Source organism: Toxotes jaculatrix, chromosome 18 (genome assembly GCF_017976425.1).
Source record: "Toxotes jaculatrix isolate fToxJac2 chromosome 18, fToxJac2.pri, whole genome shotgun sequence".
Lineage (NCBI taxonomy): Eukaryota > Metazoa > Chordata > Actinopteri > Toxotidae > Toxotes > Toxotes jaculatrix.
In genome coordinates this window covers 9304554-9371995 of record NC_054411.1, presented here as the reverse complement: position 1 = coordinate 9371995, position 67442 = coordinate 9304554, and the positions used below count along the sequence as shown (strand labels likewise).

The window sequence follows — 67442 nt, the reverse complement described above, 5'->3', positions numbered from 1 at the left end:
GTGAATGAGCAGATAATATTTACACAACATTAAAACCGGTTTATTCATTTTACAGTGGGAGGCAGAGGGGTGTGTAGTAGGTTCTTCGGCTCTTCTTGCCTATCTGTAAAAGTCAATGCAAGTAACTGCTGTTAATACGTCTCACATTCACACACCTATTTCTTGCAAATTAATGGATTTTTATAATCTTATATATATTCCCCCTCTCTAAATGCAGGTTAAGCTTTTTTCATGAAATTTGATGGATTTGAATAATTTGTAGTCACACATCTAAAATAACTAATGCTGCCATATTTGCCTATTTTATATAAAGTTTACAGGTTATGGAGAGTGAATTGTAAATTAAGAATAAATTTCATACGTTTTTACATTTAAGTGGTACTTTATACTGTGTTGTGTTGTACTACTATGAATTAAAGTCTGTAGCTCATCCTGCCCTCTTACTCAGAATGAATCTATGATGTCTCTTATTTCCCTGTTTGTCTCAAGAGACAGACAGGCGGGTTAGTTTGGGCTGGTCCGCCTTCTGAACAACAGCATCTCCAGTCTGCACCGCTCTGCACAGAAGAAGCATCTTGTTTTTCAACTGGTGGTTTTCCTAAGCCACAATGTTTGATGTGGGCTTCCCTTAATCACACAACATGCTCTCTAAACATGAACTACATTCATCTTCGCTCCGCGACTCGGTCTCTTTTTTTCCCCCCCGGTCTGTCGCTGCTTTTGTTGAGTTACTGTGCAAGAGAATAGTGAGACAAGAGGAAGACAGTGGCCTTGATCTCAATGAAGTGATTTTGATCTGACCAATCCAGCAATTAGGCTACTGAGGGAAGAGTGAACCTCTAATCCTGGATGGGACACATGTGTTCTTTGTAGTCCTAATGTCTCTCTTCCTCCTCTGTCCACATCACTATCTGATGGGACACAGAGTAAGTATTAAACCAATGCCTCAGATGGAAGCCTACCATTAAGATGGAGATGCTGTGCTCTTTGAGGCTGAGGACTTTTAATTATACGCTGTGGGCCCAATGTAGTTGTGTTTCCTCCATCTCACTGAATAGAGGGTTTGCTCGGCGCTGGCTGGAGACCTGGTGCCAGGCTCTGGAGTCAGCGTGTCACTGGCGGGTACTTTGTGGGTACGAGACAAGGCATGCCGCCACACCGAGCGTGACTCCACAGGAGTCCCATATGGGGGCAGAGATGAAAGGCTTTTATCTCCCCTTACCCCCTCCTTCCCACTGTCCCCTTCCCCTCGGAGGTCTGACTGGCAGGGCAGTAGGTGGAGGATAGAACTAGAATAACCAGACTGGTTGTTAACATATCAGCCCTTGTTGAAGCTTCAAGGGCATCCAGCGAGATCAAAGCAAAGCATTCAGTCCAGAAGCATGACATTGTCTTGCACAACAATTCATCTAGCCTCCAATTCAGCTGTCAATGAATGAGGAAGTGGTCATGAACAGCAATGGAAGGCCTTTCACTGTCCCCTAATGGGCTTTGATGATCCAGCACAAAGAACGTGTCATAATGGTCTCATACAAAGTCTAATGGCGTTTTTTTCATTTGTTTATTGTTGTCATTAAACCGAGAATGACCCAACCCACACCTTTATTCATTCAGTAAATGATGATGAATGTCTGATAAACGACTGTTACTAAGCAAGTTAGGGTGTGTTTCTTTCTTTTTTCTTTCTTCCTTTCTTTTTCCTTTCTTTCTTTCTTTCTTTCTTCCTTTCTTTCTTTCTTTCTTTCTTCCTTTCTTTCCTCCTGTACATGGTGGCTCTCTCTCCGGGGTGCTGTTGTTGAATATCTCCCATCCCCTCTGGGACTTCTTTATTTTTCAGTTTTGTTTTGTTTTTCAGGCACTCTGCATTTACACCCAGCAGCCCTTTGATGTTGTTGCCTGGGTGCTGATGGACAAAAGAGCCTCCATCAGCTGGACTTAAGGATGGGGTGGTGGGTGGGTGGGTGGTTGGGGGGGGGGGGTGGGGGAGAAAGGGATGAATAAAGAATCAAAGTAAGTGGAATGGGGTTTGGAGGCGGAGGACTCCATGTGAAACTGTGACCCATGTACCCCTCTTTAATATGGGCCAGGATTTCACAGTTGTCATTATTTTTCTTTTTTTTTTGGGCTCTGTTCCCCTTTGTCTTACATGTCATTGTCTCCATATGTATATTTGTGACCATACTTGTTCATGCCTTTGTTGGCACGTTAGGTTCTCATTCTTTAAGTTGACCAGTGGGGCAAAAAGGCCCATATTTTACTCTTTGCAGTCAGTTGATCTGAAAGACCGTCTGCTGTTGGGTAAGAGTTACTCCTCTCAGTGTGCTCATCACCACTGCCTGGCTTTTTCAGTGTCACAATGCCACGCTGCTCTGTGGCATCTTGCTCTTTGGCACTGCAACCTCTTCCACCCTGTGCTTTCTGCCCGCCCAGCCATGCACAGCGAGGGCTACTGATGCCACTGGATCCCCTCACACCCCCACAGTGGGGGAGAGACAGTCTGTGCTCCCTCAGCCCATCAAATCCCCGCAGGACCACTCTGGTCCACTGGAGGTGAATTCAGGGAGCAGCCTTTGGTGGTGCCGACACAGCAGCCCTCTTTCACCGAGGGCCTCATTAAACCTGACAACATCCCCTCAGCCTTGGCTTTATTGTTCAGCCAGCTTAATGCTAAATGGCAATTAAAGGCATCACCAAGGTGCAGGTATTAATGCCTTTGGGGAGCACAAAGGCTTTTCAAGATAAAAATGACAGCTAAACGGTAATTGAAAGTTTTCTTTGCCTTTGGTGGAAAGATACACTTTGTATAAGCCTGGTCACTCTGTGTAACCTTTATTCAGCATTTAAATGTGCAAAATAACGGTATCAAAGTGATTTATAATATCATGACAATGTGAAAACAGTATGAGAGCAGCCGCTCATTGTGATGAACCTGCAGAGAATTATCACCTGAATCTGCAGCTCCTTTCAGTTTTATGGAACTTTATAGTGAGCTCAGCTGTCCTGCCTGCACCTTTACTGTTTTGGTTCTCCCTCACTGTTCTCTTAGTGTACTTTTCAGCCACAGTAGGCAACTGTTTTCAGCAGAAAGGGTTTACATTTTATGTGTGCACACTCCCTGCTCAACCGAAAGAGACAGTTACTGACTAGTGACCAGCTGGTGAACATAAAGAGCCAGGTATTACCCTCAAGAGTTGTAGTGACCAAAAACAGAGCTAAAAGAGGGTAAATATGGGACTTATATTCATCAGATCACCAGAATCTCGACTCCAAATGAATGATATTGTTGCTCTACATATCATCTTATAAGGTGATAATTCACAACTTATGTCCACTGCCCCAAACTGCCAAAAAGAAAGTCTTGAGATTCTTAAGGGATATGTTCAGGAATGATTTGTTTGTGGTTCTGTAAACGCTCAGATTGACAAATCAACTAGAACAAACAGCTTCACCTGCTAGACCTCAACATTTACATCTTGGACAGTTTTGTTGTTTGCAAGGTGGAAAATTCAGGTAATGCGGTCAATCACAGCACTTTTGTTGCCAGGTTGTTTTCCACTATAATTAGCAGATCAAAGCATAATGTTCTGTGTCACTTGTTTAACTCACTCCATGTATACAGTCATCAGAGTCTGTTTAGATCCCATACCCGCCAGACCCGTGCCTCTATGGATTGGTTTTGGACATACATCTTCACTTTTTATTTATTTGCTTGTGTGCAGTCACGAAACAAGCAGAAGGTAAAGAGCATGGGCTCCACATGCCAGAGGGGCTCTGCAATGTAAACCACCTGACTCGGGTTGGCAAATGAATCCAGTTGGGAATGGTCATAGCACAGATGAATGAAAACTGTGTAAACAGTCTGTGAACCATCAATATGTACTCCAGTGAGGTGGAGGGATGCAACTGTAACATCTGTCACACCAGCTCCACTGGAGAGTGATTAGGCCATATTTATGGGCCGAACAGGAAACAGACCCTCAGCTTATCTTATTGCAGACAGGTTTAACACAGCTGTTATGAGAGGACAATAAGTGATTTCAAGGAAAGACAAGGCCCTGGCTGCCTGTGGAGTACTTGGTAGCAGTATAGTGTGTTGTACTCCTCTGTGAATCCTGTCCAGCAGATTTTATCGCCAGTTTTTGATTCAGAGAAAGGGCAGAAATTGAAGACAGTTTTCTGAGATTTCACTCACTCACTCTCTCAAGACTTCAAACACACAGTGAAATAACAAAAGGAAGTCTGGCAATCAAACATGGCTGTGTTTGTCTATCTCTATCATTACCACATTTTGAGGTTTTTCCATTTCAAAAATCATGTCTGTAGCCATATAAGATAGACTTAAGTAGTTTACTCAGCTGTGGATGAACAAGCTCTGCTTCCCCTCTCAGCGTCAGAGATGCAGTGAAGAATAAAATTTCTCTGATGGCTGTGTTTTTACATTGCTGCAGTGCATCTGACCTTCCTTTTCATATTGTGACAATATTTCTTCAACTGAGAAAGATGAAGGAAGGAGATAGGGCCGCCGTCAGCAAATACAAGGTTTCATAACCTCAAAAGCACAGTGCATGTCACGTCCAGTCCTGTCTGTGTTTTCTCCACCAGGGTCACCACTGAACTTAAATTTGCCTCCCGTAGATGACTGAGTAAACACATTCTTTCTATCAATTTTTGTTCAGTGGTTTCTTTAAGAGCTGATACATTTCATATCATCACTCTGAACCATTTCTCTGTTGAATGCTCTCTCTTTTGGAAAGGTCTTCATCTAGCCCAGAAAATAGAAACCAGCAGCTCCCTTTACAGACCTTAATCAAAAGCACATTTCAGTAGAACTGTCACTCCTACCGCTGCTACGCATTTCAGTTCAGTTTTTATTTCATGGTTAGGTGTCAACTGGGAGGTGACAGCGGCGTATACTATATTGTTATGTAGTTAGATTGATACAATGATGATATAAATCAGTGTTGGTAATCTAGGACAACTCACTTCCTGTTGTTAACACTGAAATGACACATTAAATTATTTGTTTTCTTCTTAACTTTTTTTGTGAGCAATTACAAGTCAACTGAGTCCTCACTCCCACAAACATCCACAGCTCAGTGATCTGGATTCCTGTGCCAGGGGTGGTTGCTCCTTGTAGCTGTTAGTTAGCAGGATCAGTGCTGGATGAGGGGAAATGGAAAAGGACCGGGGGACACCTGGCCTTTTCTCTTTGGCCGCTCAGACATGTCACGGCTGTGCCTCTTGACAGAATGAGGATGCAGGATATTGCCCTCCCATTGATGTGCGTCCTCAGCCTGTGTAGTGTATCAATGTAACATCCAACAGCACCACAGGGGTATTTGGTTGCAGTAGATGGTCTTGCTTTCACAGTGACAGAAGAGTAGCTTTTACACTGAATTAGGCACCTTCACCTGTGGGTCATTTAGTACCCCTACAAGATTGATTGAGAGCATGCTAATAAACACGGAGCTCTGTTGACAACTTCTTGGATAATATCACCATATTAAGGCTGACTGAGAGGGAGTCAAAGAAAAAAAAGTGAGAAAATGTGAAAGAGAAAGGAGATTAACTGTTTAGCCAACAGTTCTTTAGTCAGACACCATAAAAGCCTCTGCACAGTAACTCAAATTCAAAGGAGTCTCTCTCTTTTCTTTGCCTGCTACATCTCTCTTTCACTATGTCTCAGTCTTAGTGTTGTTAGATGTGTGTTTCATTGCAGGGTGAGCGATTGAGTGGTTTTAGAACATGCCGGTGTTTTGTTTTATGTACAGAAAAGTAAGAGCACTAGCAGCCCCTTTGAAGCCCTTTCAAATTTACTGTTGTTTTTCCAGGAGAGGCGTTTTTTAAATTACAGCTCATTGTGAGTGGATCCACTCCTTTGCTGTTTTTGGAGAGGGATTACATTTTATGTCTGGAAACGACTAGATGAAGGAAGAGCAATTATGGGAGAGTGTGGTGCGGCGTACCTGCCTTCAAAGTTCAGAGGTCACCTTGTGTTGGCAGCCTCTTTTTCTGTATTCTTATTTGTTAGAAATTCTCACCAAGAGCAAAAATCAAAGCATGTGATTTAAAGGCGTATGTTCAACTGTCCCTTACAGCAGTAACCATACATCATCTAAGCCCCAGTTGTGTGATGTGAAACTGTGCATTAACTCAATCCTCCTCTTGCTCCTCTAGGCCAGCATGTTCCCAGCAGCTCTGGTTTATTTCCAGTCTGATGTCAAAACAGGCTGGTAAATCACCTCTCCTGGTCGCTCTTTTTTCATGGCAGAGACACAAAAAGAGCCACAGTTGCTCCTTCCATTTCTCTTTGCTCTCAAAGAAAAAAAGAGACACCTCACAGCAGAGCACCCTGCTGCGTCTCCTATTGACCCTGGAGTTTCACCTTCCCTGCAGCACCACAGAAAAGCATGTGTGCAGAAACAGGTGCACCTTCAAAGTCTGGGGGGTGAGCTGGAGCATTGGAGCGACGTTATATATTTTGAAATGAAACATTCAGATCAAATGAGTTATTGAGGGCAACGGGGGCAGAAATCTCAAAAGCTGTGGTTCAGGTTTTGTTCGCAGAAAATGGCTAATTGCTAAGACATCTCGCTCAAAACCACAAATATGAGCCTCATGGTGGTGCTAGATGGAAGGTCAGAGGACCACCAAAGTCAGCAGAATTCACCCCCTAGTTAGTGAGATACTTCACTCTGGATCAAAGTGGTGGACTGACCAACTGGCCTACCCACCAACAGACTGACAGCCCAGCATCACCATACCTGGAGCCATGCCTCTGTTGTGGACCAAAATCAAAAGACTTTGTTTTATTGTGGGTATGGCCACGCAGAGCCTTGGTTCAGCGCTCATTTATCTCTGTATTAATGGATCAATGGTAGCTACGTGACCAATAATAAGGGAAGTGATGAGTCCCATACCTGTACCAGAGAGTGAGCCAATCTCTTTGAACCTGTATCACAAGGGATTACCGCTTGGGTTTGCACAACACAGCAGGCAGGAAGCTGTTAAAGACAAGGCCCAACACTGCCTCCCAACCTTTGACCCCTACATTCTGACCTCTCCTGCAATCTGACATGAGCCCTTGTCTACATGAAAGCTGTCCTGTTGACTCACCAGTGCTAATTTAGAGTTCCGGTGCCCCCGACCACTGTGAGGACAGACAGTCAACATGCTGGTCTCGGGACTTGTGGAGGGAACTTGAGACAGATTTGTTTGGCCCAATGCAAAAAATGGAAACATCTTTTAGATTTGAGATCTTTGACAGACAATCTGATGCAAAGGTGTGCTAATACTAAAAACTCTAACTCTAATGATCACTCAAATTTGGCATCAAAGTCAGACAGCAGTTTGGCCAGTGCACCACTTTTTTGTCCACAATATGTACAGTATGGTGTTATCACAGTGAATATTAGCCTGTCGCTGAGGGCTTAACATGTCTGCTGATGAAGTCCTTTAACAAGTCTAACAAAGGCCAACCTCACACTGTGCCGCCTGCCACCAGCTAAAGAGATTTCGGTCATTACTTGCTCCTTTTTAAATATCATCAAACATCGGCCCTTTCATCATTCCAAGTGTGTGACCTTCAGGTTCACAGCTTCTCTAAGCGTGACTGACAGATCTTGTGAGGGTCAGCGCTGGAGTATTTTTATACCACTGCTTTTGATGGGACCTAAAAATAGAGTGCTCCGCTGACCTCCAGTCCTCAGCACTAATTTGGGGTACGAGTCCAGCTCCCCCACCCCCTCCCACACACCTATTTTTGACGTCACCCAGACTCAGAGGGTTCTTTATTTTTAGACTCTCCAAAAATTAATTGAATGGTCTTGTTTCGTTGAGTTTGTGCAGTGTTATGTAAGGGGATTACTCTGTTGTTACTGCCTATGCCCTGACCATGTAGGCCACCACACAGAGAGGGAGGTGGAGACAGAGAGTAGAGGGGACTTGGGGTGGAAGCGGAGGGTAATGTAGTTAAGGTAGCAGTACAGAGCTCCAGAAATAACCCAGCTGCAGGCCTAATTGTACATCTCTCTTGCTCCCTTTTCCCTCTTCAGCTGCATGCCAAGGTCTTTGACCTTATCATCCACCTCACTGGTTCCGGAAGAATCCTTTCCGCCCCCTGTGGCTACCAAAGCCCCAGCCGATACACAGAGCACAGCAGCAGACCATCTCCAGCCTCAGACTAACAGCCAAGCGCCACAACCAGTTAGGAGTGATCCCAGCAGAGCGCCCAAGTGGCTCAAACTGCCAGGTATGTTCTAATCATCCCCGGCATGGGCCCCGTGGCTCCTTAACAAAGCTTAGCCTGAGGACCCCAGGCCCCTCAGAGAGGCTCAGGGCCTCCGGGAAACTTGCATGTCACAGCAGTATATACAGTCGACAGAGATGCTGCATCTGCATGTGCATTCTCTCCCCTTCACACGCAAGCTTCCTGTAAAACGCATGTGCACCAAACTCCAGCGATCGTGTTTTGTTTGTGTTTTTTTTTTTTTTTTTTTGACAGTGCTGTAAATGTTTGTAACTTGCGAGTTGCGTGTGGAGCATCTAAGAGGAATGTGCTCACTCCGTGTCCCCTTCAGCATTCCTCCATGGTTAAACCAGCTTCATGCCCATGAGGGGGGCCACAAAGGCCTCTTGTCTCCTGAGCACTAATGCATCACAGCCCCAGATCAAGCACAACATGCATGCAAGCACATACATGCACACAAACATCTGAGAACAGATGCACGCCATCACATATTTATTATTTCAGTACTCACAAACGTGTAATTGACAGAATGGGGGTAAAAAATGGCACTTATGGCACCTGTGGCTTCTTTGAGCTTATGATTTCCTGTCCTCTCCTGTATTTGCAAGAAATGTAAAATCAAAACTCATTGCACGGAAGATAATCTCATGTCTTTTTCAGTCTTCATACTGGCTACCAAATGTTTAAACCAGATTTTTAAAAGTAGCAAGACTTGCAGTCTTAATAATGAAAATGATATATACGGTAAAGTACAATGTTTTTATGCACAGTTTCCTGGTAAAAGTGAATGTTTTATGTGTCATACATGCCAATAAACTTTCATGTAGCTCATACACTTCACATTTTGCCTGCTTGGATGTTGTTGGATGTTGTTACAGCCCTCTCAGAAAGGCCAGCAGTCAGGGAACTGGGTGTATTATGATTACTTGTCACAGATGGGACCTTGGTTTGGACCCGAAAAGAAATGAGCTTTGAGATGACAGAAAGTTGGAAAGATGGGTGAAGCTGTGTCATTCTAATAGAAAAAAAAAAAACAAAAACAATCACAGACAAGTGAGTGGGGAATTAAGGAGTGACATCTGTCATAATCCTAACATACCCTCACAAGACCAATGCATGCAACTCCACCCCAGACAAACATCACCCTAAACCACTATTACCACACAGTCTTATCAGACTTGTGCACAGACTCACAGCTGTCTTTGTGTTTGTATAGTATAGTAAACCTATAGAGGACAGAATTTTCCAGAATAAATGTACAGCTTTGAGTTTTATTATAATGGTGTGTTATTATTTTTAGAAATAATAACCACCTAACCAAACCAAACCAAACCAAACCAAACCAAACCAAACCATCTAATAGTCAATCGCACAGATAAGTATTATTAGCCAATTTTAAATCGATGTACAGGTAAAAGATAGAGATTCATCCTGGCTGTCACTTGTTCTTCTATAAAATCGGCACTGATCTTGATGGCTGCAATCAGCAGATATCTTCAAGCTATGATGAGGGCCTTATCCCATGTGCAGTGCTGTCCAAAGACCAGCCAGAAGGCTGGAGACAGATCAGTCTCTGTCTCCTGGGAAAGCCTTCTCACTCCGAAGCTTCTCCAAAGCGTCTGGACTGGCTGTCGACACTCCCTGCCTTTAATGTATGATCAAGAAAAGCTTTAACTCATTACTCTCTTCAACGCTCCTCCCCATTCTTGTCTTAACTGCTTTCGTATGTTTAATAATACTGCCTTCAGATGTAATTTGTTCCACTAAGATGCATAAGGAGAAAAGTTGTACAGTAGTGCACTACTTCGCTAGTACAAAGACCTTCCAACAACTCATATTAGAGGAAAAGAAACCTGAAATCTGTGGGATCCAAGAGGAAATTTCTTTTTATTTCATCTGTAAAGATGAACAGTTGAAGAAGATCCATCACAGCTCTAGTAACCTCCAGTATAGTAAAATATACTTTTAACAAATTTAATTACCATGGTGATAAGATGTATTTTGTTATTTTTAACTACACCATTTGGTTCTGTATGTGCTAGTGAAAAGGGAGTCCGCTTGCAGCATTTCATCTGAATGAGCAGCTTGTCAAAGCGGTGGTTCCGCAGTTCAGGGTCTTTCACAAAATTAGAGGGCAAGACTTGTTGCTATTAAAGACTGTAATTATTAACCCAACAAATGATTTTCTTCACAAAAAGTAGCTTTCTACCCTAATGGTCCTCGTGGCATCATTAAACTAAACATCACTCAACCAAACCTCCTGAAGGCCTGCTGTGGAAGTTACTCCTGGGAAACACAAATCCAGTCTGGGCCCTACTAAAAAGGTGCTGGGTCAAATTCCAGGTGCTGCGTCCTTGATCACCTATCTGAGCCCGGGTTCTTGACTTAAGCCTAAGTTGCTTCCAGCTGTATGCGAGCAGCATTTGTAAGCATAGTGAGTCACCCGAGAGTCACACAAATAAATAGTGTGAGGTGTTGTACAGCTATGCTGACTCACAGTGAAGACACGTTCAAATACACCGCTGGTGGAAAACCATCAGAGGCACTTGGGTTAGAAAACCCCACATTACCCTCTCCCTTGCAGTCCCAACTTCCCCCTCTGCTGTGATGAAAGGAGAGAAAGCACCTCTACTACTCACCTCTTTTGTTTATTTACCTTCAGAATTACACCCTGCTCTTCTTGGACCATGTTCCAATGTGTTTTGTTATGTTTCCTTTCAAACAGAATATCTATGCGTGTGGTCTCTTGCCATGTTTGGCTAACACATGCACACATTCGTGCATGCACACTCCCATTCAACTTTCCCCCCTGTGCCAGAGGTCCCCTTTGCCCTTCCCCCCACCTCTAACTAAACATCGCAGGACAGCAAAAGGGAACTTCAAAGTGGCCGGAGGGGGTACTCCTTTTTTCCTGGCACTTGTCATCATCTAAGGGACTGGCTGCTCCCCTTATTACTCTAATTGCTTCCAACTGCTCCAGGAGGCTTTGATGAAGGGCGCCATGGAGCATGCTGGAAGCACCTGTTGTTGCACAGAGGAGCACAGGTGGGCCTTATTGGTGGTGGCATGGCAGCGTGTGGACAGCGCTGCTGCTTTCTATTTAAAAATCACACAACTCAAATAAATACAGAATGAGAATTTCAGTTTAATCTCAGATTGTGAGCAATTATGAAATTGCACTTATACATTAAAAAAAAATAAACATCAGTTAAACTAAACTTATGGCTGTAGGACTGAAATATGGACTTGCAGGCAGCACTCTGGCTCCATCTTGTGGCATCACTGTGCTAGAAGTCCAGTAGCTGCATTGCAAAAGAGATGAAAGACCAAGAGATTAAAATTGGTAAGGAGACACTGGAGCAGCCTTTGAACTGCATGATTATAAATTATTATCTTGAATAATATATTAAAACCCCAGTTTTGTTGAGCCGGCGGAGCTACGCACCAGCTGAGGTAGGATCTTTTCAAAGTGCTCGATATCTACTTGGTCACAGTCCTCAGATTCAGCTTGTTTCAGTGATCTCACAGCAGCCTCTGAAAAATGAGATAACAGATTAACACTGAGCAGTCAAGTATTGTGTCTCAGACTGTACAACAGAACTTCTTACCTTGGACAAATATTTTTAGCATCTCTGCCATGAGCAAGACAGCATCCCCACTTACTGCAACATAGTGAGATCTGTTAAGCCGTAGAATTACAAATAACACACAATTATCACACTTATATCATGACAGTATTTATGCAACTCACGTTTGGTTTTTTCCTCCTTGAATAAGCCTGACAAAAGTTTGCTTACTGTGTCCTGTGAGTGAGAAGAATATAGCACATTATAACGTACAGTTAATTTCGGGACAATAATATATTTTTATACATGAGACTAACTAAACACACCATGACGTATAGTTGCTAATGAAGAGTTGCACAGTGTTTTGTGCAGACATCAACGTAAAACAGGCACAAAAATACGTATTTACATTTTCAAAGGCGCTGGTTTGACTTCCCGGATTACATACCACTGTTTCTATCTTGGAACATGCAGATGCGTTCTCTTTAGTGCCGTCCTCATACCAAACTGCGTTCGAAAAAATGTCAATTTAATGGCTCTTCGGCGAAAGTAAATGTTCTTACTACCAGGAAGTAGGGGATATGTAGCACTTTTTCGAACCATTATGAATCGCTCTTCTATTCGGCGTACATATATTGCTAATCCATTGAATATTATCTTAGCAAGGAGTAAATAAGGAACGGTCTAAATGCTCTGTAAACACGGTCGGTGCGAATGTCAAATTGAAGTGTTTTTACTTCCAATTCAGCAGCAAAGCATAGGTTTAAAAAAAAAAAACAAAAACAAAAAAACCCCAAAACAAATTAACACTAAGTAAGTATGAAAAATCATACTCTTACCTTTTTGAAACCAATTTCTGCTCCCTGCTCCGCCATGTTTTTGTCACTGTGAGAGGAACTTGGCGCTCTGCGCAGGGATTGGCCATTGATCTCTGACGTCAGTGGCACAGCCCCCCGCAGACGGCAAATGAAATTAACAGTAAAAAAAAAAAAAAAAAAATAATAATAATAATAAAAATAAAAATATACTAATAAAAGGAATAATCTGAAAGTAAAATTTCAAAAATAGATTTCGAGTCGCTCACATCTCTTTACTCTTAAAGGCAACGTTAAAAAAAAAAAAAACATTTTCCTGTGTAAAAATTTGTTATATTCATTTCTTTATTTTAAACATTCAGTTACACACAGCTTAAGAGCAATAGGTTATTTTTCACATCGTTTTACGATGTCCAAGTGAAAAAAAAATCATGTTGCATTCGTCAATCTAATCTATCTTTTACAACCACACCTTGTGATGTTTATCCCTGACGAACATAAATTCAGCACAATAAAATGTGTACCACAGCAACACATGTTAAAGCTTTAGGTAAGCAAACGTGTGTTTCTAATTATACATCCTGAAACTCATCTGAGACAGAAAAAGTTCCAAAGTACTTGTCTATTCATTCATCATCTAACCACTGAGCATCTTCGAGTATGTAGCCCAGACCCATTGAACGCCTTGGTCGCGGTGCAGCAGGGACTGTCATCTTGTCTTCTGAATCCTCAATCTGAAAGACAGATTTTTTTTCCTCATAATCAGCTGATGATGAAAATGTGCACACTCCTGTTAATCATCATTTTCCACCCACATGATTAAGATTTCCAGTCTTATGAGAACAGGCTCCAACATAAGGCGAGTATACTCACCTTTGGACTGACAACTCGTTTCACTCCCACTTCAATGCCTCCAATAATGTGAGGACCAGCCCAGTCTGCTCTATCTGCTTCATCCTCTGTAGAAAACCTCACATAGGCCACTGCCTTATTTTTCTCTGAGTGGCACTTCTTAATCTGTGATCCAATTCAACATTTGAAAAATGGATTTTGTTTAATTAGGTGACAAAAACTCGTAGATCTTCAGAATTTATACAAAAATACATCAACAAAGGTGCTAATAAAGCTATATATTTTCAGTCTTTACCTTACACGCTGTGATGGTGCCCCATTCTCTAAAATAAGCTTGTAGGTATCCTTCACTTAAATAAATGTTCAGATCCTTTATGAACAGTCCATGGTCCTGTTAAATAATAAAAAATCATGAGCTTTGTGGCATAGCTCAAAAAGAAAATTAAAATGTGTGAGGCTCCCTGTAAATATAAGATTGAGAGAAACAGTTTACCAGTTCATAATGTTCAGCCAAAGCAGTCCTGTATTTCATTGGAAGAGAGATGTACACTCTGCTTTTAGATGCTGTCGCCTCTTTTGTGTTATCTGAGTAATGAAATGAGTAAATAATTGTTTAAACACTATGCAGTGGGGAAGGCTGTAAATTGATCATACAAGGATAAAAATAAGGATAAAAAAAAATCTGAAATTCTTTGCAGAATCTCTTTGGAGATCAAGAATGAAATCAAGGTCTGTTACTTACCTGAGGTCATTGTTGAGATGTTGATGTGAGATGTGAGATTCTTCAAAGCAGAGCAACTCAAAGTACAGAGTAAGCTGCGGGGAAGTGGGTTCATATAGTATTGTTCTATGTCATTACAAGGAAATAACCTCCTACCTTTTTTTTGTCTTGGGAATTTCAAAGAAGTGATTGGTCCAAGAGTTACCCAACTTGTTCAACAGCCAGGGGGAAATATTTGTTAGGGTCAAAATATATTATTACAGGACTGAGACCCAACACAGTCAAAGACATTCTAAAACAAAATTTCTGTCTGGAAAGAATGCTTGGGGGAAGTTGGTACACAGCTGTAAGAAGCATGTTGTGTTTAGAACAGGTTGTGTTGTTTCACATTCTTCTGGATGAGTGTGAATGAATAACATACGTGCCACAAATTTATATGCAGTGGCAGTCCATTTTTGGCAGGATCATCACAAAAGAAGCAAAAAAAAAAAAAAAAAAAAAAAAAAAAAAAAAAAAAATCTGAACTAAATACTGCAGCAAAAGTGATGATTATTACTTGTATAGTTTCAGCAGAATTACACAGAGGAGTACTTGTAGTATTTGGGCCAATGAAATAAAGGAAACAATGTTTTTAAGATAGGAGACAGTTGACAATTGTCTAATTTGCCAAAAACACATCAAGAGGGTTCTTTATTCCAGTAACATAGCAGATATTTTCAAACATGTTTATTATGTCTTTTCATGCAACACATTGAAGACCGCGATTCATGAACTTTAACAGAATCTAACAATAACAACTACAAATATATGCATTAAAAAATAAAGATCCTGACGTGCACCAAGAGCTCTATTTATTAATAAATACTCATGGCTGCATTACAGTGCTAACAGCCAGTGATTCATGTTGTGTTAATCCAGCAGATTAAGGACTCATCAAACATTATGGAAAGTATTTCATACCAACACATTCTACGGTTACAGGTTTTGCTTTTACTTTTGTTCGCGTGGCAACTTGGCAGTGACGTTTTCACTCATGCTGACAACGATCTTGGCACAGATGAGATCAAAGCAACGATGCTTGCCGGTGCTGAGATAATATCTTGCCATTGCTACAGTATGATGTGAATGTTGTTCAGCCACAGACTGGAAAAAAAAAACAAAAAAACCCAAAGCAAAACAGGAAAGCATTTTAAATGGAAGACAGTTCTTGCATAAATGCCTTTTCACACGATAAGCGAGGTCATCAAAACACTGAGATACACTGCAAATGCAATGAGGACATACAATACTGCGATTACTCACCTTATCTATGATGGGAAACCAGACTATTCTGTTCACAAAGGGCTTGCAATTGGGTGATGAGGAACTTTTTGTCCTTACCCTCCTGTATATAGGAGCAAAAATAATACACACACACACACACACAAAATATACATTAAAATCAATATCAACAGGCTGTACATGTGTCATGCTTTTTTTTTTTTAGCCCTGGTAGCAGCATGCCTCTACGGATGGTAGTGACAAAAGGAGGATTCCTACACAATCCCCTAATTTTTCTCTAGCACCACCAAAAGGCCCAGGTTTTCACTTATCTATTCAAATATCTCTATGAATAACCACATAGTTTAGTTCAGACCTTCATGTCCCAGGTTGGTTGAAGTGTAATAACTTGGGTGATGCCATAATTTTTCCTCTAGCACCACCATCTGGTAAAGATTTCAAATAGTCCAATATGGTTTGTGACCATATACTTGTAAAACGCATCACATTCCCATCATGCACAGCTGTACTTTGTCTGTAGTGCTAATGAGAAAATGTTAGTATGGTAAAACTAAGATGGTGAACATTTTATTTTAAACATTACACCTGCTAAACATCAGCATGTTAGCAAAACACCATCATTCAAGTACAGCCTCACAGAGCGGCTAACATGGCTGTAGACTCTAAAACAAACAAACAAATAAACAAAAGATTATGCCTACATTTTCAATTTGCTTTTCTAACAGACTGATCATTCTTCTTTGGCCATCAACAACTTGAGCGTGAAAGTAAATCACCATTCTGGAAATGAGCAAAACAGAAAGCATAAGGGATCAATTCAAATATAAAGAGAATAAACACGAGTAAAGCACCAACATGCCTATATATATATACATACACTTTATATATCTATATATGTGTGTGTGTGTGTGTGTGTGTGTGTATACATATATATATATATATATATATATATATATATATATATATATATATATATATATATATATATATATATATGTATCTCATGTAAACATTGTTTGTGATCATGTCACCACTCACAGAAAGACTCCAGTGGCAAGGAATAAAAACAGTGGGTTCTCCACCAGAGTGTTGTAGATGTAGCTGACCCAATACAGATTTGGGTTGGAATTCTCCAGCTTGTGGATCCACTGCTTCCCTGACTGAAACATTGTGGTGAGATTCCTGAAAGGGCCGCACCCTGATGAGGGTTTAATCCTGTGGACAAGAGACAGATTGATTTTTAAGATCAGGATCTTTTCAGCTGTTTTGAAAACTTGCATTAGTTCATCTTGCAACTCTTTCCAAGGTCCCTCCCCCTATAGTGCACACAGCCCCAAGCCCACTTATTTCTACTAAAGACAAATCTTTCAAGTAATATTTTGACATTACAGCAAAACTATCTCTTTAAAAATTGGTCAGAAATACAGTTTTAAAGTTTCACTTTTAAAAAGACCCAACACTTTTAAAACGCTTGATGCTGTAGTTTTAAGCAAACAACACTGGCAATACAGAGGACTTGCTGGGGACTTTCAGTTTTAATTGAATACACATCACTGATTAACAGCATCAGAATCTTACTCAAAAAAGCCTGCAGTGCCTATGTTTGTCATAAAGTAATATGTGGGGGAGGGAGAGGAAGGGGAAACACTACAACAGTTATAATAGTAACAATAGTAAGAGCAATAGTATGATTAATAATAGGACTAATAATAATAGTTCATGAGAATTATGGAGGCAGTAGGTGGCCCCCAGCCACAAATCCAGAGTCTACAGACCTGAGGGCAGATTTACCTACAGAGAGTGACAGAAAGCTGCGTGTGTCTTAGTTTGTGGAATTCGTGCATGCCTTTCGGTGTAGAAACTTCTTGTGAGCATCACAGTCATTAAGAGAAGGGAGATTTTGTTCATTGTACTCACGTCCAAACTGTATAACTGACAGACACGGCAGCACTGAGGAATGAGGGGAAGCATAAAAGAGTGATGAACAGTGTTGTCATCTGACTGGCCCTCCAGGGTTTTTTGGAGGCCTGACAGTTGAGCATCAGGCTGCTCTGAGGAAGACACCAAAGGAAGGATGTTACCTTTTTCATGCAAATCAGTCCCATTGTATGACGGTGAAAAAACAACACCAGCTATACCCACCTTCTTCATGTAAAACAGCACAAGCAGTTTTATGATTTGGACTGCAGGAAGCAGCGGAGCAAAGAGCACCCCAAACCTGGGAACAACCCAAATACCATTAATGTTTAAGTCACCTTTTTCTGTTAAATATGTGATGGTTTCAAAAATGTGGTTTAACGTTGTGTAATTACCAAGTAAGAGTTTGTCCGTATATAAGCTCAAGCACATTACGAGCAATGTCAAAGACTGGTTTCCTGTTCTTTTTCAGCACTTTCTTTGAATAGAACCTAAAGAGAAGATGCCAGGTTAGTGCGACAGAAAGAAAACACTTCTAGCAAAATCAAGTTACATGACTCATGGGTAGAGCACCAACATGCCTCCACAGGAACTCTCCCAAAAACGTGTAAAGCACTGTGAAGATGAAGTCCATCACGAGCAAGCGATAAACTTCTTGCCCCACAAAGCTTTCCCAGCACTATGGACAACAGAGAGACACACAAGTGTAAAGAATCAGCAAAAAGTGGATTCAAGGTTGTTTCACAAGTAATGTCATAAGTGCCAAAAAAAAGCCACAACCAAACACCTAACCACTTAGTGTCCTAACAGCATTCTTTACACAACTCAGTGCTACTCCAAAACTGTAATCATGAGAGTTTGAAATACAAAGATGCTTGTAACCTGTAAACCACGACTTTCTGGTTCCACAGCAATTCTCCCCAGCCAGCGGTAACACAGCACTCCAATAATACTGACCTTCAACAACAGGTTCCTGAGAAAATTATGTTGAAACACAACATACAAGATAATATTCCAGCAATTTATGTATATTTATGTTTATTAGGAGACAGATCTCAGATACCAAATATATCAAAAGTCTATAAGTCTGTTAGTTAAAAGTCTGTTGTATGGTTCTGTTGAAGTTTGTTAGACATTTCATGTGGCATGGCCAACTGAGATGATTTATATTTTATTTTATTTTATTATTATTATTATTATTTATTTATTTTTTTGCCACAGTTCTTCTTCTCACCTGAAGATGGAGACACAGACACGGACACTGGGTGAGTCATGTTTCTCTACCCAAGCACACAGGTTGAAGAGGCCAGGGAATAACAGGTTCATGCCGGACACCACTGCTGACAAAAGCAGCAGCTCACTTTCTTTAACAGGACCCAGCTTAATGGTGGTCTGTGAAGGAATGGACAAATCACAGTGAGGGCTGCAGAACAATACATGAGGGGAAAAAAAATACATTTTGAATAGCTCTTTATAACAGATTTAACTTTATTGATTGCTGCATTGGTTCGCAAAAGTTGCAGGAATGCAACATCATAAACGTTATTAGTTTGATGCAAAATCCTAAATTTTTGAAAGGAAAAAAAAGGACAATCTTCCTCCAGCATCTTGATCATTTTTGCTGATGCTTACACTGAGCAGTTTTGCAAAGATAACAGACCGAAAAAAAGCATGTAAATTGTTTGCCAGGAAAGAAAAAGGAGAAGTATGTAACCTGCGGTTGGTAGGTGCTTATTTTTGTGGTATTCTTAAGAAAATGCTACACAGGCCTTATAGTTGCTCAGACATGAAAGCTGTCATGTCTGGCTTCACTGCAGTTGCTGCACAGTTTCCTCTGACCTCTGACAAGTAGTGGACTCCCGTGGTGCCCAGGAAGATGCTAGTTAGACATGTAGCCCATGCCACCAGATTCACTATGAGGCGGAAGAGACGCTGCCTGCAACTCTTCTCATTTTTTCGGCTGATCATCTCAGACAGAAGCTCCTGTTGGAAAAGCAGCGGTTGCGCTGTTGAGTCAACAACATTTAACTGATCTAATGTGCTGAAATTGAAAGTGCTGCGCTGTTCATGTCCCAGCTTTATTAAGTTCGACAGCCACAGTTGCTTATATATATAGAGCGGATATTTAAAAACCTTCACTTCGTATGAAATGGTCCTTCTTTAGCCTCTACATGCAAGCTGAGGAGTCAGGTGTACGGGTTGGTGAATGTATCATTACAACTTCCTGTGTGTGAACCCACTGTACAAACACGGAGATAGTGTGACATTGTCACACTTTGACACATTATTGTCACGCTATCTTAGTGTGACAATAATGTGACAAAGTGACTAAGCATGTGACACTGAACTTAATCTGTCAAAGATCTATAGCTGTGTTCTTGTCTTCACAGCAGTTTTGAAAAATTATACATTCCTGTTTTAAACTGTTTACAACCTCACATTTATGCTTCAGTTTGAAAATGAAGTGAAGAACAATTGTCTGGGCTTCTGAAATGTGTTTGTATTAACATAAAAATAAAGTTTCACACTAAAGTGAGTCAGAACATTCAAATGATTGCATACTTTGAGCTGGGTGCTGATTTTCTCAGACTGAAATCTGACAGATGTCTTCTTGCTGAGCTTAAAGTCCCAGCTGCAGAAAACTTTTACTGCCAGATTCCCATTAGACTTGAGGACATGAAAACTTTTCCCAAATGACTTGGACATGCTGCAAGACAACAATAAAGCGATTAAAAACACAGCACACAAGGACTACAATAAAACGAATGCATGAAAATCAGTTATTGTCCAACCTGTACACCAGGATGATGCAGATAATGAAGAAGGCGATGGCAATGGTAAAGAAGTAGGCTGCAGGTATGCTGTACAACGCTATCTGGGCAGTGTCAGGATCACAGTTCGGCTTATTAGGTGATTCACCAACGGAACCAAGGGTCGAGTTATCGGCCTGACAAGTTTTGATGATGGTGTCGGTGTAGAAGCCATAGAACATCGCACTCTGAGAGAGGTAACCCTGTAAGAGACAACAGATAGAGGGGAAATCCTGTTCAAGAGAGTGCCAAAGAAATAAACGTGTACACACACATGCACAGCTTTCTCACCATGCCCGTGAGAAGTTCAAGGCCAGTGAAATTGTCGAGATGAGAGTCGTAAAGAGGAGGGGGGTGGATGGCTTGAGGGAAGACCACAAACAGACCGATGATAATGAAGAGTAGGAAGTTAAAGCGCAGGAGGGTTCGGAGAAACAGGAAGTAGGAGAGCACCCCAGTTCCGAAACGACCGCTCAGTCTCTTCATGGTTGAATGCCACAGCTGGAAGAAACTGAGGAAGGGGAGGCAGCTGAACATGCAGTGACGCCAAATCTGAGGGGAGAAAAGCATCAGTGTATAACTGATATATGCAAAGAAGAATAATTTATATATAATCATGTGGCACACCGTTTCTACTCACCCTTGAAATGTACACACTGAGACTACTGCAGCATGGAATATTTCTGCTGATGCGTGAACTTTTAGCTACGTCACTGAAAGCAAGTCGCCTAATAAACAATGAGTGAAGGAGATGTTAAGAACTAGCACTTTGCACCACACTTCCATTTGCTTAATTTTGTTGGTAATTTCATGTTTTCAGTGTCACATGTACCTGAGATGCCTCTTATCCGACAGGCTAAGTGGCATGGCTCGCAGCTTGCGCATGCCCTCACTCACTGAGAGGCCTCGGAGGTTGGCTGTCATCTGCTCCTTTTTGTTTTCTGTCAACATAAGTTAGATTAAATGAGCAGAAAGGCTCATTTAAAAAAAAAAAAAAAAAAAAAACAGCAAGTATTGGCTAATGCTTAAAGTGGTCAGTGGCTTAGCACTTCCTTTTCACCTTCAGGACTAATTTCCTCCACTACCTCGCTAAAGTCAACCTGGACTGGTCTGGAGGGATGAGGAGAATCATGGGAGGAAGTCTGGTGTCTGGTTTGGTGCTGGGAACACTGGGAAATTATTGCAGCATTATTTGGCCCTATGTGGACAATGAACAGTTTTTACTTTACATTTGTAAACGAAATGAACACAACAAACAATAATGCATTTAGTTTTTTTTTTTTTTTAAAAACAGCCACAGGAAGATCTTAACACCTGGTGATAACTCAGCAAGTAGAAAAAACATTTCATCTCACCCGCAGTGCGACTCGGCATTGAAGAGAGGACCTTTAAGGTGGCAGCAGACCAGGAGTTCCTCTGCAGAAAGCTGATCCCCTCTGTGTTAAGGGTCTCATCTTTCATGTGGTCGCTGCTGATCGACGAGCTGTCTGAAGCTAAAGTTTGCAGACTAACCGAAGTTATGTTGTCCTCAGTGTCTCTGGCTTTATGGCAATCATCTTGCATATTTATTATTAAAAAAAATAAATTAAAAAAAAAAACATTTGAGGGAATTTGAACAATCATGTCAGATTAATCTCACTATCTACTCATTACCAAATGTTACTTGTTTTATAGACTTTTTGATCTGTGGAGAAAACAATTGAAATTACAGTTGAGAAGACTTTTGTAGCAACGAATAGCGGACATTGTGTATTTGTACCTGTGCATTCTCTAATCACATCCATCTGCAGGGTTTCAGGGCACCTCTGGGTGCTGGCTGCTGGTTCAGCAATGTTCTGGAGGAGGGTTACCTGACCTGGTTCAGCTTCTCCCATGTTCCTGCAGGAGAGTAACTATCAGAAGTAAGAACGACCCAGAGTCCCAGAGCACGCTCACTAACGAAGCACGCGGACATGTTGTATTTCATATGTATTGTTCTTTCATGGTGGATAGTGCAAGTAAAGAATTGCTCCACTTTTCATGCAGCAATATAGTGTGTAAATATGTTGAATGTATGCTTTTTACTGTGCTTGTATATTATATTATGTCTCTTTTATCTATGTAAAGTGTTTGTATTGTTTTTGTTTTATGCAATTTACTCTTGGAAGAATATCCCAATGGGACTGAAAGAGATCCAGATAAATAAGCAAACAATCAAAACTCACACTTGTTTCCAGTTCCAGATACTAAAGAGCAAGAGGTTTCAACACGAATTACTTGCAAAGGCAATTCAGTTGAAAATGACAGTGTTTTCTCAGAACACTGATGTATGTATGTCATAAGGTATTTAAAAAAAAAAAAAAAGAAAAAAAAAAGAAAAAGACTGAACAGTAGAAAAAAAAAGAAAAGTTACTTATGTACTTACAGGCCTAACAACAGCCAAATTATATTGCATCTAAAAACAAAAGTGTAACAAGTAGAACAACCCTCAAGCCTTAACCAAAAGATAGAAAGTGAACCTTGAGAACTTACTCATAGTCACAATCCATTTGACAAATGCTGACACTGAAGCTCTCACTGCTTGCCATGGTCCTTGATAATCTCCTTTTACTGCAAGCATACAGCTCTCAGTGCATCAGGGGACCTCACAGGGTCCTCTGGTTGCCCTTCCACGATGTAGTCACACACTTCTCACCGAAACTCTAATAAACAAAAAAAAAAACAAAAAACAAAATGCTTATTGGCTTTCTGTGAAATCCTCTTGCAGAGCACATCCTCCCCCTGACCCTAATCACAAAGCTGTTGGGACATGAATAACTTCCTCACCATATATACTTCCTCTCTGTCTCTGTTGCCCACCCCCGCTGCCTTCCCCGAACACAGCTGTGCCTTATTTGCAATTGCTGCAGAGTGTTACCTGCCTGCATCATCAGACTTGAATGGGAACACCTGGAGACGGGCACTCAGAGGGTGCAGGCTTCTGCCAAGGCCAGTGTCCAGATCTGCCCCAAAATTCAATATATTTCAGTACTTTTTGTATAATCCTGCTGACAAATAAAGAATGCAACAAACATTAACATAATCTACTTGATGGAGACAATAAATCAATAACAATAAATAAATAAATACAAGTGATAATAAATTTTTCCAATTTGTATGTTAATATGTTTAATACATAATATTATTTTGAAAGGTGGTAGTGTCATTATCATTTTTAAATACAATGGTCAATGGTCAGTGAGATATTGTGTCTTTGCTGCAAGTGGGTCGGAGGTTGGAGCTTTGTCAAGTCAGTTGATCTGAGCATATTTAAAATCACGAGTCTGTACTGCTCCCCAGTGGTAACAGTGAGGAACTCCAGCACTTTATTTAATTAGATGGTTGATATAAAACTCATTTTCAATTTTTTAATTTGATTGATTTTTTCTCAAGCAAAAAAGCCAAATAGATATATATGTTTAAAAATAATAATCACCACTCACAGTTTACCCATGCATGAACATACAGTTTAAGAAGACGGTTGTCCTACAGGAACCTTCTATAAAAATGGAGGATGGGGAACCCTAATTACACTTACACATATGGTACATATTAAGAGTAGAACATTCCTGACTGAGTGGCATTTATTGAAAGACTTACTTCTTCTTACAACCAAGAATAAAACTTTAGGGGTGAAGTAATAGGAAATTGGCTGAAATGGAAACAAAATTCTGCTGCTGATAGACAATGTACATCAGAGAACTAATATAATAAAGGGACATTAGTAGGACACTGACAAGTACAGACAATGAAGATGCTTGGACAGTGATTGCAAATAGATGCCAGCTTTAGTCTTCATGTTTGTTTGCACCCCTGATAAATGCTTTTTACTTTTAATTTTCATTAAAGTCCAAAATTGAACAGAGTAGTAAGAGTAGTTAGTAGTTTGGCATCGCCGTCAGTCGCAGTTTACGAGGAGCTCCTGAACGCACCACAGCAGGGGCGGTCTTAGAAAAGTTTTCAGGAAGCCGTTTGCTAAAGCGCAACTGTCCAAACTTTGACAGGAAGAGTTTTGAGCCCGTCATCAGACTGTTCGGCAGGCGTTATTAGGGGATAAAAAAATGCAGAGCAGCGCTTACGGGGCCTCTCTGGCCGGCGGTGCGTTTGATATAGCGAGCTTTGTCAGACAGCCTCAGACCATTCTGCGCTGTCTGAGCTGGGTGAGTGCTTCCACGGAAACGTTAACATTAGCATCAAAGTTAGCCAGCTGTCACTTAACCTACCGTATGTTAACAGATGTGCGCTGCCAGGTTCGACACAAATCAGTCAGTGACACGGACTGTTAGCGTTATGAGCTGCTAGTGCCGGACACGACATGGGGTTTAGGTTGAAACCTTAAATATATGTTAAATAAATTGGAAATGCGATGTATTTTCTGTAGCACCAGTTGATATCAGCTAATGTTAGCTAGCCCGTCCAGTGCTGTGTCACCGCACTGACTGCCACCAAACCAAGGATGGATGGATTTAAATAAGTATGTGTTGGTTATTCTGGTTTTAAACTGGAAAGGTAACTTTAAAAAAAGAAATAATACTAATAATAATAATAATAATAATCCTAATATTTTATTTTTAATTTTATTTTTGGAGTGTGTAGAGTTTTGGAAGAGACCAGGAAGTTAAACTTTTCCAGCGTCATCTGTTGTGATGCACAGTTGTTTTCAAACGCTTTATGTTAAAGATCAGGTACATTGTTTTCAGTGAGTGAAAGGCTTATGATTTGATAATAATTATTATTATAACTACTAGTTATGTGACCCTCTTCAAAAAACAAACAAAAAAAAGAACACAATTGCACAGCGCTTCACAATAAGACAAATTAAATTAAGTTAAAGTTAAGTTAAATCAGTCATCAAAAGGCTATTCTAAAGCGGTGTCTTTAAAAGAAGTTTGCTGAAAAAAAAAGTAATTTCAAATTCAGTGAGCCTTGACAGTTGAGTTTTATTTGAGTTGCAACAAGTAGAAAAAAAAGCATCTGAGCACTTTAAGGCAGTAAAAGTTCAAAAATATAATCACTAAGATTTTGTAATCAGTTTGAAAAGGAAGCAGCAGACAGCAGTTCAGGGATGACAAGATCTATAAACACTATGGATGCAGAGCTGCAACTGAATATTATTTTAATTTTTGAAAAAAAAAATGCTGCAAATCTACATTTTGAGAAGCTGGAACCAGAGAATATGTGCCATTTTTGCTTGGATAAACCATAACGTATAATTGCTTATCAAAATTATTGCCGACTTTCTGTTACGTGTTATTTTCTGTTGGTCAGCTAATCAATTAATAGGCTGATTGATTGAGCTCTACTCTTGTGTGAAAAGTGAATCAGGAACAAGAATCGCTCCCAAAAGATGTCTCTCTTTTCTATCCACGATATACAGTGTAAAAATAGATCAAGAACTGAAACCTGTGTCATCTACTCATCTCCAACTGGCATGGCATGACAGTTGTTTCAATATGAATTTATATGATTTTGTTTTGATTAAAGGTTTTTTCTAATGTGAATCATGTGATAAGAATCACACAGCCTTTAACATGTGTCCCTTCTTTGCAGTTATTTTCCATTGTGGTCTTTGCGACCATCACAGCTGAAGGCTACATTAACCCAACAACTAAGGATGAAACCAAGTGCATGTTCAACAGCAATGACAGCGCCTGCAGCTACGGGGTGGGAATTGGAGTCCTGGCCTTCTTGGCTTGTGTTATCTTCCTAGTACTGGACGCCTACTTCCCTCAGATCAGCAATGCCAAAGAGAGAAAATACATTGTTATAGGAGATTTTGTCTTCTCAGGTAAGAGTCAGGTTTCTCTCGAGGCTCTAGTTCTCATGCTAGAATAAAGGAAATGTGCACAAAAACAGGAAGTGCAGCTGAGTTGAGGTTAATACTGTCATCAAATCGCATCTTAATCCCATCTGTTTATTGTTCTGCTGTATTTTCATCGCGGGACAGTGGTTTGGACATTCCTGTGGTTCATCTGCTTCTGTGTCCTGGCCAACCAGTGGTCCAAAACCACTGTCAATCTCAGTTCTGTCCCTGCTGATGCTGCCCGGGCTGTTGTGGCCTTCTGCTTCTTCTCCATCATCTCCTGGGTGAGCCTCTCGTCACCTCCTCTATTGGCCAGCATTTGACGAACAAATTCACTCGATAACGCACAATTAAAAAGGAGAGCCATGTAAAAGCTCCATTTACTGATTCAAACTTCTCTCAACAGGCTCTCTTGTCCTACTTTGCGTATGCAAGGTATCGTCAGGGTGTGAGTGAGTTTGATCAGGAGTACAGAGACCCAGCCAACGACCACACTACTCCATACCCGCCCGCTCCGTACGCGAGTGGCTCTACTGGCTACCAGCAGTCACCTTTCTCCCACAGTCAGGAGCAGCCAGGAACGTATCAGCCTCCACCTTTTTGAAGGACTTTGATTCAAACACATGAATCCCATGGGGGACGGGGGGGGGGGGTTCTTTTTAAACAAAGACGCGTGCCATTTGTTTCATTTACAGCGCGGACTGTTCTCCGCACTTCCGATTCCTGCAGAGAGTGTTTGCATATTTTTGGGTGCACTGATGTGTTTTTACTTACTTTGTTTCATTGTTGTGAGTTGTGTGATGGATGTTTGATGCTTTGGGAAATAGTTGTTTGTTAGAAGGAGATTGTCTTGGTAATAGAGAAGATGACTATGCCATTGTTGTCTTTGTAACAACACGCCTGTAGTTATCCCAGGGCCCCTTTTGTTTTATTTTTTTAATGCAATGAGAGAGGTCAATATCAAAGCACTAATCAACAAACAGGTTAGGATTTACTTTGTTGTCTAAAAATCTCCTTTACATTGTTAGGATGGATGATTAATTGTTTGAGAAGAATATGTTTCTGTTTAGTACACATAGTTTCATTACTGTCAAATTCATATACAGCAGTTTAACACAATAATTTAGCAAAACAGTTCCTCTGAAATGGTTCATGTTGCTCTTTGTTTTTTGACCACAGAAGCCCATACTATTTAAACAATGGGTGCATTGAAAATGTTCCCTCTGTAACTACTGTAATGCCATGTTCTTGTTTCTTTTTTAATCATCAACCACTGAAAATAGCTTTGATGCACTGAAAAACACAGTCAATTTTTGGGGGAGGGGTTAATTGCCAATATCTGATCAGATATTGTTAATTATAATGATTTTAATCCCGTTCTGCTGCATTTTAGTTTAATGTAGTTTTAGCTGAGGTAGCCAAGCCATTCATTTATATTAGCTACCTCTGTAGAAGTTCAGCGTGCCTTATTGAGTGTAGTCACAGTTCAGCAAATGTTTGATTTCAGGAATTCAGTGATATTGTCATAATTGACGTATTTATTATCCTACATAATCCTTTCGGTCCAGGTGCATGACAATCACATCATCGTTTGTCTACATTTCTTTTTTTCCTCTTGCTTTTTCTTGTTTCTCACACTGTAATTTTACCTTTTACAGTATGTCATCTTTAAAGTGCCTTATACAGTACTCTGTATAACACAAGGTTTGCCAAATAAAAACTGATGTTTTGAAGCTCCGGGTCAGCCCATAATTAACTTCCTTCTCTAAAGAGAGATCCCGGCCTCTGCAGGGCTGTGCTCCCTTGGTAAATATTTGAGTAGTGATTGTGTCTGTGAATGTGGAGGAACTTAAGAGTGGAGACAGCACTGTAATGATGCAAAGACAAACAGCTATTATGTGCATACTTTACAGAAGTACATCAAAACAAAGATGTGCTAATGCGCATATTCACACATTATATTAAAACTATAACCAATATTGCATAAAATCTGAGTTACTGAGAGTTCATACAGTCACAGTGGGCTTACAAGAGCAGCAAAGGGTGACTTAATATAACAATAGATTAGCAAAGGAAAGAGAATTATATTGACCACAATCTTAAATTCCATGTTCTTGGTTTCAATTTGACCAAAATAATGAGGCTGTTTTAGACACAATTTCACTGCTTCAGTTTAGTTGAGATTTCTAGAACTGTTTTGTGGCTCTTTGAGGGATATATTGTAGTTGAAAACCAGGTCCCGGTAGTCCCGTATAAAAAAACATCTTACTATTATTAAACTTATTTATTATTTAAAAGGACTGTGCTGATTTGGACTCCGCATTGCCTTGTTTTTGCTTGTAGTCGTCATATTTCCGACAGCGCTTAAAGGCAGCGTTTGACAGACGCTCTTGTATTCACGGCGCGCGCAGGCAGTGCACGACGCTGTCGTCATCCGTACATACAGGAAGTAATGATCGGTTGTCCTGCTAAACGCAAACGGAGGAAAAGGAGCTGAGGGAGAAAGCGACACAGTAATAATGACACCTGAGCTCCAGCCATCAGAGGAGTGCGAGCTGAAGATCTAACATCTGCGGTGAGTACGAGGCGAAGTGATTCAGGTCGCTTGTGAGGGCAGCGATTTGTGATGGCATGTGTATATGTGTGTGTGTGTATGTGTGTTAACCTCTGCGCTGCTGGCAGGACAGGGACATGAGCTAACACACACACACACAATCAGATGGGTATGTGTGCGTGTGAAGGAGAGGGGGACCTAAAACCACCGCCACCCCAACAAAACAAACTGCAAACAAACAGTTCCCAACAGTTTACACTAACAGTATTTCCTCAGTGGTTTATCAATTAAAGGCCTGAAAATAGCTAAGTGGGAACGTCCACCTGGGGCCCATGAGATGGTCCCAGGACCCTGCAGCCAAAGAACAGACACTGAAATACCGCATTTGTGGATCAGGCTCCTCTAACTGGACAAAAACACATCAAATCAGGCCCACAGTGTAATGCACATCTGTTTGGGGATTCTTAATGTGCAGAATCTGCCTTACAGCACTAAGTGAACTATTTATGGTCCTCACATACACTCTGTGCCTCCTTGATCTGCTTCCTTTGAAGCCCATCTCCCCAGATGTCATCCTTTATGGTGGCACAGCGAGCCTAAAGCAGAAACACTCGCTCATGTTTTCACGCCCAGAAGTTCATCCTGGCCAAGAAGGACTTCTTGCAGAATTACGTCACTCCCCATGATTTCAGGGAGGTGCTGTAAATGCCTCTTTGGTGTTGTACATTATGCCAGTTTCTTGAGGGAAATTACTTTTAGAGGCTCGGGAGTTACTATTTCATTCTTCATTAGAGTTATTATGTCAATAATGGCAACAATTTTGAGATTCAATGAATCATTCAGTGTAGTTTTTTCAAGCAAAAAAACAACAATCTTTATTTACAGCTTTTCAAATGTGAAGGGCTTTTTCAGCTTATTCCTGTTTCTGTATCATTGTAAATTGAATATCTTTGGATTTTGAATTGCTGGTTGGACAAAATGAGTAAGGTTCCGATGTGAGAGTTCGGAAGCTTTTGATCAGCATCTATATTTTCACTGTTACTTACACATTAAAGACCAAACGATTAATCAGTTAATCAAGAAAATAATCACAAAGTAATCACCAATGAAACTAATGCTCTTTTATGGTCCTGCCTATGAGAATATTTATTGATATAGTAAACTTTTTTGGCTAATCCAATTTATTTCTGAGTTCTGAGTTAGTGCTTGTGCACATGATATTGAGAGGTGTTTCTTAAATTCTTCCACCTTCACATTTGAAAATTAAGTTAAAAAACATTAAAAACACCTCTCAATCTAATGCCACTCATTTTAGCAGCACTGCAAACTACTACATCAGCTATACTTCTCTGATTGTGTCAATCAAAACTGAACATTATTATCTTTGTAAATGTAGCATTTACGGGTAAGATGTTGCATTTAATTGTATTAAGTTTTACACTTATAACTAATATATACCCGAAAGACTGAAATCAAACAATTTGACTCAGAGAATCTCAGAAGTTTCTTATGGATTCATAATTTATGCATATTCAGTTTCTCGCTCACCCTCTTAACTTGTTTTTGGACCGAAGCCCAGAAGCAGTTCAATCAGCTTATGACAAATGCTACTACAAGTCAAATTAAGTTTAGGTTTCAGTAGTTCCCAGGTCGACTGCTTTGCTGTTGTAATCAGGCTGGACTCTGGCCTCAGTCCTGTCAATCTCACTGCGTCACAGGAACAACCCTGTTATGTAGGAACCTTGTTACTGCAGTGGCCGCAAGTTTCATGTTTTTCACCTTTATGCAGGTAGAGTTATTGTGCAGCGAACAAAAGTTTACCTAACCTCTGGCACCTTTCCATTCATTCCTGCTAAGATGAATGATAACTTAATGAACTGTGTTGGCCTCACGTAAGAATTGCCCCTTTGGACTCAATCATAATCCTCCAAGTCTAGTTAAAGTTCACTAGCATTATAGTAACCCATAGTCATGGTTGTACTGCAAATCTGTGAGCAGAAGGAGAGCTTAGAGGTTAGGGCTGGTTGATTGTGGAGGTCTGGTGAGGTAAACGGGATGACACAGGTTCGGCGTAGCAGGAAGAGACGAAGAGGTAAGCCTGTTAAATCACTTTTTTTTGGCTCCAAATTAGAATCGCTAAATCTAAATCTAAAAAAACGTGTTTTTAATTCAACTATCAAACACTTCTTTAGACGTATTTCAGAGAGGATAGGTTTCTTGCTGAAGAACGTGGGCCCCCGATGTTGCTGTCATAATGGACTGCTGTCTGGCTCTGAGCCCTTTTATGAAAGAGTCTTTCAGCTCCTGCTCTCCTTTCAGAGAAATGCAGCCATGTTCAGGCCACAGACCGTGAAGTTTCTGAGGCCAGGTTTACAGGTCCCTGGAATTTAGTTGAGAGTAGTTTCCACACAAGTTTTATGCTATAGAGCCTGTCAGTGACCTCTCACATGCAGAGAACAACGTACAGCTTGCGACACAGTTGATTTAACTCAAAGGTCACATTAGTTTGTTGAGTTTTAAAGCAAAGGCCAGTATAGTAACAGCATGTAGCATCATCCTCATAATTCTGTTTAATGAGGCTGTAGAATATGTCTGTTGTCCACTTCACATGTGCTACAATCTACTTCTAAACTTGTTCTCTATCAGTTATGTAAAGTTTCATGTGAAGAAAATTCATTTGTTTTCATTCGGGCTATTAAATGTCAGAAATTTGTGAAAAATGTCCCTCACAAAAGGACCAAAATGACGTCTCCTGATGTCTGGCTTTGTCCAATCAACCAGTCAGTTTGTGACAGACGCAAGTGCTACGTCGGTTTTGCATTTCCTGTTTTACCTGTTCCCAGCTGCCGTCCCTTCATTGTCACTGAACGGGCTCCTCCCAGCTGCCCACGTTGACAAGCCACCTGAGGCCACCTGATATTCACCCAACTGATATCCTCTTCCTTCTTGTTGTGTAATGTTTAACCCGGTACACACTTACATGTGTGAGCTCTTGACTAGAATTTAAAGTAATATTTGAAGTATAGACTTTAATGAATCACCTGCCTGCCATCGGGAGTAAAGATTGATTCAGAGGTGAAAAGTCCACTTATGGAGAGTACGTGAGTAGAAATTGATGGAATTTTATTACCTAAATGTCCACTGGTGCTGCCATGTTTTAGGCTAGGTTGGAGAAAAGTTTAAAAGAAACTTGTTTGTCTTCAGATAACTTATACTGTTCAAAGATTTATCTTCAGCTCAGTTTTCACTTTAAGTGGCATGAAATACTTGATGTAAGATTACTTGTTAGACTAAACCTCTCTGTCTAGTTTTGGTATTTGCTCATGATGTAAAAGCAGGTCTCACAACTATTTCCTGCCAGGCCAGGTAGCCCAACCTTAGCTCAACAATTAAATCTACTATGGCTTATTCCGGATTCAGATTATACCACATAACCTGAACGGTGAACTGTGTTGTAGAAAAAAAAAATTAAACCATATTAATTGTGTAACCTTTGAGAGAGTAAATAACACATCCTTGTTTCTACAATTAAAAAAAAAGTTGTAGAATTATTGTGGGAGTTGTAACTGTAATCTAACTGTACATACAGGTGAGCCCTACCTTTTCTTTTTGATACTCTGTTGCTTTCCTTAGTGAGCTACAAGTTGAGAATACTTACCATCTTTCTCTCTCTTTTTCTTTAGGTCAGTCCGGGCCTCCGTCCTCCATGCCTGCTCCCCCGGGCTACACTCGACTAGAGCAGAATGAGCCTATGAGCGCCCTGCGTATCTCTGTAGGAGGCCTTCCCATGCTGACTTCCATGGCCAATCCCACTGACCCTCGTTTCCGCCTTAAGTGGAGGCCCATTGTGGCTGTGGCTGCCTCCCTGGCCTTGGTCTTACTGCTCTTCATGCACTTGAGCTCAGGCTTTCGGTCCCGCTCCTACAACTCACACGGCTGGAAAGCCGGTCACAGTGACAGCCATCAGTCAAATATCCATTACAATGACACCTACCCTCTCAGTCCGCCTGAGCGCACGCCGCAGGGCACCCGCTACCGCATTGGAGTCATTTCCGACCTGGACACAAGCTCTCTTAGTGACAAGAAGATGACATGGTTCAGCTACATGCGGCGGGGGTACTTGCTGGTCTCCGAGAGTGGTGACAAGGTGGCAGTTGAATGGGATGCGGACAGCGTGTTGCTGGAAAGCCACCTGTCGGAAAAAGGCAGGGGTATGGAGCTGTCTGAGCTGGTGGTGTTCAACGGGAAGCTCTACAGCGTCGATGACAGAACGGGTGTAGTCTACCACATAGACGGTGACAAAGCTGTGCCCTGGGTCATCTTACCTGATGGTGACGGCAGCGTTGCCAAAGGTCAGCATACATGCTGTCATTCAAAAGTTGTTCAGAATCAGATTGAAAACTAGTGGAAAGTCGCTAAGTGTTCTTCAGATTTATCTTGTTGGAAACCACTGGACTAAACTACCTACAGTACTTAAAGTAATTAAAACTAGCTCCTGTAACATTAAAATGCTACTTAAACACTGATGCCACAGTATTCCAAATATGATAACCCCTCTTGAAATATATTCTCCTAGTCATACTTTTGAACTTTAAGTAATATGTTGAAAGCTTACTTGTAATGGAGTATTTTTGCATGAAGGTATTAGTACATTTACTTTCTCCTGACAGGGTTCAAAGCTGAGTGGCTGGCAGTGAAAGACGAGCACCTGTATATCGGTGGTCTGGGGAAGGAGTGGACCACCACTGCAGGCGAGTTTGTCAACAACAACCCAGAGTGGGTGAAAGTAGTTGGCTTCAGAGGGGATGTACAACATCAGAACTGGGTTCCCCGGTACAAATCCCTGAAGTCTGCTGCAGGGATAGAGCCTCCAGGTGAGGATGTAAATCTTGTCTCACTCACGGTTGCTTCCATTTCTCTATCTTTGCTTTACTCATCATCTCATTCCTCTGAATGTCCGCAGGTTATCTTATCCACGAGTCAGCAGCATGGAGCGACACCCTGCAGCGCTGGTTTTTCCTGCCTCGCCGCGCCAGCACCGAGCGCTATGAAGAGACAGCAGATGAGCGTCGTGGCACGAACCTCGCCCTTAGCTGCTCCCCAGATTTCAAAGACATCATTGTAAGTCGGGTGGGTCCCCTTAACCCCACTCACGGTTTCTCCTCCTTCAAGTTTGTCCCCAACACAGATGACCAGATCATTCTGGCGCTCAAGTCAGAGGAAGACGCTGGAAAGATCGCTACATACATTACAGCCTTCACACTTGACGGACGCATACTTTTACCTGAAACCAAGATTGGAGATGTGAAATATGAGGGCTTAGAGTTCATATAGAGGGCTCAAGGACTGAGGGACTCGCTCTTGAGGCCACTGCACTGTGGTTCTTTTTTTGTTTACAATCCAGTCATTGTTGAAGTCAATGTACTCGCTGTTTCCTCATAAAGGACACGTATCCAGCCTTTAAAGGATCAGCTTCAATAAAAACAGAAGACCTATGGACTGAGACTGCAAAGCGTGGTCCTGTTTTGGGTTTCAAGAAAGTGCCAATCAGACCAAACAATGCCAGCATGTCTTGTGGGTGCATCATCTCAATCCCAGGACAAATGTGGCCCTAAACAGCACTGTAGCCTTTCTTATAATGAATGTACAAAACACTGATTTATCAAACTGTGATTTTTTTTTCTCTAAAGCATACATTGTCATGCACATACTGTACACTCGCAGAAGGTTAAAGGTTTTTCCCCTATGCTCCATGTTAAACAACATCATCCTGTACACGACAAACATGTTTATTTCCGTGGACTAACTAAAAGCTTGTTTTTATTCTTCATAGAAATCAACATTATTTGAAGGATGCTGTGGTGAAAAATGAATTATACTGTATGTAATGTATTTTTGGGGGTGGGGGGGTTGACTGAGTAAAAATATTGATTCCTATTTTCTGAGTTGTGTCGTGCAATTTGTGTTTGTGTTTTTTGACAGGACCAAAAACGGTTGTGCAAAACAAAACTTGGCTGACAGGAATTTAAGAGTGAGATTTGTGCCACAAATGTCAAACTTAAGAACTTTAATGTTTTGTTTCACTTTCATGGTGGTTAAATTGATTTGAATAAAAATCAGATTTTGTCCTCAAACAAGTTTTAACAGGACCAAAGATGGTTGTGCAAGCAGCAGTAAAGCTACACCCTCCACCTACATGTTTTTTTTTTTTTTTTGTGGGCAGGGGTTTAAAGGGATTGAGATTCGGAGTTCAAATGATAGAGCATATTTGAGGACAACAGCACTTTATAAAAAGGTAACGTGACTTTATGCAAGGATTTAGCATAATTTGTCTTTTTGGTTTAATGAAAATTAAACTTTGGGCAAAAGCTACTGTTTATATTCATCCTTTGAAACATTGAGCGCATTGATCTATATGCAAAATAGACAAAAACTAAAATGCAAATCTGTTCCTGGTGCAGCTCAAAACTATAAACAACATAATTTTAAAATGTGGAGGAAAGTAGAGTGAGGATATGTCTCACACTGCTGCTTTTTGTCATTGTGTGTCTGTGTCAGTGTCCTTCAGTGCTGATTGGAAATGCTGACACATCGAGGTGTTTGCATTCAGTGGCTGCTCCTGCTTCTTCATGTCTCAGGAAGTGCGGCCAGGTTTAACTTGTTCAGTGAGTCATCTCAAGAACTTATAATTTGTGTGAAAATGAAGAAAATACTTTACCTACAGTTTTGCCTGAAAGTAATTAATGGAAATGAAAATGAATGATTGATTATGAATGACTATGCAGTGCCCATATTCTACACTTAAACAATTATATTCTGACGGTGCTCATTTAAAACAGAAGGCTCTGTTTTTATGTAAATGTTAAACCCCTCTGCTGTCATGGCCTTCCTCCTTTGTTTGCGTACAGAAACAAACTCTGATCCGCAGGAAGGTGATGTGAGGCTGTTTGGCACTAAGAGCACTTCAGAGGGCCGCGTGGAGGTCTACCACAGTGGGAAATGGGGAACAGTGTGTGACGACGGCTGGGACATGTCTGAGGCTCAGGTGGTGTGTCGTCAGCTCCACTTCCCCAGAGCAAAATCTGTTGTCCTCGGGAAGAACTATGGAGAAGGTGCCCTTTACTTCCACTGATCCCCCACCAGAGGGCAGTGAAATTATTGTTTTGAGTGAGGAATTGTGATACGAGGTTTAATATACCAATTCAAATCACTGAATGGGCTTCGTTTTGGGTGTTAGCGCCATAATAATAAACAAATGTATTCCCTTTCATTTTACATCATACACTAGCCTCTGGACCTATTTGGCTGGATGACATCAACTGCAAAGGCACAGAGACGCATCTATTTACTTGTAATTTCAAAGACTGGGGAGTAACTGACTGCAGCCACAAAGAGGATGTTGGAGTTATTTGTGAAACAGGTAGGTATCGAAGCTCTTACAAGCCAAAAGGCATTTTATGCAGAAAACATCCGACTAAGTAGTAAAGTAGATTCTGTGTGGTCGCTGCTCTTCATGCTCATTTTCTATCAAATGCTCATTGTTAAATGATTTGTGATTCTAGGCTCTAATATGACCATCATCGATTCTACACACGGGCTGGACCACAGTTTCAGTCTGTCTGATGACCTCGGCCAGTTGTTTGACCGTGGAAGTGCTTGTGACTTCCTAATCTTTGTCAAGAGTGCCACTGGCAATAGACAGGAGGATGGGACTCCGGAGATGGGGGGAAAAACCATCTGTGCTCACAAAATGATCCTCTCGCAGTTTCCGCTCTTTGAGGCTTCAGAGGGGATTTCTAACATCACTATCGAGATCGACCAGTCCTGCCAGCCATATTTCACCTCCTTCATCAGGTACACTGAAACTAAGTGGATTCATGTTGCCTCAAAATACAGAACACATATTAATATCACCTAGACATTTTGTGTGGATGTAAACAGAAAGCAAAACCGAGGGGTGAGCTGTACGAGTCTCCCCATGGCAAGGCTGGTTCCCCAAAGCAGCAACTTTCAGCAAAGCAACATCATGTTTCATAACCGGCTCCTTCTGGTGTGCCAAGACAGTTACATCTTTCAAGTTCAGGACTTCAAGGTCAACCAGGCACGTGTCGCTACTAATGGGACCCAGGTTTTTGCCTATCCCTGTCCTGAAGACAATTACATCTTCCACTTTGTAGTGAGACCGCATCATGTCTGAGTTTGATTATTTCTCACTCCTGTTTGTCATATTATTATGCAACAAATTGCAGTCAAAATGTGACTTTTTTTCATGAGTCTTTGTTGGTTGGTTAGGCACAAACGTATCACCTGACAATGATTTCATTCATGCCATATCAATCATATCCTTACCTACTTTTTAAAATGAGAAATAAAAAAAGTGATTCCTATACCCTTTTCTGTGTGTCAGCAGTTTTTCCTTTAAAAGACCCAGTTCCTTCCCAAGACTCACAGTTTATCCAAACATGAGACAGATGAAGCAACAAGTGTAAATGGGGTCAAATTAAATGAATCGTCAGACTGATTTGTAGCTTTGTTTGTACTTACACGGATGATGCGGTCACCTGTCTTGGTTCTGTCTGCGTTCTCGACCTCCTCCCACATCATATTAATGACGACGCCCTTTCGGTGGCCAGTTATGGTGATGATGTAGCCTCCCAGCAGTCCAAAGAACAAGTTTAACTTTTGTCTGTTCGATGAGTGCTTCTCAAGGTAAAAACAATGCTGGTGGCGCATGCTGGGAGAGGGGACGGCTCCCACACTCTCCCAACCCAGCCACCCACCTGAGTCAGGGTGCCATTTAACAGAACACTAACAGAACAGTTCTAACAGAATAATTGTCAGTATATGGTATATGCTACTTTTTAGTTCCGAGTACTTACTGAATGACATTAGTATTAACAAGTCCTTTTTCAATACATAGCAAAATAGAGATGACCGAATGATTTTTATGTTCATAGCTGTTTTTCACCTGTCTTGTCGGTAGGCAATAGACTTGAGAATCTGAGGGAACATGATCTCATCTTTGTCAAGGAGCAGTCATATGATGATCATCCCATTGGCCAACAGATTAGTTTCACAGATAACAGGAAAAGTTTGCTTTCAAAAAAAAACAACAACAAAACAAAACAAATCATTGAAATCCTGATAGTTTCTGTGATTTAACTGCATTTGCTCTCATTTAACAGTTGGAATTTCTGAAGAGGACAGCATGCTTCATAGAGTGTCAGTTAGATGATAAGATCAATACCACTCCCATGTTTGTCTGTAAAATACAAGGCTGCAGCTGGCAACCAACTGAAAACAAGGGGAAATGAGCCTGGCTTTGATAACAATGTAGTTAAAAGTGTGAAAACAACATTTCACCATTTTACAAGGGGTTATTTACCAGACTATATCTTGGCTGCAACCAGTAACTTCCTGGAGTCTTCGCTGGTTGCCTGGCAGTAACGGCCAAGAAATAGTCTAGCACACATTTATCATCACACTTCTCCTCAGTCATATGAATCTAAACAACAAACTTCAAACATGTTGGCTTTGTTCAGCATCATCAGATAAGATACTGAATGAGAAAGGATTTGCATTTATAGGGGGGGTTGATTAAGGATATCAAAGCGTTTTCTGTCTCCATGAATCATGAAATCTTCCCAGGCAATTGTGTTTTGTTTTTACCACACACCAGACTGTCTTCAAGTCTTCCTGCATTTCTGCTGGTCACACTCTAACAATATGCAGGCCTACATGTCTGGGCAGGTGGGCTGAAAAGCCTCATATAACACATAGTGAGTCATGGGTTTCTGAGAACTGTGACAGAACCAAACCATTACATGATAAGAGATGACTGATCAGTTACAAAGACTACATTATCATTAAGTTTATTTAAAGAGGATTCCTTCACATGCAGTCTTGCACAAACTCACAGCAGTGGTTTGGTCAGACACAGGACAGAGTGCTGCATTTTCACATGTAATCTCGTGTAAGGCGGTGAGCTCAATGTAAAGTAATGTGTTCATCAGAGGGGAAAGATCAGATATTTCATCACAGGGTAGACTTCACTTGCTGTGAGTAATATCTGGCTGTATTTTCATTGTTGTGTCATTTTACCCACAAAATAACTAAATCCACAATCAGGACATGCTTTATTTGTTTGGTTAGCCCCAGAATTTTGAAATTCTACTTTATGGGTTCATGAACAATGATTTAAGCAATCTCATTTAACCGCTTGAACTCCAATTCCCCATTGAAATTTCCCAGTTTGCCCATATGTTAGAAAAAAACAAAACAAAACAAAACAAAGCGTGTTGTAATAACAAAAAACACACCACAGTAGTACCAAATAGCAGAGTAAAGTCTTTATTTCATCCATAGACAAAGAGAACTCCCTTTGAGTTTAGGTGGAAAGCATTTGTGTATGGAGGAATTCTTGAGACAGGGATTCTTAAAAAAAAAAGTCTTTTTTCACTGATGCACTACCACACACTGTTAAATGGAAACTTCTAAATGCTGTCTGCATCCTTTTATAATAATTTCAATGGGACTCTCGCATACTATCTTCATGTTATCTATCTCAAAGATATGTGTTATTCAAACTGCACTCATAAATGTTTTCATATCAACAATGGATGATGTGCAGTGTGATAGTGATGCATCCACTAAGAATTATTACCCGACTCTGCAGTCCCCCTCAAATTTACGAGTGGCATCTTTCAGTGCATTGTGTTGATTTTAAGACCTACAAGTTTGCTGTTCTGTTTTCTTTGGTCTCAGCAGGAGCAAATAAAAAAAAGCTCAGATAAATAATAGCTGCTAAAGAGTCACATGTTTTCCCCCAGGAGTTGGTGGAGCTTGAGTCAATATTGGACTTGCATTAGACAAAAATACGAGTTTTGCTTCATGTCTAAATAAATGGGTGTTAAATCTTGTTAATGCATTCACCGCAACAGTGTTTTGAGATGAAGTGATAATGTGTCAGTGCTGATTTTACAGTTTATTTCATTGTCCCTTAGGCAGTCATAATATTAATAATAATAATCATAATAGTAATACTGATAGTTAACGCTGCTTTAACAGCAATTAATTAGCAGTAGTCTTTAACAAACATACAGTAGATGTGCTTCAGAGTCTGTGGGCACGAAAAGGTTTTCACACAGTACCAACTTGCTGTAAATTGTTCCTGATTTTAACTGCTGTGTCCCAGACTCCCAGACATGCTGGTCATGGATGCGTAGCATTGTAGTACTGTGAAGGAAATGACTGTACAATCAATTTAAGAGGTATTTTAGCAATATGGGCTGTGTTTCTGTGAATGCACATAGCTATATTAACATTCCTCTGAAAGTGAGTCAAGAGTCAAGGGGAAACTAGAGTTTTCTAGTTGTAACCTCTATTGTCTAAAAACATTTACACCGTTCAGTACTCTCTGTTCAGCTGTGAAGAAACAACGATATTAGAGCTTATAACTATTCATAAGATCATTTTGTCTTTCAACCAGATGTTTTCCTCCTCCTCACTGTGCCTCAAGTGAAATCAGTGACGCTGATTCACTGTCTCACTTTGTCACCATGTGAATAGCTGTACTTATGAATGGAAAATTATGGAAACAACCACTGGACAGTGGCTGGGTCATATCAAAACAAAGATGGTAAAGAGGTGGGGGTGGACATGCAGCCGGGGGGGTACGGTCAAACAGCTACGTGGTGGTCTGGTCATGTGAGATGTGTGCAGACAATAGGGCATGGGGGTGGGAGTCAGAGGATGTGGGTCAGTGCCACAGCACCCACCAGTTCCCACAATGAGACCCTCTTTTTCTGCTTTACCGGGCACTTCCTTTAAAGAGTATTCCTGGCCTTGCAAGTCTATAATTTAGGAGATGGAGGTTCAAGCTATTCCTAAGCCCCTTTTGGCGTTTGTAGTGGGTAATGTGCACAGAGGGGCTGCTTACATTGCACTTCTTTGACAATTACGCCCTCTTTCAACAAATTAAAACCAAATGTTGATACAATAATCCAGATCTTAACTGGCAAGTAGAACCCTGTTCTAAAGGGAGAGTTGTAGTGTGGGAAATAGCTCAGAATGGTCATGCTGTGAGGTCATTCGAAATATGCCCAGGAGCCACGGACATGGCTGCGATCTGAGCAGAGCCCGCCACATCAGTCAGCATCTCGGTGCAAAGGAAGCTGACTGTTTGGACAGGGGGCGGCAGGCTTTGCCCAGAAGAAGGCGTCTGCTGTTCCTCTGATGCTTCTGGTGAACTGCGGAAAGAGACATAAGCATGTTTCCACTCTATTCGTCTTGGATGTGTCACTTCCTTTCATGTGTCTTAATTTCTATTCCACACCCAACATCTGTGTTGTTGTCTTTGTTACGTCTTTTGTGTCTGGTAACTTCCACTTTCCACCCACGAGTCATACTGTCTTGCAAAATATCTACAAATTTGGTAATTTTCCTTATCTAACTGATGGCATTCTTACTCCGAGTTAAAGATGAATGATAGTCCAAATTTCCTTTCAGCAAAAAGACACCAGAGACTTCAGTTATTACAGATATGACATTAAATCGGGTGTCCCATTTTCCTCTCTGCTCTTTTTGTCTCTCCCTGCCTGTTTTTACACAGACATCAGAGACCTGTGGAAAAGCAACCAGGCAAATATGCTCAACTATGGAAAAGAGTGGAAATATTTGCCAGAGTGGCCAGAAGACCAGCAGTCGGTGGCCAAATATGATGTCAGGGAATGAGGCAGCCTCAGCAGATACAGTCCTTTCTCTCTCTCTCTCTCTCTCTCTCTCTCTCTCTCTCTCTCTCTCTCTCTCTCTCTCTCTCTCTTTCTCTCTCTCTCTCTCTCTCTCTCTCTCTCTCTTGCTCTCCTTCTCTCACTCTTTGGTCCTCTTCATTATTCATCATCAGCTCTAATCATCAAATACACCATGCCCTCACTGTGATCTCTACCCAATAAGCCAAAATCAACACAGGAGGCCACAAACCCAGAACTCTTGAGACCCACAGTTTCCTGGGGTGGTGTTCCAGTGGTCAACATTCCAGCAGGAGGACTATCTATTTTTACGTAGGAGTCAGGGATGAGAAATAAGTAAAGAATTTGACTATAGTATAACGTTTCTTTCACAGAAGGGTGGGGGGGTTTGGGTAGCTTACGCTGGGGGAAATGCCACCAGATTGGATCTATTAAGTTTAAGGGGATGATGTCACTTTTCCCCACCCCGCCACTCCTCCTCCAGTCATCCTTCATTCCGACTTAGTATTTTCACTTTTTATAAACAGTGCTTCAGTAGTTACTGAAAGTGACTGTATATGCATAAACACAGAATTAAAACCACAGGTAACCGTGCAGTGTGACTGGAAGGTTGCTCAGGAACACCCACACTGGATGTTTTTCACTTGTAAATTACTGTTACCATAAATGCTAAAAGTAGCTATAATTGATATTTTCTAATTAAACATGCACCAAGCTTCAGTTTCAGGCAGCTGTTTCCAGTAAATAAGCTCTAAAAACCCACTGTACACTACCTGCTAAGCAGATACACACAATCAGCAACTAGCTGGTGAACATAGTGGAACATTTAGCCAAGAACCAGGTATTTCCCTTCAAAGCTGGGAGAGACCAAAACTTAGCTAAATGAGGGCAAGTAATGGATTTATATTCATCAGGTGACCAGAAACATGAACCCACATGAATGACAATGTTGCTGCGTAAATGCTGGATGGTAAATGCTGGATGGCAATAAGCAACTGTTTGACAACAAGTTCTCCATATCAACCTACAAGGTGATGATGTGCTCTCTGCCCCCAGTTATTGCAGATTCAAAGGTAATATTATATTGCAAAACCATGGAGAAAGCAAATGCACACACACAAACACGCAAAATTGCTATAGTGAATGAAAGGGAATACCAGCAGTTTATTATTTCCTGTGTCAAAACTGTTCAACCTGCAATGACTCCGCAATTATTTTGAAATACTGTAAGTATTGTAAGAATACTGTTCCTATTACTACAGTCAGTGAGGTCAAAGGATGGAGATCAGATGGAGGTCAGGCCAGAGCAGTTCACCTTCACAGCTACAAGTCAAACTTCCATTAAAGGAAGGGTTTGACATTTTGGCAGATATGCTTTTGCTGAGGATCGATACCATTCTTGTATCTGTATGCAAATAGAGAGGTTAGAGGGGTCGGGTGGGTGTACAGAGTATTTCTTGTCTAGGAGCAGTTGTCAGGCAACCAGTGGAGCCGACTTATACACACAATCACAACCCCACAAATATATATATATAAAATTTGTTTAAAAAATATATTATATATATACATATATATATATATATGTGTGTGTGTGTGTGTGTGTGTGTGTGTGTGTGTGTGTGTGTGTGTGTGTGTGTGTGAGGTTATAAGTGAAGTTGATTTTAGAATTAAATCTGGTTATATTATGGGCAAAGTTAAGGTAAAAGTTGAGGTTAGTGCTGGTTCAGTCCTCACGAAGAGAGAGGAACAAATGCGTGTGTGTATGTGTGTGTGTGGCTGAGGGTGACCTAACACATGTTGCATTTGTAACCCCCTATGTTTTGGCATAAACAATTATCCATGCAACAGAATTGTGACAGAGGGTGACGGGGTTTATGAGCCGATGTGTAAACTTTGGGAGCCCCTGACCTCCACATTAATGCTGCGCTCACTGGCTGAGACCACAGATGGGGGAGGAGTCTCCTGCAGCGTGAGGGAATAAAAACGCAGTTGCTCCTGACGGTAGTGGAAAACAGATTGAGAGGAGGTACCATCGTGCAGACCTCAACGGGAATCAGCTCCTTCTCATGCCTTGTGCATCTCATAGTTGTAGACCGTGTTTAAATCTCTTGAAGCGGAGGACTTTTTAAGTTCGTCTCCTTTAGGACTGCTCAGCTGCACAACTGCCTTCAATTTCCCCCCCCCCAAACAAGTCTTTAAATCGAACAGCGTAATTTTTTTTAAAGATGACCTGGACGGTGAGCAGTTGTTTTGTCACTCTGGCCATCCTGTTCCTTTGGCGGGTGGAAGAAATAGCAGAAGCCTGCAGCTGCTCCCCAGCGCATCCTCAGCAGGCGTTTTGCAGCGCAGACGTCGGTAAGTCGATTCACTGACTAAAATGAATGAATATAAAGCATCATTCAGTCATAATTTGTTTGAATACAATGTGTCGATGGCGTATTAATGTATTTACTTATTTTTGACAAAGAAACCGTTAATACCGAGAGGGAAACTTTGCAAACTTAGCCCCAGTCTTATGTTTACAATTACAGGGGGAGGAGGATGGAAATTTCTGTCTTCCAATCTTTCTTTCCACTGCCCTCCTCTCTTGTCCTCTCTCTGCAATCATCTGTTGATATTCTCGAGTCTTGATATATAGCCACATCAATGTACTTTATGTACTTCATGGCATTTAAAAAAAAAATCTCATAGGATAACAATTGTTTGGAGTACTTTTTGATCTACACTTAAACAGAAGCACCAAAAGTAAAATAAAGTATTTAAAAGTTTTGTTTTGTTTTTTTGGACAAGATTGCTTAAAATTACCCTTAATTATCAGGCATCTAATTAGATAAGCACGTTTACCCATCATCATGGTTGCCTCTTGCTGAAAATGGTGATCAGAGTTCTCTTCAGTATTATTTACACTCCTTTAATTGTCATTTGTGGAGCTTGTGTTTTACAAAAAAAAAAGGTTGTATTTCCCTAAAAGGTCGTCCGTTTGAATTGCCATTTCATTTACTCTTTCTCCAAGGCCATGAAGATAGCATCCCTTTTGCTTTACCTGCTACAAAACACTGCTTGTTGCGAGAGTCTCAACAGTGACCAGCTTGTGTAGCTATTTAAATTGGGGTTTGCTGAAGGTCTTTTTTCCTGGTTGTGAGCTGGCTGAGTGTGTGGTATGTATACAGAAGCTGGCTTATTCAAAGGTTTCTCTTTACCATTGGACTCCATGGCGCTGGAGGGCAGAGAAACCACATTATCCAGCAGGAGAGTTCACTGCAAAGAAAAAGCAGACTTTTCAAAAGTTCTTTTAACCTTCTCATTGAGATGATTTTAATGCTAATACTTCTCAGATGCAGCCAAGTAGCTAATGTAAGTTACATAGAGAGTGAAGGATGTTAAAAATCCAATAGGCATACCTACTATTTCTTGTTACAGTTACTTTGAAGGTATCAGGTAATGCCACAGTATATTCAGTTGTCTATTGTCAGCTTTTAAAATCAACTCTGAATTCACTCTCAGTCATTTGGCCAGGTAGAGGGTGCAGGGCTCTGACTAGTCTGTGGATTGTTCAAACCTAGACTGAAGGTGCTGATAGTCATCTGAACTTCCAGACTGATTCATTTCATTACAGTCTCTGAGGTCAGGCCCTAACATGACCTTAACCCCCCACCCACACCCCCCCTCACCCCCGGTCCTGCTTCAGCACCATGGATAGACCCTCCTCCCGACATAAACCAACATTTTTTCAGGAAATCAGTCTTCATAGCCATATCAAACTGTTACTAAGGGTGGGATTCAAGTAGTTTAAGAAGAATATCACTCATTTATAGCGCCTGCATCTTTGTCAGCAGCAGAGTTCGGTCAGCATTTGTGGACCTGCACAACTCTAAAGCTGAAAATCTGACAAATCTTTGTGGTTGGTTAGGCATGTAAAGTCACTGTGTGCTACACAGACAATGAATGGGTGGATGAATTTGAGGAGTGATAAAATAGTACGCTGAGTTGGCACATTCTAAATGAAGGTCATTATCTGCCATTGGTAGCTCCACCTTAACTCCTCATGCTTTTTTTTCAGTTTATCTGAATTATCTTAGTCTCTAGTTTACCTACCTTTGAACTGTAGTTGTAGTTGGCAAAGTTATTTGGATTAAATATAGTATGAATGTTTAGAATAAAATTTGTATGGTGCTCCCATGCCTGTTTCTGCACAGTAAGACATTGCCTTTAGGAACCCGTACTTAGTATGAAAGTATTACTCACAGATGTAGGTCAGTTCGAATGTCTGGAGTCTACGGAAAATTACCCAAGAAGAAGAGTGACTTACAAGCTTAGTTTCAGTGTCTGAAGTGACATTCTTTAAAACTGGGAAGAAGTTAAAGATTGTGCCAACGTGACACTTTCGATGTCATCTTTGTTGGTTTTTGGGAAGAACAGTCAAAACTGGAAAGGACAGTCAAACACTGTGTCAGCGTGACACTTTCCATGTAAGTTTTGATGATGATCCACTGCAGCAGTTTTGTTTGAGTGAGGCAAAGTTAGGATGGGGTGAAAAATAGAGGTCAAAGTGGAGACTCTGAAAGACACTAATGGAAAGTTTAAGTAGGTAGTAGAGCAGTGCCATTACTCTTAAAGTCTGATCAAATCAGACTGTAGTTTGATCTGGTTACAGCCCTTCTTTACTTTTTTTAAAACTTTATTTTACTAGGCCTTGGCTTATTTCTTTCTCTATTCCTGTAAACAAAAAGATAATATTGGATCAGCTTTAGTTGTAAACATATAGTCCCATTTATCTTGTCAGAAGAGACAGAGCAGGAACAAAAAAAAAAAAAATCTTTCCTCATAAATCGAAATCCATCCCTTGGGTCTTTGGCTAAGGCAGAGGAATGCCGCACAGTCATATGCTGCTCTCGTTATGTATTTGCAGTTTATTTCACAATTCTTGGTGATTACAGAGTGTACCTGTGCTGCTTTTTTGGGAAGACGGAAAGCGAATCATTTGAGACCTCAAAAGGAAAGCATGGTTTTGACGTGACTTCCGGTATAAACACAGCCCTGCAAGCTGTGTAAACAGAGCTGACATTAAAACCAGACCCCCCCCCCCCCCCCCGCCCCCGCCCCCCTTTGAGCCAGACTGAGTGTGTGCAAACTCTGTCACAACAGCTGCCTTAAACTCCAGCATCGCCGGTTATAGTGCATTGGGTCGATCTGTTCAGCAGGTTCATTTCAATGTGCTCACTGAAGTTAAAAATAAATAAATAAATAGATAATGCAGAGTGACTCGGCTGCAGAATACTGCCTGTGAACATTTGCATTTGTACATCATCACAAGTGTAAGAGACAACATTAAATGGTAAACACTATAATTTTGGTGCCAGAAAGACAAACTAATAGCATATTTAGGCACTGATGGGAAGATCACAAAGGTTTTAAACTCCACAAAATTCCTTTTTTACTAGAAAACAAAAGGGTAATGGTGGATTGATCTGTCTATCCTTGGAAGGGATCAGCAGAGGAGTCAGTTTGAATTTGTAGTTTAGTTTTTCTCATTCAAAGTCTGACCGCTTTGTGGCCTCTGGGAGAAGAAAATGGATGTACAGGCCCTGCAATTACATGACATGCATTTGCTTTCTTCTCTTTTTCTCTTTGTTTTTTAAAGCACTCCCATGACCACAATACTACATACAAAGTAATGTGTTTATTGTTTGAGTAAGTAGAAAATTAGACGGTTCCCTCAGTTCCCACTTTTGTGAAACTTATCATTTTTTCATAGGGCTTGGTCAGCCTGTTCCGGTAAACATCATCATGTCCTGTGAGAATTAGGTATGCACTGTGTATCATGACAGAAAATTGAATTATATTTCTAAATTAGTTCAACTAGAGGACACGCAACTGTGGTAGTTCAAGCAATAGCGGTGAGTGCTTCAGTGAATAATGAGGGCATGACTGAGTGAAAGTTTGTTTTAGATACAGTTTGTGGATTTTTTTTAAGTTGTTGGAATGTGGATGTTCTTCAAATAATGAATGGGAGAAAACACATAAAACCTTAATTTGCTAATAATGCTGTTCTTAAAATTTGTCAATTTTTAGCATATTGAATGAATTTTAAAGAGCTAAGTCTAACTCTCGCAAAGTTTTTTGTAAAGCCCAAGTGCTTGAATTATAGATTATCATCCACAGAAGCTCCATAAGAGTTGTATTTTTGTTTGTTTGTTTTTTTCTTCTGCATAGTGTGGATATTTTAACCTGCCCTACTTTACACCAGTAGATTGAGATGCGATCTGTGTGTGATTCTGCACACTCAGGCAAGGGGGATTATGACTAATCCACTTTGTAGCCAGAGAAATTGGAGAGTTTCTCAGCACCACTAACTCAGTTCGTACACAGTGAGTTAGTGTTGTTTGTGTGAGGAAGTTTGTGAATTGAGAAACCAGAAACATCTTGACTGGTGTAGAGTATCACTGGGTGCTGTTTTTCATTTTAAATTGTGTATTTGTGTGTCAGTATATCTGCTAATTCACAGCAGCTCTGCAGCACACAGAAAAGCTTGCAAGCTTGCAGCCCTCACCGCGTAGTGTTTTGCACATTTTCCTGGCTACGAACTAAATCCCCCTCTCTCTCTCTCTCTCGTGCTCTCTAACTCCTCCTCCCCCTGTCAACTTGTATGTTTGTGACAGTATTTCAGTAGTGCTTTAAAGACCTGTCTTCTCCCTGTATACACAGGACACTGTTAGTCTAATGCCGCCTCTACAAAATGACGGTTGATCCTGTCCATTCTCTCCTCTGTTCCCCTGTTTGCAGAATGCAGCCATCCTCTTTGCTCCATCACTCTCTCCTTCTGTGCACACACTGTCCTTTTTTCCCTGTTTTCCTTTTTTTTTTTTTTTTTTTTTTAAAGGTTGACTCTTTAGACCCTTAAAAGGAGATGTTCTCTAAGCCTTTATTGTCATCGAATTGGGGCACATATGGCTCGCAGCTTCATACCTTCATCATATAAAAAAGCAAATGAAAAGGCTTGATCTTATTTAGTAAAGAAGCCGGCTGGTGATGGTCTGAGGCATTCGGTAGCTGCCACCTTGGGAAGGAGAGGACTGAGAGAGGGAACATCTGGTTAACATTAGCTCTGTCGCTAGTCGCCTTCACTTAAAAGCTTGATTTTGAATGTGATTTTGTAAAACTTTTTCACTGTTGTTGTTATTGTAGTAGTTTACAGTAATCACTTCAACTTGCATGATACCAGTAATTCATAGGCATTTAGCTATGACTGGCATATGATCAGTGCTATACTGTCCTTCAACATTTGGATGCACATGAAAGAAGCAGTGTTTGCAAAACACATGAGTCATATTTTTTTGTTGAATACTCAGCATTTGAGCTCAAAGGCTCATCCGTATGGCTCTGATAATATTTTTCCACTTGAACTGTTAATTTTTTTTTTTCCCCCTCCATCCAAACCTCTCTGAATCTCGGAGCTGGGACTCAAGAGCACAAGAGTGAGAGGGGGAAAGGCTGCACACGAAAGAGGGAGGTTGATTTGCATGTCAGCACCTCTATCCAGACAGAGAGGCAGGCCGGCAGAGAGGCCTGGGGGCGAAGGGAGCGTTTCTAGTTCAGCTTTTCAAAGATTGCTGACTGGCTTCCTCCTGTGTCGGCCCAGGAGCCTGGGAGCAGGCAGCACACATTCCTCCCTCTGATTGCAGCTGATGAAACACTCATGTGCCTCTGTCTTCCCAGCACCTGGCACATGCAAACTCCACAGATCCAAGCCACAGCAATGTGTTGTGTGGCCAACTCCGGCATGCCAAACCTGGGCAGGGCTTAGATCAGATACAGACGGACTCAGATATTGCTAAGTTTCAACATGACAATAGTGGTTCACTGTGAAACTTTGCCTTCAGATACAGTGAATATAAATGTTGGTTGTTTCATCTTTTTCCAGTTATCAGGGCAAGGGTAGTTGGGGCGCAGGAGGTTGAAGTCGGCAACAACATCTATGGAAACCCCATCAAACAGATCAAGTATGACATCAAACAGACCAAGGTACCTGGTGTAAAGCCGTTTAATTCTCATTTTATATTTGGGTATAGACCTAATTCTGAAATGCATTTGAATGTTTTTCCTCTATTTAAAATTCCAGATGTTCAAAGGTCCTAACCAGGACATTGATGCCATCTACACTGCTTCTTCCTCTGCAATGTGTGGAGTGACTCTGGAGACCAGTGGCAAGGAGTATCTTATCACAGGTACAATGCAACCACATTACCAATCACACATTATACAATGGAACAAATATAGTTCCTTGATACGTCTTCAAATCACAACATCTCATTGCTTCTACTTCACTCTCCTTCCACCGTAGGCAGACTGGAGGCTGATGGGAAGATGCATATTACGCTGTGCCATTTCATTGAGCCCTGGGATGCCCTGAGTGACATTCAGAGGAAGAGCCTGACTCAGCGCTATGCCATGGGCTGTGATTGCAGGGTAGGAAACCTGAAGGATAGATCAGCAGTTAAACTAGAATTTGCCACAAACTAGAAGAGATAAAATAACCTTAAAATATTTTTTATCATGCGTTCACTCCCTGATCTTGGGCTCTTCTCCAATCCTCAGATCACTCGCTGCACCACCGTCCCCTGCGTGATCAGCAGCCAAGCGGAGTGCCTGTGGACGGACTGGGTGTTTGAGAAGACAGTCAACGGAGAGCAGGCCAAACATTTTGCTTGCATCAAGAGGAGTGATGACTCCTGTGCCTGGTACAGAGGAGCTGCACCGCCCAAAAAGGATTTCCTGGACATCGAAGACCCTTAACTCCACCACTTGTCTGATGGTCTGAGGATGTCTACAGTTGAAATATACTAAAATATAAATACCAAAAACAGAAATAAATACACAAGTCAAATGGTTATTTTGTTTTCTTCTTATTAAGAAAGCTGCAGGGTGTGCGTGCTTTGTGGTGAGGTTGGGGAAAAAATGGAATTGTTACATTATTTAGTTGCAGGACTTGTTTAGTTTTTTTCTTCATCAGTCTTATAAATTCAACACTTTCTGATTCTTCTACCCCAAAATCTAAAGCACTTGCTCATGAACCACTTTTCCCTCAGCTGAAATAAAGGGATAGTCATCACAGCACAGTGTTGCACTTCACAGTACTTTTGTTTCTGCGCTAGTAATTCCTGACGTTTTTTTTTTTTTTTTTTTTTTTTTAATATTCCTTTTTAACCAAAGGTATTGTTTGAAACAAACTATAATTTAATAATGAAACACAAACATATCTAAAACTCTTAAATGTCACAATTCTGTGAATCTGTTGGTAAATAACATTAGCTGGTAATCGGCATCCTGATTTGTGACAGCTACCGCAAGGTATTAATGCCACCTCTTGCCTGTCCTACTTCTTATTCTTGTGCTGCGAATAAAAATCTTTTCACTTCTGTTTTTTTCTTTCCTTTTTTGGTGTGGAAAACACGTTTAGAAAAAAAGAGTGGCACGTTAATGATCACATCAATAATCCTGAATAGACAAGAATGCACTTTGAACAATGATCACAGCAGTCATATTGTCTTGAGTTAAATTGTCTGAAAAAGGGGATTGAATCCTCCATTTTGTATTTTTTTTATATTACAGCTTCTCTTTATAATGCTTTAGTAAGTGTAAGAGCCTATTTTATTTAAGGAGGAAAAAACACCCTCATTTTGATGCTTTTTATGACAAATGACACCATTGGTATTGTATAAAGTATTTTAACAGTAGCAAATTACACACATTCTATGTGCATTAAATGTCAAATTGTTGGCCTTAACTGTTTGACTGGCTTATCCTTTGGGGCAGTGAATTAAAGAACGCATGTTAAACAATTATACATTTATTGCAGAGCCATGGAAATGACCATAAACGTGTTTAACAGATGTCATGTGACTTTAAAAATGATTATGAGAGTGTAAAAAAATTCTTCATATGAAACTGTAGTCATTTATGATGTCTTGTGCTGGTTTCACATGGGACTTTTGAGATAAGATGATTTTTGCATGCATGTCCAACTGAAATAATACTGTACATTTGACTATTAAATGCCAAACCCTGTTTTGATTCACATTGCACTGGTTATTTTTACATCAATGCTCAGAGAGCATGCAAGACCTCTGTATAAAACGGCCCTCGCTAATTCTGAAGGATTTTAACTCAGCAGAGCATCAGTGTGCCTTTGATTTGTAGTTAGGTAAATAAAATGCAAAGAAACATAACTCACAGGGTATTAGTCTAAACAGGCACACATGATGCGAACAGAACAAGAATTCACTTTTGTTCAAGGGAGGCGAGTCATACAGAATGCAGCAGGATAAACAGTACAATAAACTCAAGCATAATGTATCAGTTTGTATTTCTTAAATTAGTGTTCAGCAGACTTTAGAGACAAGGACAATAAATGACTGCTTTGCGACACTGCAACAACAATCTGCTGCCGTCTAGTGGAGACAACAGGACATCCACTTGCATGCCTTCACGGGCCTGTCCATGTGCACAGATGTGCAATCATCAAATGTGATACTCTCAGGATGTCTCAATATGAAATAATGTAGTTACTTGCAACATATAGCAGAGTAAGATATTGCATTGATTTAAACCTGTTCAAGGCTGAAATGCAATCACGGTAAACTACATCATTTTTTTTTCTTCAATGGTAGGGTTTTCTAATATGGATGAAACCCTCTGACATTTTACTTTGATTACATATTTGCTAAAATCAGCAGCAACGGTGAACACGAGGAATGCGATTTAATTTCTCGAAGGATTTTCATGCAAACGAACCGCAGCAGTTGTTTTAGCACACTGATGCAAGCCTAACATAAGTGTACAGTGAAATGAAGGATGTTCCAGCGCTCTTTGTTGGTACATTAATAATTGTTAACATGAACCGTGTCGATTGCTTCAATGGTAAACAGCGCTGGCTGGAAGTCACGTGTGGTTCTCTCCCGACAGCTCTACGTCAGTTGAAGCGTCGATTGGCTGAACCCTTAAGCGACGGCGTGACCTGCTCCCTGATTGGTCTTTGATCCCTGTCAGTCATCATCGTGTCCGCCCTCTGATAATGCAGCATGGGCGAAAATACCAGACCCAAAAGCTACAGTTGAGGAAGCAGAACCTTCTACTGACAACGATTTTGGACGACTGAACGAAAGGTGAGTGAGCAAACGCCCTCTGGATATACGTATTATGTGTTAGCGTGCGTCTCCAGGATGACGATGCTGAAGAAACGGGTAGGATGTGGCGGCTGGGGAATGTTAGCCACCTGAGCGCTGAGATGCTAACCCACATTGCAGCATTCAGGGAGGCTGGAGGCTCTCGCCACGTTAAGTTAGCTCGCTGGCTAATTTGTGGCTTCTGCTGCCTCTGCTGTTGTCAAACGTAAAAAGGCAAAACGCGATACAGTCGGCAGCAGGAAAAGACAAATCACGAAATGTCGATTGGGTTACATATTTATCAAGGTAATACCTACATTTTATCTCTGTACTTTAGACCCTCCAGGTCGACATTAGCTGTGTTTGAGATTAGCAGCCTAGCATTTTAGCTACGGTGACTGGCCCGAAGAGTTGAGTCCAGCTGGTGTGGAAGGGACTACCTAGCCACTGCATGACGTTTATAACGATAATAACCAACCCGGAGAACTGAAAACCCGAGAAATCAGGTAGCTAACTGGTTGTCTAAACAAGATGAAACGAAGGAGAGATTTTAGAAGTGACAGCAACAACGGTGTTGCCTTCAGGTGCTCCCCCTGAAGTCCATCGCTCGCATTTCTATTCTAGTGAACACTTGTGATTTGAGTTCCTTATTGGCCATCATATATTTATAAAGGGCGTTGTGGGAATTGCGTTTTCGTTGCCGATGTTGTAGCCTAGATAGTTAGTGGTCCAGCAGCATTTGTGCCGGCAAAACATTTGCGTTGATTAAATAATTTGCCAAAAACAGGTTGTCGTCCACTGACTGAACAAATGGTGTATATAAAAAAATCTCGACATTTCTATTCATATGATTCATTTTACTGACTTGTGTTTTCTCAATCGTGGTTACGATATTTTTGGAAGCCCTTATGTTAGACACATAAGTGTACCCTGCAGCTTTTAAGAATAAATGTATTTATGCTGTCCTAGTAGAGCTGTTCAGAGTTGGACATACTGATAATGAAGCTCTTTGAAAACTGAGGCTTGTGAAGTCAACTTTATTAATTTTTTTCAAGCCATTTCTATGCATTTTTCAGGAAGTGATGTGATTAGGCAGCTTTATATTATCTCTATTTTGAAAGAAGTTTAGCTTCTATTTATTATCATTAGATGTAGGATTTCCAGTGTTAACTAGAGCATTTCCACAAGATGAATAAAATATTGACACTGCCACAGACTTGTCAAAGCATGTCAGTGTGAGGATTACCTCCAAAGTATGAGACCAGCACATTATGGTTCTTACATATAAATCACATGGTCATTAAAATGGTTGAACTAGACAGTATGGTTATACCTAATGCATAACCCTAAAAATGTCAGTATGTTTTGGACATAAGGTGATTTTGACTTCCTCATTGACAGTGGTATTGATACATATATATTAGCTGATAGTGGCAAGCAAACTGAAACATTTAATACAATGCACTGTTTAAAAAAAAAAAAGTTTTAGACATCCACATCTGTAAATAACATGTTTCCTGATTTCTCATGTGTGATTCTGCCCTCGGATCACACAACAGGAGACTACTAGCAATTCTAATATCAAAAGGCATCTAACAGTATGATGTAACTTTATATTTAAGGCAAACTCAAGTTGACAATGCTTGACTTGTCACATTACAAGACCAACACACACACACACACACACATACACACATATCCATGTGTGTGTATCCATCCACATCAAATTACATTTACAATATCAAAAAGTTGGAACTTTTAGTGACAGGATGTCAGATAATTGCTCTGAAGCTGCCTTGGCCATTTCTTATGCAAACATACCCATTAGAAGGTGTCTGTGTGAAGTGACTAATTGTCATGATATTATTACTGGCTTAAACTCTCCCTCTGTTGTGGTAAGTGTATCAACATTGCTGCCTGGTCTAGCGGTTGCATCACTGCAGTTAGCTGTGTCCCTGCAGGCTGTGTCGCTCTTAGTTGTATCAGTATCAGCAGCACGTGAAGGTCACGGTGCCCTTGTGCATACAATGCATTTTCAGCCCTCCTTCTCTCCTCATGACGTCACTGCCCACTCTGATGAGCACGACTCTCATGGCACTTCATGCCTTCGGTGTTATGAATGTGGTGCTGTAACATCTACGTGATGTAATGCTTTCACTTATGGGAGGGGTTGTAGTGTTTGGGGCACCTCGGTTGCATCCTGAGTAAATTGATAGGAGACTGAATGATTGGTTTACTCACTACTCAGTCAGCACTGAGCACGTTTTGCCAGCCTGCTGCTTTTTGTAGAAAATAACACGTCAGAAGTCATTCACTGGGCTGACTCTGGCAGAGGGTTGTTGTGGAAATGTGCACACACTGTTATCTATACTGAAATGGTTCTTAGCTCCACTGTATTTAAAGGGACAGTAGACAGCCGGTGCAAATGGTTTCATTTTTTCAAGCAACATATCTTTACGTCTATGATTTGCATCTCTCATATCACTAATGACAAAATTTGATGATATGCTGAAGAAATGTGCCATGTTACAGTGTCAAGATGACAATTAAAATGCTAATGCACGCAAAAAATATGTGTAAGAATTTGACTTGGCACTTAACAGCAGTTGCTTGCTCCTCATGTGCTCTAAATGCTCATACTCTCCTAGCTCATACACACTCCCCCACCCTCTGTTGCTAATGTCTGTATGTCTTGTACAACTGTGGGGACAGCTGCCAAGACCCAGCTGGCTTCTCAGATGCACTCAGTCCTTATATCTATTGTGGAGCCACATCGGGAAATGTGGCCTAGAGAGGAACCCACTGACGCATAAAGAGACAGTGGTGTTAATAGGCGCTTAGCTGAGGGATAAGTTCAACATTTGTTTGATTAACAGAAGGTTTGCTTTTTCTCCTGTTAAGCTCAGAGACAGCCAAGGTACTGTGAGGTGCCTTTTAAATAGAGTGTAGACGTGAGGAGATGATAGTTTATTGATCCCTTTGGGGAAATTGGGTGAACAAGCTTTATTAGTTGTTTTGTGCAGCCTCACATGAAGTGACTGTTCGAACAATTTACGGCGCTGACACCCAATCTGTCTGTCTCTGCAGTGATGTTCCAACAATGCCGATAGTGGATAAACTCAAGGAGGCATTAAAACCTGGTCGAAAGGAGACAGGAGATGAGGGTGACCTCAACAAATTGTTGGCTTCTTCTGCCAAGAAGGTCCTTTTGCAGAAGATAGAGTTTGAGCCTGCCAGCAAGGGTTTCTCCTATCAGCTGGACAGCTTAAAGAACAAGTATGTGATCCTCAATCCCAGGAATGAGGGCGCTACGGGGCAGAAGCCCACAGAGCCTGCCCAAATAAAGAGGCAAGGTAAGCTCTCAAACTGAAGTGATAATTTAGCAGAGTTTGATAGTTTGACATTTTCCATATTTGCCTTTTGTCCCTTAATTCCAGCCCTTAAAGCTCAGATCCTGTGTTCTTTTGATTAATGTCACATAATTAACCGCACTCCTCATTCAGTCTCAGAGAACGTGGTTGGGGGCCAGAGCGATGGCATCCCCGCCCCACAGAAGATGCTCTTCCCAGGGAACAAGCTTACTCTCAAATGGGAGCGTGTGTACAGGGTAGGAGCCGGCCTCCACAACCTCGGAAACACCTGCTTCCTCAACTCCACAGTGCAGTGTCTCACCTACACCCCACCACTTGCCAACTACTTACTCTCAAAGGAGCACAGCCGTGCCTGTGAGTACCTGAATCATCCTCTCAACTGCTGCCAGACTTATAGCATAAACACTCCCGTTCATTTACATTTTTCTTAACACTACGCGCACCCACACGTGGGAAATGACTGTAACCCCACTAGTGTTACTCTGTGTACAGACACATGTCGCTGAAATTCACCAAAGCACAGCTGCTTCAGTGTGTTTGCACTAAGTTGTATTTAGGCTTTGACACATTCAGCAGTCTGTGATCATTTTTAATGAGTCAACAAAGACTTACCGACCTCTAAGTTTCAGGTAGGTAAGTAAAAGTAGTAAGCATCCTTAATTGACAAAAACTACATCAGCCGCTTTCTGCTTTTGTCCAGACTAAGTGATATACCAAGTGAATACCATTAGCCTAATGCTGACCTTTAATCCAGTATGTTTTCTGTGGTTACTGTGGGGCTTTTAGCTGCTCTATGGAGCCACATCAGATACAAGTTTTTCTGCATTTTTTTCTGAATCTGAATATTGACCTTTGCTGATTTTAAGTTTTCATTACGACATGAATTGATCAAAATGTATTTTCTCCTGTGACACCATAAAACGTCTGTGCTTTTATTTTGTGAGTGACTCTGGTTCTTTTATGTTGCTGTTGTCGTCTGTGTTTCAGGTCACCAGCCGGGCTTCTGTATGATCTGTATAATGCAGAACCATATCATCCAAGCCTTTGCCAACACAGGCAATGCCATCAAGCCTGTCTCCTTCATCAGAGACCTGAAAAGTAAGAAAGCTACTGTCCTTAACACCGTGTGGTTGTGTCTGAGCAATTTGTGCAGAGTTTCAGTGTAGGTCGTGTCAGGAGTCACAGCCACCTGTTTTTTTTTTTTTTTTGGTTGAATATTGCCAGAGGCACGATGACGCAACACTGGCCACAGTGTCCCATGTGACAACAGCCAGTAACTGCAGTACATAAGTGGAGCGGTGAGGCTGCAGGCTGTGAATGAGCACCATGTAGAGAGTAGGGATGAGGTGTGAGTTGCACCTTGACATGGTGAAGTGCTGTGCTGTAATCTCTCAGGAGCCCTCCCTACCTGCCTTCTACTACCTTATGTGCTGCTGCAATCATGTCTCCACCTCCTGCTCCTCTTTTTCAATCTCTCTCTTCCCCCTTCATCCCCTTGCCACCCTCCCTCCCTCCTTCTCCAATGCCCTCTCTGTCTCCTTGTGACTGCAGGCTGAGAGGAGCAGCTTTAGCACAAAAATGTACAGTCCACCACCAGGAATTAGAAATATACTGTATGTGTTTTATAGTTTCCCTCTACATTAATTTAGTTGTTAGTCAACCCCGTGGTTAGAAATGTGCCACTGCAACCAGAATAATGTAAATGCATACAATGAAAATTCAACATCTGTGCCTTTTGCTCAGCATGCCCTCCAAAAAATATCAAAATACAGCACAATTTCATCTCCTAAAAATCGAAAGAGCTTACTGCAACTGATGCTGGAATCTCCCTGGGATCTCACAGCCGGGGTCTCGCAAACAAAATAAAACCGCAACCCTCCACTATAATGCTAGATTTCACATCTTCAAGATGCCCTCCTCTTCTCTCAGAAGTGCCCTGAACAGGTCATTAGTGTGTGGTGTCTTATTCCTTTTTCCCACTCAAGGGTGACTCATGGTCGTAAATCTGTCCAGATGCTATGCTGGGAATGTGGTGATGGCCACATTATAATTCTACCAGCTCATGCTTTCCCCATTTTCCATTAGGAAATAACAGTAGAGGCAGAGGGTTTAGAGCTACATTAGCTCTAATGTAAGACTCCTAGATGAGACATCGGCCTGCTGAAATCACGAAGTGACTGTAATTAGATCATTGTTGAACATCTTGTCTTGAGTTGCATGAGGTACCAACATTAGAGGCCAACTGTAAGTACCCATGAAAGAGTACTCCTTATACTTTACGGGAAATTAAACTATCGCCTGTGGCTGCTATGCTGCCACTTTGTCATCTCTCGATTGTCAGTGAGATCGCACGTATATTAGAGATTTGAGCAGTTAGTGGTTAACATTTATATAGTGAACGTTTGCCTCTGCAGTAAATAACACACATTGGCTCTTTATTAAACTCGCTATAGTGATCACTCTCTTGTCTCAGAGTAGTGTGGTGAAAACATGGATAATTGTCAAAAAACACTTAATGACACTTATTGTTGGAAACTTTGAATGAGCACAAAGCTAACATGCAGTTTTGTCTCCCACAGAAATTGCCAGACATTTTCGCTTTGGAAGCCAGGAGGATGCCCACGAATTTTTGCGGTACACCATCGATGCCATGCAGAAAGCCTGTCTTAATGGCTACCCAAAGTAAAGCTTTTTTTTATTATTGTTTCTTAAATGATAAAAAAATGTTTTTAAAATACGTAATCTTTGTATGAATCTTTTGATGATCTTTTTCTTTGTTTCTTTCCTCTGTCTGTAGGCTTGACAGGCAGACCCAGGCCACAACGCTGGTGCATCAGATCTTTGGAGGTTACCTCAGGTCAAGAGGTAATGACATTTTTTTTTGTTTGTTTAACACACAGTTGCACTTAATGAATTTCCACATTTGTTGCCAGTGTCAACAAAATGTGTATTGCTGAAACAGCTTGATGTAGTTCAGTACTCTTAATCACAGAGCATAGAAAAGAGGCGCCATGCTGAACATCTGTATGTTTTCATGTCTTGTCAGAAATAGCTTTGCATATGGTGTGTTGCCTGATTAAAAGTGTGTTTATACTTTTGCAGTCCATGTAATTTGCTCGAACACAAATTATATGCTCTTCATTTCTCATGTTATATTAAACATTATCTGAAACGCAGCATATTTTTCCACTATTTTAATTATTATGATTTGTTCAGTCTAAATTCAATTGATTGTAAGTTGAAGTTTAAACCTGTTTGTAAGATGCAGTTTGTAAAGTTACAGTATAATAATTGTATTCAATTAGGATATTTTCATCTGGTTGCAGGTGTCAGTTTAGGACAGTAAATGGAAAAAAAAAAGCGTTGAATGTAGAGGGTAAAGGTAATTCCCCTGAATGTTTGATCTGAGAGTCAAAGGCAGTTGTTGAGATTTTTGATCGTTATGTGTTTACAGGAAGTGGAACAGAGGCTCGTGAGAAATATTCCACTAATCAACGTGAACCTAGTTGTTCTTCAGAAATAGCTTCAAGTACGAGTGTCAGATTTTGTTTTTTCATTTTGTCTTTCAGTGAAATGCTCTATTTGTAAAAGTGTGTCTGACACATATGACCCTTATCTGGATATTGCTGTGGAGATTCGGGTAGGTTTTGCAATATCTTAATAAGTCTTTTTTTTTATATGCAAATATTTAAAAATTTCAATCATTGTTTCTCTAAACTTCAGATATACTGAGTAGATTTCTGTCCTTGTCTTTCAGCAAGCTGTGAACATCGTGCGAGCCCTGGAACTGTTTGTTAAACCAGATGTGTTAAGTGGAGAGAATGCCTACATGTGTGCTAAGTGAGTGCCACTTGTCTAGTCTGGCGACATGCTACATTTTTAAGTACATCTGCAGGCCCTCAAAATAGTTCTTTTTTTTTCTTTTCCAGAATATATTCATTTACTTACATTAGACATCCTTTTAGGATGAGGTATCATTACTCATTACTGTTTTTCTCTCCAGGTGCAAAAAGAAAGTGCCAGCAACCAAACGCTTCACAGTCCATCGAACATCTAATGTACTGACCCTTTCACTGAAGAGGTTTGCCAACTTCAGCGGAGGCAAAATAACAAAGGTTAAAAAAGAATTCTCACACAGTTGGCTGTCTGAAAGAGCTGTCTCATTTTTCAGTGTCCTTCAGTTTTTGTTTTGTTTTTGCAGGATGTGGGATACCCAGAATTTCTGAACATCCGCCCCTACATGTCTCAGAGCTCAGGCGATCCTGTTATGTATGGCCTTTATGCTGTTCTGGTGCACTCTGGGTACAGTTGTCATGCTGGCCACTACTACTGCTACGTCAAGGTAAGGCAGCTAGATGAACTTTTCACTGGAAATTCAATTAAGTTTAAAAATGTTTATTGATTTTAAAAAAAAAAAGTGCTTTTTTCTGATACCTGAAAAACTCTGGGTACTGTGTCATACTGCTGCAGTATTGCCATAAAACAGTCCTTCTCATTAATGTGCACCCCATATAATTCATGTGTTTACCTTTTCATAGTGTAACTGTAAATAAATGGATGTTGTGATCTTTATTTTAAATCTTTATTTATCTCTACCTTGTTTCCTCTTAGGCAAGCAATGGACAATGGTACCAAATGAATGATTCAATGGTGCACTCTAGTAACATCAAAGTGGTCTTGAACCAGCAGGCTTATGTGCTTTTCTATCTGAGGTAAGACACTGGAGTACAACAGGAGATCAACAGAGGCGTTGTCTGTTCCTCCTGGATATATAATTAAATAAAACTGGGTCTTTGTTTTTATATTAAAGGATCCCTGAAACCAAGAAAAATGCAGATGGGCAGACCACCAAGCAGGGGATGTTGCATCCTGGGAAGAACAGCCTATCATCTGAACAGATAAAGAGGGCCAACCTGAACGGGCCTCTGTCCTCCCCGCAGGTCACAAAGGTATAAGACATTTAATATAAGATATTTTTTAAAGTGGTAAAGGATGTGCCCCAGTTTGACACCTTGTAATATTTTGGTCAAACATAATTTTGTTCACCTCCTCTTTACAGAAACTTGAACCTGCACAACTGCGTAAGATCCAGTCTGTGGATGGTGGTCTGGGCCTGCCCATTTCCAGGAACGGTGTTAGCACTCAGCCACAACCCAGACTTTCGAACTGGACGTCATCCTCCAATGGCCCACCGAAGCTGCCGGGCGGGCCCACAGTTATCGAGGAACCTTTCAAGAAGCTGAAGAAGCCTTCTCCCCAGAGCCAAGTGCAGTCCCGCAGCAGCACTCCGACCCCCTCCAACAACGGGGTCAGCAGGACGGAGGGAGAAAAAAAGCAAGGTGGCGAGGGCAGAGGCATCGCAGCATCTACCTCATTTAAGTCTTTGTCTGACTCTTCCTCTGCCGACACCTCTGACTCAAAGGTAACATTTGCAGTGAAAAAGAATTATTGTCAAACCAATATATGAAAGTGTTAAGTTTCTCATTGTGACATAAAATACCTGCAGTGTGGAAAATGTGTACTGCGTTTTTTGGTATGGAATCAAACGAGCAAATACTTTGTAGTTGTCCGTACAAACTTTTTAGGTACATAAAATGTGCTAGCGGCTCATGCATTGGTACAGCCATTTCATGCCACGTGTAGATGCACAGAAGCAAAACCACAGCAAATGACTGCCTTTGTTTCGGCCAGGACTCCTCGGGTCCCAAAAGCGCGCCAGTAGGAGAGATGCCCTCCACTCCTCGGAAAGGCTCCAGTGGCCTGGCATCTCCAGCCAAGAGTGTGGAGCGCTCTCAGAGCACGGAGGACCAGAAGACGGCAAAAATAAAATCCCCGGCCCTCAACAACATCACGTCAGAAGCCACCAGCACCATGTCACCTCCACCTGCCAAGAAACTGGCCCTGTCAGCCAAGAAGGTGAACTTCATTCCCATCCACAGCAGCACCACCACTCCCTGTCTTAGTGCAAGCTCATGATATCTTGGTTTCCTGTTGCCCCACTCCACACTCCTATCCCAAATCTGACCATTGATTTCAATGAGTAGTGTTATTAAGGCAAGTAAACTTTTCAAGTTTATTTTCTGATATATGTAATGTGTTTTCTCCAGTGTGCCTGTCTAATCAACCACATGATAGCACTTGTTTAGAGTTTGTCTTCTTTTCCTTTAGTTTGTTCTTTTTTTCTAACCATTTCTAATTCTTCTCTGCCATACCGTTTCCTCTTTGTTTTCCTCCCTCCATCTTTTCCTGCCATCCCTTTAATCACCCCCTTTCCTTATTTGATTCTCTTCCTTATTTTTGTCACATTCATGGCTATTTTCTTTAGACCACCAAGTTTTTATTTATGTCGATAACTGCAGGCTCACAGCCGGAGTCCGAGCAACATTGATGCTCTGCCCCCTTTGTCGCTCCAGCTGTCCAGTGACCCCACGCATCAAAATCAACTTAACCCCCTCACCTCTGCCTCACCTTCTCACGCTCACAGGTACGAAATGTGAGCCTGATATCACATAGACAATGCAAATAAAATGCAGATTTGTCCATGTCATTATTATGACGTTGTAAATCCAGATGTTTTCCCTTGTTCTTTCTTCAGAGCTGGTCCATTCCATTCTCCTAAAGTCCAGTCATCGCCTTTTGCCCACTCAGGTGGATCCTTCAAACAGCAGAGCCCTCAGAAACAGTCCCTTCTCTCCACACTGCAAAAACCAAACTCCAGCCTTTCTCTTAAAACCAACGGGCTTCACAGTCCCAGCCCAAAGAACCCCAAGTCTTCCAACAACCTCAGCTCCGCGGTCCAAGAACCAGACCTTAACAGCCCCTCTTCTGAAACAGTTAACCAAAAGAAGAAGAAGAAAAAGAAGCGGGGCTATTCTGAAGTGGAGGGTGGTGCAGGGCCAGTTGCATCCCCAGCTGTAGTGACACGTACCAACCTTGTGGAATCAGCGAGTGAGAGGAAGCGCAAGAAGAAAAAGAAAAAACGAAAGAGGGAAACTGAGAATGGAGAGAAAGTGAAGGAGAGGGAGTGCGTCCCGTCTCATTTGGACACATCAAACCAGGAAGAGGACTGGTGTCAGGGTGGCATATGGAGTCTAACATCCAATCCAGATGCAGAACAGTCTAAGCAAAAGCCTCAGTTAGCTTCCACAACCCCAAGGCAGTGTGAGTCAAATCAGGAAGAACAGGGAAGGGACTCTGTGTTGTTGTTGAAGAAGAAGAAAAAGAAAAAGAAGAAGATGCAACTGGAGGAGGCTCTGCAAGACACAACTTCAGTGTGCTCTACATCAGAAAGGTTGGTTGAAAGTTGGTCAGTTTAGTTACATGTCTGTCTTTGTGTCCGTGAAAGGCTTTTCATCCATGGATTTTCATTTCTGTTCAAAAAGCGCTGCCACAAATGACTTTGGAGCTTATAATTTTGGAAAACCAGGGCACATAACACGATTAAAGAAACTCAGGGAGAAGTCATTGTTCTACATACATACTACAGTATAAGAAAGAAATAAGTACTTGTTTCTAAAAGTGTTTTTATTATTAGTCATTACTCAGCCTGTTTAAAAAAAATTGGAGTCAAGTGCAGGTAAAGCAGGTGCTTCATTACCTTTCATCTATGAACACAAACATATACAAATATTTAGCCTCTGTTTGCATTAAACATGTTAACCAAGCTGAATTAATTTTTTTCCCAGCAGTAGATCTGAGATGAAGGCCACAGTAGCTCAGAATGGCATGGGAGATTTGATAAAGTTGAAAAAGAAATTAAAGATGAAGAAGAAGAGGCTAAAAGAAGATGTGAGACTGTGGCAGGAGAGCAGGAGATGTTCAGACGGGCAGAATGATGAGCCTGAAGCAGCGGAGCCCCCTTCGAAAAAGAGCACCACAGAGAACGACAAAATAAGCAAACGAAGCACAGGTATATGAGCGCGGACTTGCATGGACATACAGTTTGTGCAAATAAATAAATAAGTGTGTGCATTCAGCCCATGCCAGCTGCAGTGAGAAATGTGCGATCTCGTTGCCATGCCAACACAGAACGTGCAATAGCCTTCTATACTGATTAGAGCTGTTTGCCGAAAATCTCTCTGCACCACTGCAGCCTCTCAGCCTTTCATTTGAGTGACCATTCATTTCAAAATTTCACTAAGAGAGCATGACTCATTATATTTTGAGAAAGCCGTAATGAATCACTTACTTACTTGTGCTTTTTATTTCTACTTTCTATTGATTGTATTTTCCCATTTAGCCACAGTGGTAATGTGGGACAACCAAGTGAAGGATGGCTACAAACGCAGCCAGGCACCAGCAGCTAATGGGAGTGCGCTAGGAGACAACACCCCGACCCGTGCCTCTCCTGCAGCCTGGGATGGAAAAAAGACAAGCGCTGTGGTAGAGGAGCTGCTCAGGAACGCCACAGATAAGGCCTATGGAGCCAACGGTGAGACACTGAGTTTCTGTGTACATTCCATTTGTATTTCTAGAAAAAAGTGTTGGTATATGTGTTTATAGGTTTTGTCTGTCTTATCTAGTCCTCAGTTGGGATGGAGAGGTCTCTGCGATCAGTAGAGATGCTGTTGAAGATGTCCGCATTGCAAAGAATGACACTGTGATCGATGAGTGGGATGAAGAGTTTGACAGGGGAAAGGTGGGAAAAAAAATGAACACAACAGGAAATCATAACTGCTGCTGCTTGAGAAATAAAGTACAAATTTACCACTGCCAGTCTCATTGCTCATTGTTCCTGCTCTCCAAATTTCCCCCTTTTCATTCCTAAATCTACAGGTGAAGAAAGTGAAAAACTATAAAAGAGAAAAGTGGAGAAGTGGCAGCAGCATCTTCCAGAAGATCCAGGACAGGAGGAACAAGTGGTCTGTAACACCTGGAGGGAAGAGAGTTTTTGGAGTCCGTCGCTGAGAGTCCAGGGTGCTGTTGAGATCATGCTGACTTGAAACCAAGACAACAATACAGTATACCAAACCTCTGTACCTTTTTCTCTTTTTTCAATTTTTATTTTATTTTATTTTTTTTTTAATTTCTGTTTTGTGTTCACTCCAGACCCAAATTCAAGAATAGGATTGAGCCAAAAGGAGCACAGCAGGTTACATTAACTGTTTGACTGACAGCCACGTCAAGTTTAAACTAACCAGTATAATATGCTTTCTTCACTGACCAGCTGGATTTGACCTCTCATAACCCCTGTTAACTCAAATACCACAGAAAGTGGCTCATGCTTTTCTGTGCATGCAGTATTTAACAGAAACCCCTTACACGTCACATGAATTACTGTATCTTGGTATCCTGTGAGCCTTAGTTATTGTCCTGAAATTCTGAGCTACCATGAAATTATAAACAGCTTGCCATATCTGTGAAAGAAAGGCTAATAATGAGAAAGTATATCTGCAACTCGTTGGTTGTCTTTTATTGAAACCTGCACACACTCAGAGCATACTATGCTTCTTTTGCAGACATAAGGGCTCAGTAAGTTGGACATTAAAAAAGTGACCTTTTTTTTTTTTTTTTAAACCCTCTCCTGAAATTACTCAATATCAAATTACAAAGATCCAAAATTATTATTCATTAAAACTATAATTTTTTTATTTTATTTTATACCTATATCCGCTATGTGGCTTGTTTTTAAGGACCATATTTTGCCTGCTAATTTTGGGTAAAATTAAGGTTTAAAATTGCCACCGTTTTCTAAATGTGCATGTTTAAACTGATGATGCAAATGTAATACGGTAAAGTTTGTTTTTAGTTCTGCTATATTGGTTATGGATCATTTGTTTTATTTCAGACTTAATGCCAATACATTTAAGAGCACAAAAAAGTGCTCAGCCGAATTGTGTAAAAAAAAAATTTGGCTGTTTGTGAAAGTGCTGACATTGATGAACAGTACTTTAGAAACTTGATTTCATCATATCTGTACCTTTACCTGGACGTTTTCTGAGAGCTCATAGCAATGTGCATTTGCAGAGTAGAGGTTGTGGTTGTTTGAGGAAATCAGACAAGAGCAGTTATTTTCTACTGTGCAGCTATTCAACTCTGTAGCTCATCTCATCAGTCCAACACTCAGAAGCTCTCAGTCTGGAGATTTGACCTTTCCATTCTCTGTTATAAACGTCACCACAAACTGTTCTTCACCAATGTACTGAAATAAAAGGGTTCAATTTTATACTTCAGGCACTGTGTTAGAATGGGACTCCCACACGCTAATAATTTCTTTTCCCCTTCTTATATCTCTATGCAATTTTCTGATGGTCATGCTGGTCACCTACAAACTGGGCTAAGACTCAGGAACCCAGACATCCCGTACTCCGTCTTCATCTCTGATCAGTCTCCCCTGTTTCATATCAGAGTAGTCCTTCTACCTGGACCACCATTTTGCATCCTGTACATCCTGTAGAAACTATTTTATACAAAGTATTTCAGGTGTGGAAACCATGGGATCATCTTGCACCAATTCGGGCACAGATGCGTAGAGAATCTAAAGTTATTACAAAAAGCTTTGCCAGTGTAGAAGACTGTACAGTCCATCTTGTGCTACCTGTGTTTCCCTCCGACGCTGTAAAGATTTGCCCATGCATTTCTTTTCATTCTAGAGCTGTTGCCTTGAATTGGCTATAAAAAAAGCATAGGATTTAATGTTATAAACATATAATTTAAAGAAGAAAAGACAGATCTTTAATGTGCTACTAATACTTGGATCAGTTGGTGGATGTTAACTTGAGAACTTATCTGCAAATGTGTTTATTCATTTGTGTAAAGGAGAGTTGTTTGTTCTCATGCAAGACCTTCCCTATGTCACTGTAGTGTGTACAGTACAAGAGAGGCTACGGCAGTCTAATTTCTATAGGACGTGTGTGTCGGCCGTGAAATCGACGTAGGGTGTGACTCTCAACGTGACGCAGAGGAACATTTACCAGTGTGAAAGGACAGTCCACATGTTTGCATTGATGGTTCTATATTTTGCACCACCTTTTCTGACCAGGGAAGAGACCTTTCATAATGAAAGTGACTCTTACCACACTATAGTTAACTATAAAGGTGCAATAAAGTTGTGACTTTTGTGAGCTGACTGTGTATTTTTCTTTGAATTAACTTTTTTTCCTTTTAATATAGATATATATGAGAGATGATGAGAGTATTTAGCAGGTTAGAAATGAGGTAATTTGAAATTTTACAGCAATGCAGAGTCAAAATCCACATTTGTCCATTGTTTTGTACAGACAGGAAGAATTATCAGCTGAATCTGCAGCCCCCCTTGACTTTAAGAAGCTTTATAGGGTGTTTCAGGTCCTTGTTGCTGTCGGACTAAATGGCAGACAGACAAACGTGAACATGGTGGAGCACTTAGCAGCTAGAGACCAAAAATAGAGCTTTAAGAAAGTGAACAATGGACTTAAATTTGCCAGAAACATGACTCCAAATCAACGATAACGTTGCTCCACAACTGCTGGATGTATAAATAAGCCACAGTTTTCTAGTTTGCCATATCAACTTTATGTGCTGCCTCCAAGTGGCCAAAAAAAAAATTAAAAAAAATTTGCCATTAGATGTTCAAAGGGCAATGCAGCGTTTTCTGCCA

The 67442-nt window shown here is 41.0% G+C and overlaps 8 protein-coding genes across 17 annotated transcripts; 5 read left to right on the top strand and 3 right to left on the bottom strand.

Moving 5' to 3' along the window:
- Positions 1-11373: 11373 nt before the first annotated feature.
- On the bottom strand, positions 11374-12755 carry cenpx (centromere protein X). Its single transcript, XM_041063315.1, has 5 exons — positions 12654-12755; positions 12000-12051; positions 11857-11910; positions 11694-11782; positions 11374-11550 (listed from the first exon to the last, which is right to left on the bottom strand). The coding sequence occupies exons 1-5, from the start codon at positions 12687-12689 to the stop codon at positions 11536-11538; spliced, it is 246 nt and encodes an 81-aa protein (XP_040919249.1). The 5' UTR covers positions 12690-12755; the 3' UTR covers positions 11374-11535.
- A 205-nt stretch (positions 12756-12960) lies between these two features.
- Positions 12961-14366, bottom strand: LOC121198931 (heterogeneous nuclear ribonucleoproteins A1 homolog). The gene is made up of 5 exons (XM_041063314.1): positions 14224-14366; positions 13975-14066; positions 13777-13872; positions 13503-13646; positions 12961-13363 (listed from the first exon to the last, which is right to left on the bottom strand). The coding sequence occupies exons 1-5, from the start codon at positions 14315-14317 to the stop codon at positions 13256-13258; spliced, it is 534 nt and encodes a 177-aa protein (XP_040919248.1). The 5' UTR covers positions 14318-14366; the 3' UTR covers positions 12961-13255.
- Positions 14367-14861: 495 nt separating this feature from the next.
- LOC121198930 (transmembrane channel-like protein 6) lies at positions 14862-22974 on the bottom strand. 4 transcript variants are annotated; one of them, XM_041063309.1, is made up of 20 exons: positions 22722-22974; positions 21970-22088; positions 21566-21766; positions 21271-21408; positions 21043-21151; positions 20851-20938; positions 20502-20762; positions 20193-20413; positions 19963-20107; positions 19240-19383; positions 18635-18792; positions 18283-18373; positions 17982-18079; positions 17796-17891; positions 17626-17701; positions 17401-17534; positions 16522-16698; positions 16185-16263; positions 15505-15586; positions 14862-15345 (listed from the first exon to the last, which is right to left on the bottom strand). In XM_041063309.1, exons 1-19 carry the CDS (start codon positions 22775-22777, stop codon positions 15506-15508), a joined length of 2472 nt encoding a protein of 823 aa, XP_040919243.1. In that variant the 5' UTR covers positions 22778-22974; the 3' UTR covers positions 14862-15345; position 15505. The 4 variants fall into 4 exon arrangements, with proteins under 4 accessions (XP_040919243.1, XP_040919244.1, XP_040919246.1 ...); XM_041063310.1 differs by having other exon boundaries at positions 21566-21703; XM_041063312.1 differs by lacking the exons at positions 21970-22088; positions 22722-22974 and having other exon boundaries at positions 21271-21379; positions 21566-21691.
- Positions 22975-24188: 1214 nt separating this feature from the next.
- Positions 24189-26651, top strand: syngr2a (synaptogyrin 2a). Its single transcript, XM_041063282.1, has 4 exons — positions 24189-24388; positions 25779-26016; positions 26176-26315; positions 26438-26651. The coding sequence occupies exons 1-4, from the start codon at positions 24290-24292 to the stop codon at positions 26633-26635; spliced, it is 675 nt and encodes a 224-aa protein (XP_040919216.1). The 5' UTR covers positions 24189-24289; the 3' UTR covers positions 26636-26651.
- Positions 26652-28456: 1805 nt separating this feature from the next.
- On the top strand, positions 28457-34522 carry cant1a (calcium activated nucleotidase 1a). Of its 4 annotated transcripts, none has more exons than XM_041062719.1 (4): positions 28457-28606; positions 32269-32937; positions 33256-33459; positions 33549-34522. In XM_041062719.1, the coding sequence occupies exons 2-4, from the start codon at positions 32292-32294 to the stop codon at positions 33917-33919; spliced, it is 1221 nt and encodes a 406-aa protein (XP_040918653.1). In that variant the 5' UTR covers positions 28457-28606; positions 32269-32291; the 3' UTR covers positions 33920-34522. The 4 variants fall into 4 exon arrangements, with proteins under 4 accessions (XP_040918653.1, XP_040918651.1, XP_040918652.1 ...); XM_041062717.1 differs by lacking the exon at positions 28457-28606 and adding an exon at positions 30528-30677; XM_041062718.1 differs by lacking the exon at positions 28457-28606 and adding an exon at positions 31468-31682.
- Positions 34523-34628: 106 nt separating this feature from the next.
- Positions 34629-36974, top strand: LOC121198514 (galectin-3-binding protein A-like). Of its 2 annotated transcripts, none has more exons than XM_041062722.1 (6): positions 34629-34880; positions 35144-35250; positions 35514-35697; positions 35874-36005; positions 36148-36439; positions 36527-36974. In XM_041062722.1, exons 2-6 carry the CDS (start codon positions 35215-35217, stop codon positions 36780-36782), a joined length of 900 nt encoding a protein of 299 aa, XP_040918656.1. In that variant the 5' UTR covers positions 34629-34880; positions 35144-35214; the 3' UTR covers positions 36783-36974. The 2 variants fall into 2 exon arrangements, with proteins under 2 accessions (XP_040918656.1, XP_040918655.1); XM_041062721.1 differs by having other exon boundaries at positions 35494-35697.
- A 6378-nt stretch (positions 36975-43352) lies between these two features.
- On the top strand, positions 43353-51396 carry timp2b (TIMP metallopeptidase inhibitor 2b). Its single transcript, XM_041063463.1, has 5 exons — positions 43353-43686; positions 49253-49353; positions 49451-49556; positions 49673-49797; positions 49927-51396. The coding sequence occupies exons 1-5, from the start codon at positions 43557-43559 to the stop codon at positions 50122-50124; spliced, it is 660 nt and encodes a 219-aa protein (XP_040919397.1). The 5' UTR covers positions 43353-43556; the 3' UTR covers positions 50125-51396.
- Positions 51397-52367: 971 nt separating this feature from the next.
- usp36 (ubiquitin specific peptidase 36) lies at positions 52368-66918 on the top strand. 3 transcript variants are annotated; one of them, XM_041062751.1, is made up of 20 exons: positions 52368-52493; positions 55581-55846; positions 55997-56218; positions 56852-56962; positions 58444-58546; positions 58662-58729; positions 59434-59504; positions 59622-59704; positions 59868-59979; positions 60066-60206; positions 60476-60576; positions 60675-60813; positions 60924-61286; positions 61556-61780; positions 62278-62348; positions 62460-63155; positions 63550-63773; positions 64104-64295; positions 64387-64502; positions 64640-66918. In XM_041062751.1, exons 2-20 carry the CDS (start codon positions 55594-55596, stop codon positions 64769-64771), a joined length of 3423 nt encoding a protein of 1140 aa, XP_040918685.1. In that variant the 5' UTR covers positions 52368-52493; positions 55581-55593; the 3' UTR covers positions 64772-66918. The 3 variants fall into 3 exon arrangements, with proteins under 3 accessions (XP_040918685.1, XP_040918684.1, XP_040918683.1); XM_041062750.1 differs by having other exon boundaries at positions 62224-62348; positions 63553-63773; XM_041062749.1 differs by having other exon boundaries at positions 62224-62348.
- Positions 66919-67442: the final 524 nt, after the last annotated feature.

Excerpts from the sequence above, each read along its gene's own strand:
- timp2b (XM_041063463.1), top strand. The coding sequence starts at position 43,557 with ATGACCTGGACGGTGAGCAGTTGTTTTGTCACTCTGGCCATCCTGTTC. Across the intron at positions 49,557-49,672 it reads CAAGGAGTATCTTATCACAG|GCAGACTGGAGGCTGATGGG; the intron begins GTACAATGCAAC and ends CTTCCACCGTAG. Across the intron at positions 49,798-49,926 it reads CCATGGGCTGTGATTGCAGG|ATCACTCGCTGCACCACCGT; the intron begins GTAGGAAACCTG and ends TCCAATCCTCAG.
- LOC121198931 (XM_041063314.1), bottom strand. The coding sequence starts at position 14,317 with ATGAACCCACTTCCCCGCAGCTTACTCTGTACTTTGAGTTGCTCTGCT. Across the intron at positions 14,067-14,223 it reads CATCTCAACAATGACCTCAG|ATAACACAAAAGAGGCGACA; the intron begins GTAAGTAACAGA and ends TTCATTACTCAG. Across the intron at positions 13,873-13,974 it reads TGGCTGAACATTATGAACTG|GACCATGGACTGTTCATAAA; the intron begins GTAAACTGTTTC and ends ATTATTTAACAG.
- LOC121198930 (XM_041063309.1), bottom strand. The coding sequence starts at position 22,777 with ATGGCAAGCAGTGAGAGCTTCAGTGTCAGCATTTGTCAAATGGATTGT. Across the intron at positions 20,414-20,501 it reads TTGAACTTCTCACGGGCATG|GGTTACCTCTCTCAGAGTGC; the intron begins GTGAGAAAGCTG and ends TGTCTCTTACAG. Across the intron at positions 18,080-18,282 it reads CAGAAAGTCGTGGTTTACAG|TGCTGGGAAAGCTTTGTGGG; the intron begins GTTACAAGCATC and ends TGTTGTCCATAG.
- usp36 (XM_041062749.1), top strand. The coding sequence starts at position 55,594 with ATGCCGATAGTGGATAAACTCAAGGAGGCATTAAAACCTGGTCGAAAG. Across the intron at positions 56,963-58,443 it reads CTTCATCAGAGACCTGAAAA|AAATTGCCAGACATTTTCGC; the intron begins GTAAGAAAGCTA and ends TGTCTCCCACAG. Across the intron at positions 60,577-60,674 it reads TATGTGCTTTTCTATCTGAG|GATCCCTGAAACCAAGAAAA; the intron begins GTAAGACACTGG and ends TTTATATTAAAG.
- LOC121198514 (XM_041062721.1), top strand. The coding sequence starts at position 35,166 with ATGCTGACACATCGAGGTGTTTGCATTCAGTGGCTGCTCCTGCTTCTT. Across the intron at positions 36,006-36,147 it reads TGGAGTTATTTGTGAAACAG|GCTCTAATATGACCATCATC; the intron begins GTAGGTATCGAA and ends TTGTGATTCTAG. Across the intron at positions 36,440-36,526 it reads TATTTCACCTCCTTCATCAG|AAAGCAAAACCGAGGGGTGA; the intron begins GTACACTGAAAC and ends GGATGTAAACAG.
- cenpx (XM_041063315.1), bottom strand. The coding sequence starts at position 12,689 with ATGGCGGAGCAGGGAGCAGAAATTGGTTTCAAAAAG. Across the intron at positions 11,911-11,999 it reads CAAGGAGGAAAAAACCAAAC|TAAGTGGGGATGCTGTCTTG; the intron begins GTGAGTTGCATA and ends ACTATGTTGCAG. Across the intron at positions 11,783-11,856 it reads GCTAAAAATATTTGTCCAAG|AGGCTGCTGTGAGATCACTG; the intron begins GTAAGAAGTTCT and ends CTCATTTTTCAG.
- cant1a (XM_041062717.1), top strand. The coding sequence starts at position 30,641 with ATGACACAGGTTCGGCGTAGCAGGAAGAGACGAAGAG. Across the intron at positions 30,678-32,268 it reads TAGCAGGAAGAGACGAAGAG|GTCAGTCCGGGCCTCCGTCC; the intron begins GTAAGCCTGTTA and ends CTTTTTCTTTAG. Across the intron at positions 33,460-33,548 it reads TGCAGGGATAGAGCCTCCAG|GTTATCTTATCCACGAGTCA; the intron begins GTGAGGATGTAA and ends GAATGTCCGCAG.
- syngr2a (XM_041063282.1), top strand. The coding sequence starts at position 24,290 with ATGCAGAGCAGCGCTTACGGGGCCTCTCTGGCCGGCGGTGCGTTTGAT. Across the intron at positions 24,389-25,778 it reads TTCTGCGCTGTCTGAGCTGG|TTATTTTCCATTGTGGTCTT; the intron begins GTGAGTGCTTCC and ends CCTTCTTTGCAG. Across the intron at positions 26,017-26,175 it reads AGGAGATTTTGTCTTCTCAG|TGGTTTGGACATTCCTGTGG; the intron begins GTAAGAGTCAGG and ends ATCGCGGGACAG.